Source organism: Mchenga conophoros, linkage group LG7 (genome assembly GCF_057382185.1).
Source record: "Mchenga conophoros isolate Kocher_MC1m ecotype Shallow Benthic linkage group LG7, M_conophoros_male_GT1.1, whole genome shotgun sequence".
NCBI lineage: Eukaryota > Metazoa > Chordata > Actinopteri > Cichliformes > Cichlidae > Mchenga > Mchenga conophoros.
In genome coordinates this window covers 61,668,562-61,726,485 of record NC_140532.1, presented here as the reverse complement: position 1 = coordinate 61,726,485, position 57,924 = coordinate 61,668,562, and the positions used below count along the sequence as shown (strand labels likewise).

General features: G+C 40.5%; 1 protein-coding gene and 1 pseudogene across 4 annotated transcripts; one reads left to right on the top strand and one right to left on the bottom strand.

The window, feature by feature from the left end:
- Positions 1–1,216: 1,216 nt before the first annotated feature.
- Positions 1,217–2,646, top strand: LOC146571430 (uncharacterized; annotated as a pseudogene).
- A 10,719-nt stretch (positions 2,647–13,365) lies between these two features.
- LOC146571429 (myocyte-specific enhancer factor 2C-like) lies at positions 13,366–47,724 on the bottom strand. 4 transcript variants are annotated; one of them, XM_085280611.1, is made up of 12 exons: positions 47,527–47,724; positions 44,660–44,770; positions 32,491–32,659; positions 30,218–30,421; positions 21,304–21,447; positions 21,026–21,206; positions 20,176–20,220; positions 18,989–19,152; positions 18,864–18,887; positions 18,300–18,429; positions 18,096–18,216; positions 13,366–17,684 (listed from the first exon to the last, which is right to left on the bottom strand). In XM_085280611.1, the coding sequence occupies exons 3-12, from the start codon at positions 32,542–32,544 to the stop codon at positions 17,345–17,347; spliced, it is 1,407 nt and encodes a 468-aa protein (XP_085136737.1). In that variant the 5' UTR covers positions 32,545–32,659; positions 44,660–44,770; positions 47,527–47,724; the 3' UTR covers positions 13,366–17,344. The 4 variants fall into 4 exon arrangements, with proteins under 4 accessions (XP_085136737.1, XP_085136740.1, XP_085136738.1 ...); XM_085280614.1 differs by lacking the exon at positions 18,864–18,887; XM_085280612.1 differs by lacking the exons at positions 44,660–44,770; positions 47,527–47,724 and adding an exon at positions 44,293–44,593.
- Positions 47,725–57,924: the final 10,200 nt, after the last annotated feature.

Sequence of the window (57,924 nt, the reverse complement as noted above, 5' to 3'; positions counted from 1 at the left end):
GCAAAATTTACTGGCGTTGATCTGGGTCTATAAACAGTGGCATAAAATATGCTCATATTACCATATTACCGCTGCTGAAATCAGTGACTGGCTTATTGGAAAAGGTTTGGCCTGTTTAGAGGAACTGAACTGGGCCAAGGTACAATAACACATTGGCTGTTGTTAATGCAAGCATGTACTTTTTAAACAGTGCCTTAAATGTCATTGTTAATGGTGTATGCCTTACAGACATTGTTAGTATCATTGCTCATGATTGTTTTCCTGGAGGGCAGGAATCACTTGCTTAGAGTCAAGAGAATAGTGAAGCAAGGTACACTTTAGGGAATGGTAAATGGACTGGTTCTTATGTAGCACTCCTCTACTCTATCTGAGCACTCAAAGAGCTTTATACAACTAATTCATTCACCCAATCACACAAGCACTTTTTCTAAGGTGTTAGTGCCTATCTAACATACACATTCACACTCCAATGGATGTATCGGAGAGCAACATGGGGTTAGTATCTTGCCCAAGGATTTTTGGCATGCAGATTAGGGGGAAGCCAGGAATCGAACCACCAACCTTCCGATTAGTAGATGACCTGCTCTACCGCACGAGCTACGAGCTAAATGTAGGGACTGCATTTTGATTGAAGGAAGACATTAACTTATGATTTGCATTGCCCCCTGGTTTCTCAGTCAGATCCACGCCAACAAGGCTGTGGTGAAACTCAAGGCTCCATAACAGGACTTTACAAACCAGTGGATGATGTGTCTGCCTCTGCTTTTTATATGCAGTGTATGGGTATGTTACAGTTTTTCTCAAATGTTAAAACACAAAAGCCAATCCTGTAACCCAAATGACCAGTAGTCTAAACACATTTACTAAATGTAGCCACCATATTCCAGTACCATAAACACATGTCACATGAAGACACAATTCACAAAACACAACCCTCTGTACTCATAAATCTAAACACATTTTTCCTTGCCAAAACACATGTTGCAAAACAACTCTGCTCATATTCTCAAATGAAAGCCCATGTGATGCAAAATGCTTGCCACAGTCACCAATCTGTGAACACAGGGAACACACCTGGCGTCATTCACTACACACAATGACTCAAAATTGAAGACACCTGTTGCTAATGATGTGACCCCACCTATGAAAGCATAGTTTGGTGAAGGTGCCAAACAATCACAATGGATGAAGGCATTCGAGCGTGCGGAAGGAGAAGAGCTGCAGGCCAAAGAGGAAGAGGGGTTGAGATCAGAGGAGGAAGAGGTGAAGGCCTAAGAAGAAGAGGAGTTCGGAGTAGAGGAGGAAGACAAGGAGGCCAACAAGAGAGAGGAGAAGGTCCAGGTGGGAGAAGAAGACAACCTCGCACCATCATAACAGATGATATGCGAGCAACAGTAATTGACCATGTCATTGTCCATGGCATGACAATGGCTGAAGCGGGACGAAGAGTACATCCAAACCTGAGTAGGTCCACCGTGGCCACCATTATCAAGGCATTTAGACAACACAACAGGTATAGTACGCTATTGCTTTCTTTGTCACACTACAGTTTTACAGGCCTGTGAAAGTGGTCTGTTACCTTACATGTAGTTTTACATATAAATCAGTCAATTGACAACACATGTTTCTTTCTTTAGAGCTGAAAGAATGCCACATAGAGGTGGGAGGGTTGCCATATTCACAGCGGCACAAGAAACCCTCATTGCAGATATGGTCCGTGAGAACAACTGCATTAGACTCCGAGAGATCAGAGACAAAGTCATTGCAGATAATGTAAACTTTGAGAACATTGATGCTGTCAGCGTGTCCACAATAGACCGAGTTCTCCGGCGCCAACAGATGAGGATGAAACAGGTCTACAGGGTTCCCTTTGAGCGCAACTCTGCGCGACACATAGGACAACGTTACGAGTATGTGCAAGTACGTATACATCCATGTCCACAGTACAGTTAGTGGACATACTGTGTTGCTTAGTGGCCTACATTACTTCTGGACAATACTGTGCTACCTGATTGACCGTTCTGAACACCTGTACGCTTTTCCATGTTCACAGAGGATAATGCAGTTGGACGCGATGGCCAGACCCCATGAGTACCTCTTCCTGGATGAGGCTGGCTTCAACCTCCAGAAACGAAGGCGAAGAGGCCGTAACATCATTGGCCAGAGAGCCATCACTGAGGTTCCTGGCCAACGGGGGGGGTAATATTACTCTTTGTGCAGCTATGGGTACGGAGGGGCTTGTCCACCGGCATGCTGTCCTTGGGTCTTACAACACCCAACGTCTCCTCACCTTCCTAGGGGAGCTAAAAGACATCCTCCTGGACCATCAACAACACCATCCTAGGCTAGCACATCACATGTATGTGATCATTTGGGACAACGTCCGCTTCCACAAGACACACCAAATCAGAGAGTGGTTCACCACCAACAGTGACCACTTTTTAAACGTCTGTCTGCCACCCTACTCCCCTTTCCTGAACCCTATAGAGGAGTTCTTCTCATCATGGAGATGGAAGGTGTATGACAGACAGCCATACACAAGAGAGAACCTCGTACGGGCAATGGAGCTGGCCTGTGCTGACATCCCAGTGGAGGCCTTCCAGGGATGGATTCGCCATTCCAGGGCGTTTTTCCCGCGGTGCCTAGCAAGGGACAATATAGCCTGTGATGTGGATGAGGTGATGTGGCCCAATGCAGCTCGGCGACATGATGCCGCACAGTGACTGTGTGTAATACTGTAAAATGACCGTGTAGACAATAAAAAAGACTTCACACCCTGATCATGTTTCCGAGAGTACTGTTGTGTGCGATAGATTCTGTTTTTGCATTGAGTTGTGTTACAGTAGTGTACGTACATGCAGGATGTTTTTATAGATTTATAGTCTTCATGTGAAACTCACAAATCTAAATGCCTAATCCTCTGCAGGGTTCTATGACGATCCGTTACTGTACAGTTTATAAAAAATATGCATTGGCAGTTATGAACCAAAGAACCTTCTCACAAATTGAGCATTGTGTTTTCAATTGTTTTGCTGTAGTGTGTAATGCTGTGTATAGTGTTTACAGTTTTGACAGCTTCGAGCTGCTCTCTTGGTGTGGGAGTTTGAGTTTTGCAGTGGGAAGGTGTGGTTGTGTTTATGTAGCTTTAGAGAAGGGTGTTGTGTTTGAACATTGGGGGACCTGGTGGTAACGTTTGTGACGTGTTTTAGCATTTGAGAAAAACTGTAAATGATTTACTCAGGTGTCGTCTGTTTAGGTTTTTTTTTTTTTGCCCTATGTTAGAGCTAATGGTACTTGTAATAATTGTAGCTTGTTCATTGCTTTGAAAACCAAGCTCTGTAAACTGGAGTCCTGGCTCCACACTGTTGAAAATAATCCTATAACTAACTAGATCTTGGTGGTCAGTGTTGGCCAAAGTAGCTTAGCACTGGTTAGCTGTCCCTCAGCAGGCCCTCCCAAGTGACCGTGAGGAGGATGTGCAGTCTGAGTCTGTCTTGTCCTGTCTTCCTCCCCTCACCACTAACCAATTGCAACAGATGCCTGTCCTTGCTCAAAGTGGGTTGTTTGATCTTTGGGCTTAGGGTATTATTATATTGTTTTAGTGTTTATTTCTTCCAATTTCCCTAAATTTACAATAATTGACTACGCAAAAGTGGACAGTAAATTTGAATGAATGATCATTTGTTGATTGTCATTATACTAGTACAATCGCTTTATCTTAGGATAAAAGTAATGATAACAATAAATTTAAAAGAAATTACAAAATAAAAAGACTGAATAAAATAGGCAATTAATTAAACACAAAATAAACATAAATTTAAATGTAAAGAAAAATAAAATAAAAAATAGATAAAGTGTCCTCAGTTCCATAATGTGCATTGTGTGTATTGAGGTTTCTTTGCCATGTGGAAATTTGGGTTGGTGGAAGCCACCACTTCTCTGAGTGGTCTCAGAATCTCATCTCTGCTTTTCAAAGATGGAAACAGTTGAGGTGTTCTGGGCATGTCCCACTGGGATGAGGCCCTGGGGCAGACCCAGGACATGCTGGAGAGATATATCATGACTGGCCTGAGAATGCCTTGGACAAGCTGAGGAGGTGGCCAGGGAGAGGGAGGTCTGGGCTTCTCCTCTTAGGCTGCTGCCCCCATGACCCGGCCCAGGTTGTTCCTGTTGTCCTGGACCATTTGGGAGACATTGTTGTTGATACTGTGTGTCTTCTTCTTCATTCTGATGGCATAGATGGAGTCCATCCCAACGCTAGATCAGCGGTCCCCAACCTTTTTTGCGCCACGGACCGGTTTATGCTTGACAATATTTTCATGGACCGGCCTTTAGGGTGTTGCGGATAAATACAACAAACTAGTACCGGTACCGAAAAAAAGAAGATTTATTCGTAACACACGTGAAAAGACCCAGGAAAATCGAGTTAACGATAAAAACGATAACAAAATAACGCTGAAAACCCTGAAAACCATACATTTCACACCTGAGCCTCAACTCTCGCCACCCAGTACCAAACGACTCACGGACCGATAGATAGTAGAATAATACTTTTCTTCTCTCCAGCCATTTCTTTGGATGTTTGGCCTGTTTCAACTTTCTGAGGAAGAAGAGTTTCTGTTGTGCCTTCTTGTCTAGCTGGGGAATGTTAGTGTCAGCTGCACAGAGAGAGTGACTCCCCAACAACTTCTAAGCTTCTCCCCATCAACCTCCTCCAGCTGATCCAGCAGAACACCAATCACTTTGCTTTTATGGGAAGTAGGGGTGCAATGATACTCGTATTGATATTGAACCGTTCATACAGTGCTTTCGGTTTGGTACGCATATGCATCAAACAATACAAATTTTTACATTTATTTTATCAACTTTTCTTCTGACGATGCTGTCTGTGTTGAGAGCTCAGTGGATCTGCGTTAGACTACTCCGCCTAGGCTGCACTGTCGAGCGCATATCCACTGAGCACAGCGCAAGCTAGCAAGACAGAAGCGAAGCTTGTTGCAACATGGCAAATTGAACCTCCCCACCCTCATTCAGATCTGGCGTTTGGAACTATTTTGGTCTTCATGTATGTCGGATGTGCCATGCAATGCTCAATTACATGGGTGGGAACTACTGCGTTAGCGCAGTTTGCTCGTTAACGTGTTGACACCGTCCAGTCCCACGCACGGGGCGATCCGCGGTAGCTCGTTAACGGAGATTTGCCGTGTGTGGCGTTAACGTCATTTCAAGTTAACGCTGACAGCACTAGTGGGAACACAATGAATATGACTGCACATTTACGCCGACATCATCCTAGTGCAAAGACAAGTGGAAGCAGACAAAAACAACAAGCACGCATGCTACAAACTTTAGCCGAGTCATTTAGACAGCCGTTAGCACATGATTCTCCTTATGGGGACCTGATATGTTTAATATGCTGCTGAGAATATAGCCCAGAAGAAGCGTATAGTATAGCTTTTATTTTGGAAAGAGCCATTTCGCTGTAATAAACTCTCTTTTCCAAAGATGAGTGATTGCTCAATCAGATAGATTTATTTTTTTATTACTTTGTTGTTTCAGCAACATTTAATTTAAAAACTGTACTTTTGAGTTAAAATATCTATTTATAATTTTAATAAATGACAAATTACAAAAGCATGAACATTTTTTTGTATCAAAAAAATATCGAACCGTGACACCAAAGTATCGAACCGAACCGTGAATTTTGTGTATCGTTGCACCCCTAATGGAAAGCTCTCTTCACAACAACAAACTGGGGCACAGCCCCAATTCACCAGTTTAAAAATGTCCCATTAACCATTACTTCAACTTATTGTATTTTAAATGTTCTTATCTTTCATTACAAATGACTATCTGATAGATGTGGCTCATAAACTCTCATTAAATTTGTGTAGACCCAATCGAGCGCAATACTGTCTCTTGTAGGGAAAATATAAACAATATTTCTTATAATCACTGGAATTGGTAAAGATGACCTTGAGACTTGAAAAACATGTGCTAGTGGTATAAAAGTGGTTATGCAATTTGTCAACTAAAGTATTGTCTAGTACAGCGGTCCCCAACCCCCGGGCCTCGGACCGGTACCGGTCCGTGAGTCGTTTGGTACCGGGCCGCGAGAGTTGAGGCTCAGGTGTGAAATGTATGCTTTTCAGGGTTTTTATCGGTTTACAGCGTTATTTTGTTATCGTTTTTATCGTTAACTCGGTTTTCCTGGGTCTTTTCACGTGTGTTATGAATAAATCTTCTTTTTTTCAGTAGCGGTACTAGTTTTATTTTGTTGTATTTATCCACGACACATTAAAGGTCGGTCCGTGAAAATATTGTCGGGCATAAACCGGTCCGTGGCGCAAAAAAGGTTGGAGACCGCTGATCTAGTAGTGATGATAAGAAAATATCAGTACCTGTAATAGAGTTGCAGATAACATAACTTTTCAGAGGTCATGCTGTACGAGTGCAATATGAGTGAAGGGTTAGTTTAGTGGTTCTTAACCTGGGTTCGATCGAACCCTAGGGGTTCGGTGAGTCAGACTCAGAGGTTCGGCAGAGCCTCCACCGTGACATGGACGGCTCATTTTGTGCACGAATAAAAAACGTATCTATGTATTGAATTTGAAAAAAATCATATTTTATTTTTCACTAAAGAGGGGTTCAGTGAATGTGCATATGAAACTGGTGGGGTTCGGTACCTCCAACAAGGTTAGGATGATGTCGGCGTAAATGTGCAGTCATATTCATTGTGTTCCCACTAGTGCTGTCAGCCTTAACTTGAAATGACGTTAACGCCACAACACAGCAAATCTCCAATAACGTGCTACCGCGGATCGCCCCGTGCATGGGACTGGACGGTGTCAACAACACGTTAACAAGCTAACTGCGCTAACGCAGTAGTTCCCACCATGTAATTGGGCATTGTGTGGCACATCCGACATACTGTTTTACTTTTGTCCATGACGCGCTTACCTTCAGGGTCATACTTCACATGAAGACCAAAATAGTTCCAAACGCCAAATCTAAATGAGGGAGGTTCAATTTGCCATGTTGCAACAAGCTTCGCTTCTGTCTTGCTAGCTTGCTGTGCTCAGTGGATATGCGCTCGACAGTGCAGCCTAGGCGGAGTAGTCGAACGCAGATCCACTGAGCTCTCAACACAGACAGCATCGTCAGAAGAAAAGTTGATAAAATAAATGTAAAAATTTGTATTGTTTGATACATATGCGTACCAAACCGAAAGCACTGTATGAACGGTTCAATATCGATACGAGTATCGTTGCACCCCTACTTTCCATAAAAGCAAAGTGATTGGTGTTCTGCTGGATCAGCTGGAGGAGGTTGATGGGGAGAAGCTTAGAAGTTGTTGGGGAGTCACTCTCTCTGTGCAGCTGACACTAACATTCCCCAGCTAGACAAGAAGGCACAACAGAAACTCTTCTTCCTCAGAAAGTTGAAACAGGCCAAACATCCAAAGAAATGGCTGGAGAGCAGAAAAGTATTATTCTACTATCTATTGGTCCGTGAGTCGTTTGGTACCGGGCGGCGAGAGTTGAGGCTCAGGTGTGAAATGTATGGTTTTCAGGGTTTTCAGCGTTGTTATCGTTTTTATCGTTAACCCAATTTTCCTGGGTCTTTTCACGTGTGTTATGAATAAATCTTCTTTTTTTCGGTACCGTTACTAGTTTTATTTTGTTGTATTTATCTGCAACACCCTAAAGGCCGGTCTGTGAAAATATTGTCAAGCATAAACCGGTTTAGTGTTTACAGACAGAATACTTGAACCCCAGTGGATTTGTTGAAGGCGATCTTGTTTAAAAAGTTCAGTGCAGTTGAGAAATTATGCGAAATTATCTCCACAAAGGGCAGACAAGAGGTGTAGTGATGAGAGAGCGCAGAGGGTACACAGCTGCAGTAGCCAATCCAGTGGCAACCAGGCTATCACAAGAAGTGGCAGGATGAAGAGAGATGTTGGAGTGGCTTGTCGGGCAGCCATCCCCTCTTCAGTACTCAAACTGTAACCCCTGAGGCAGATGCATCAACCGCTTTAGAGCAGACACCTGACCAGAACTTAACTGGTTATTTGGGTGGTTGTGCACTGGAAAGCAGGGTACATCAACATTTTACAGTGGGTCAAATTTGTTGATTTGTTTCCCTAGTATGCTCCTTACTGTCCTTTACCAGGACCAGGCTCTGGGTTGCAGGGTGCAGAGCACAATTGGGACTTTGGCATATGTCATCGGCCAGAGCCAGGAGATATCTGAGATGACTGGATGTCCTCCAGAGGTGGCCAAACCGGACCAGAGTGTGGTGTTACAGTGAGCTGCGACCGAGCACTAAGTGGAGGGGCGGCTGTCGATGTTTCCACAGCAGGAGATGTGTAGAGACGGTAGGTGCTTCTCTTGTGTTAGCCACATATGAAAATCCCATGATAAGTTCCCACTTTGGTCACTGCATATCAGCTTGTAAAAGTGAGTATGTCAGCAGGCAAAGTTCACAGACAGCTATAGCTTGAGGGTAACAAACAGTTTGCAGACAGACCTCATAGACAGACATTAATGACCTTGTAGTATTGTATCACCACAATAGACGACTGCTGGCTTACTTGTGGTGCCTAGGGTATTTCAAAGCAGAATTTTAGGCAGAGTCTTCTGTCATGGATCGGCAGAATCATAAACCCACTTGCTAAGTACTGGGAAAGATTAAACAGGTATATTTACAGGTAAGTGAATAAATGCAGAGTTAAAGCAATCTATGATTGCATTAGAGATCTGGGAGAAGTGGTGAAGGTACGCAGGCTTTTCTAATCTGCACACACACGCTGTCATATTACAGTTTTTTCTGATTGCTTAAGCACATTTTTTGTAACTATTGGCTAATTTTGCAAAACTCTTCACACAAATAAGAAAACCTGTCACCCAATAATCAAAACATTGTAGTTCTCTTGCAAAAGCAAACACAGCTAGATTAACTCTTCACACCTTTGTAAAAATGGTGTTTCCGTATCAAACAGTACACACAAGCCATCATCTACTAAGCACACAATGCGCCAACTGCACACTGATGGTATGAATACAAAACACATCTGGCTTTTGCTTTCTCTGTGCACAAGGTAGGCTATGTCAGTTTGAGCTCATACTTCTGTCATAGATCCATAAGCATAGAGGGATCCAAACTTCAAGTACTGGTGTACTTGAAACACATCAAAACAAACACAAGTGTTTATTTCCAAGTATAGGATTATTTGCAATCGCCATAATGACTCTATGGGTTACTTGGTCTGCAGTGAACATGCTTCCTCTGCCCCCAGCATCTGGTCATCTAGCAATTCTGTAAAGTAACAATTTCAGTATTTTTACATCAATGGTATTGGTGTGTTTCTCATTGGCATATGGCAGTGCTACAAATCTTTGTGCGAAGTGACTGTACTAACCGATTCTCATTTCAAGATGTCCTTATGGTACTTGCTACAGTGTAGCGGCTCGAGTTAGGCTGGACCCGTTGGCCAGCTACCCTCAGGGTCATTCCACGGTTGATTACATGGTTCACTATTGTAGCTCTGATGTCATCAGCAATTCTATTTCTTACTCTTCCTACCCTTCCTCTCCCCCCTCCTCATCTTCCTCTCCCCCCTCCTCGTCTTCCTCTTGCTCCTCCTTGTCCTTGTCGTCCTCTTCATCCTACTTCTTCACCTCCACGTCCTCTTCCTCGGCCTCCTCTACTTCTCACTCTTCCTGCTCCCTCCATTGTACTCCGCACACACAGCTTACCTGTATTATAGTGCTTAGGCTGATTGCAAAGTGAACTAATTATCTAAAAAAGTTTTCACATGTGAAAGTGTGCCAGACAGTTGGCAAATTAGTGTTAATGATAGCCATACATGTGTATACTTTTGCTAGGAGTGTGTTGGAAATTTGGTAATTGAGTGTTGTGCAGTGAATTGTGCCTACAGTCTTGCAAAGTGTGTGTTACAAAATTGCAAACTGGGTGCAAAGCAGTTTTTGTGCTTTTAGTTTTGCAAACTCAGTGAGTGGTTTTGCTATAAGTCTGAATAGTTTTAGAGATTGTGCTACAGGAATCACAGTTAGGGTTTAAGCATTCAGAAAAAACTGTAAGTTCAGTTGTATAAGGCCTCAGAGTACATGGAGAGATCAAATGTATACTTTTTAAGGATTCAAAGACTTTAAACACTTGATTAGTAACAAATGAAAAACACAATTAGTAAAACTGGCTTTTAAACCAAGAAATATCCACTGAAACTGGACTAATAAAGGGTGTAATTCCTAACAAATGAGAACCAATGTTTATAGTGCTGTCGGTCTTTTCTGCCCTCTGGTGGTTAGTCTGCTGAAACAAACATGAAGATTTCTTTGTGCTGTATGGATTACTTGCAATTATCATATATTTATCCAGATATCCTCTACACCCCCCCCCCAATTTTTGCACATGTCGAGGAGCGTGTCAGGCTACATTTCACTGTGTGTTATACTTGTATAACTATGCACGTGACAAATAAAGAATAAAGAAGAAGAAGAAAGATAAAGAAGATAAATACTAGTGAGTGAAAAAACAAAGGGAAGACTAACAACCTTATGATGAGTACATTTACTGCTTACCTCCTGAGCTACAGCTGTGAGACCAGCTCCTACACAGCAATTCTCCATTTCTCTGCGTGAGGGTTGAACAACATTCTTCATTCTCAGCACCGTCAATTCAATTCAAATTTTATTTATAAAGCACCAAATTATAAAAACACTCACCTCAAAGCACTTTATGCTGTAAGGTAAAGAGCCTGCAATAATAAAGGAAGGAATAGCAGTAAGAAACCTCTGGCAGGACCAGGCTCAGGGAGGGCCAGCCATCACCTGCAACCAGTTGTTGGTGAGAGGATGTCTAACACCTTGCTCCTATAGCTGTTAAACTCTGCTGTGATCTGATGAGCATGAATGGATTTGTTCATGGGAATCATCATCCAGAAAAAGATTACTGCCATTAGAACAAGAATCTGTTACAGTAGGATAAAGGTGGTCAGTAAGAACAACTTTGTACGGTGACTGACATGTGGTAATGTCCTAAGATACTGGAGCAGAGCAGGCTACAGCACAGATTGTGCTTCTAGTGTAAAATGAGTTCAATCCAGTCTTTGAGAATCACAAGAGAAGAGTCTTTATCTCCAAGTCTGGAGGTGTTCGCTGAATCCTTGAAACCCCCCCCCCCCCCCCCCCTAAAACTTATTTATCAGCTAAAGTCTTCTTGCTTATTTTGGGCAATGCAGCAAAAATCGAGAGCTCAAATCAAAATTTATTTTCTGTTGTTTGTGGGATCTGGATCTCATAACCAGATGCGTACTTAGCTTGGCCTCCAGTAACACAGTGAGGAATGGTGGAGTTACCCTGTTAAAAGGGAGCCATCTTTCCCACTGTCGCCCAGTGCTTACTCATAAAGCATCTTGAGGTGACTGCTCTTGTGATTTGGTGTTATATAAATAAAATTGAACTGAAATTTAATAAATAAAATAATGTCAGACTATGCCATCACTAAACCATTTTAATGCATTTTGATATTATTATATGTGAGCGTATGTGAAAGTTTAAAAATTATTGATGTGTACACCTATACAGTGGGGCAAAAAAGTATTTAGTCAGCCACCGATTGTGCAAGTTCCCCCACCTAAAATGATGACAGAGGTCAGTAATTTGCACCAGAGGTACACTTCAACTGTGAGAGACAGAATGTGAAAAAAAATCCATGAATCCACATGGTAGGATTTGTAAAGAATTTATTCGTAAATCAGGGTGGAAAATAAGTATTTGGTCAATAACAAAAATACAACTCAATACTTTGTAACATAACCTTTGTTGGCAATAACAGAGGTCAAACGTTTACTATAGGTCTTTACCAGGTTTGCACACACAGTAGCTGGTATTTTGGCCCATTCCTCCATGCAGATCTTCTCGAGAGCAGTGATGTTTTGGGGCTGTCGCCGAGCAACACGGACTTTCAACTCCCGCCACAGATTTTCTATGGGGTTGAGGTCTGGAGACTGGCTAGGCCACTCCAGGACTTTCAAATGCTTCTTACGGAGCCACTCCTTTGTTGCCCGGGCGGTGTGTTTTGGATCATTGTCATGTTGGAAGACCCAGCCTCGTTTCATCTTCAAAGTTCTCACTGATGGAAGGAGGTTTTGGCTCAAAATCTCACGATACATGGCCCCATTCATTCTGTCCTTAACACGGATCAGTCGTCCTGTCCCCTTGGCAGAAAAACAGCCCCATAGCATGATGTTTCCACCCCCATGCTTCACAGTAGGTATGGTGTTCTTGGGATGCAACTCAGTATTCTTCTTCCTCCAAACACGACGAGTTGAGTTTATAGCAAAAAGTTCTACTTTGGTTTCATCTGACCACATGACATTCTCCCAATCCTCTGCTGTATCATCCATGTGCTCTCTGGCAAACTTCAGACGGGCCTGGACATGCACTGGCTTCAGCAGCGGAACACGTCTGGCACTGCGGGATTTGATTCCCTGCCGTTGTAGTGTGTTACTGATGGTGACCTTTGTTACTTTGGTCCCAGCTCTCTGCAGGTCATTCACCAGGTCCCCCCGTGTGGTTCTGGGATCTTTGCTCACCGTTCTCATGATCATTTTGACCCCACGGGATGAGATCTTGCGTGGAGCCCCAGATCGAGGGAGATTATCAGTGGTCTTGTATGTCTTCCATTTTCTGATGATTGCTCCCACAGTTGATTTTTTCACACCAAGCTGCTTGCCTATTGTAGATTCACTCTTCCCAGTCTGGTGCAGGTCTACAATACTTTTCCTGGTGTCCTTCGAAAGCTCTTTGGTCTTGGCCATGGCGGAGTTTGGAGTCTGACTGTTTGAGGCTGTGGACAGGTGTCTTTCATACAGATGATGAGTTCAAACAGGTGCCATTCATACAGGTAACGAGTGGGGGACAGAAAAGCGTCTTACAGAAGACGTTACAGGTCTGTGAGAGCCAGAGATTTTCCTTGTTTGAGGTGACCAAATACTTATTTTCCACCCTAATTTACGAATAAATTCTTTACAAATCCTACCATGTGAATTCATGGATTTTTTTTTCACATTCTGTCTCTCACAGTTGAAGTGTACCTCTGGTGCAAATTACTGACCTCTGTCATCATTTTAAGTGGGGGAACTTGCACAATCGGTGGCTGACTAAATACTTTTTTGCCCCACTGTACATACTCAGTAGGGTTCATCATTTTGACTGAAACTGCAGTATATCTGTCTTCACACAATCCTGTTAAAACGAGGCAATGATAACAAATCAGACAGAGACCAATATATTTTAATATATATATATATATATATATATATTTATTTTTTTTTGCAAAATACAAATACTACCACATTTCTGAGTGAGGGAATTGCTGTACATCTGCAACAACAGTGTGTTTAATTTGTTTTTCATTGTCTCCAAATTGGCGACAAAGGCCAGCTTATGCCGCTAACAATCTCTTTGAATATCTAACTTAATAGTTATTAGAAACATTAGTGCATGAAACAATGGCATAACAGAGCCAAAAGTGTACATTTCCCCCAGTGTACAGAGGACATTCACTGATGTCACCAAAAAGAGGAAATGAAACTATTTCATTGGGGCGCTTCAGGTACAGGCAGTAATCAAACTGAAAACAGATACAGAGGGGCTTTCACAATGTCAACACTGCATCTCCCTGTTTTGTGAGCTTCACCTCCACCCGTACACAAGCCACTCCACTTGAAGCCCAAGGATGAGCTCCTGGCTCTCACTTCATTGTGGTACAGTAAGACCAGCTTGATGAAAAGGAAAAGGGTGCAGAAGTGAACACATCTGGGCTCTGCCCTGGTTAACAGACATCACTTCATCCCATCACAGCTACAGGGATTTTCAGTGAGAGAATTTATTCGCTGGATTTACAGTAGAGATGATGGCTGAGGGTTTGAGCTCCAAATATACAGTTTTAAAACCAAAATATTCAAATGTGAACAAGCCTCAGCCACCAGCATCTCTTCAGTATTAAAAACTAAAAATAAGTGGATTTCACTCTGCAGTCCTTCAGCCTGTCTGTGGCTGGCGTCAGACCCAGCTGACATGCAAGGCACAACTCAGTCACTTATGTACACTTGTAGAGTTACACAAACACAAACACGCGGTACTGGAAAGTAGCCAAGTACTTTAACTTTTCATAACTGTATGTTTTGTTCTTTATTTTGCAAGATTTTATATCCAAAGATAAACTTAGTGTATGGTGGACAAAATTCTTGTTCTTAGTACATTTTTTACTACATATGGTGGCAAATCCTAAAATGTATTCACATGTGCTTCTATTATTGCTGTTACATAAAAAGGTAAAATCATGAACAATCTTGTAAAATGACCATGGGAAGCACTAGACTCAAGGGCGTAGATTTGGTTTTGGCATTGGTGGGGACGGATGATTCAACCCTGTTTCTTATTTTTTTCCTTTTTGTCTTTGCTTCTTGATAAAAAAAAAAAAGGAGAAATATACTTGCCTACATATGCTATTCTACATGCTTTTAAACCGTTTAAAATTACAATTCATAGTTTTATATGTGAATTATATAATGTTAAATTATTATTAAACAAATGACTAAGTATTTTAGGCTTTAGTTTACTTCAGCCATATTCCATATAAATCAGGTATCATACAAAAATAAAAATAGCTTCAAATACAGTCATGACAATAAAAGAATATGACTTTAAAGACTTAACATTACTTCAGTTATAGTACACCAACATCTCTGATACATTAGCACTACGGGAACACTGAATGACCTGGTGGTTTTTGTCCATAAAACTACTCTAAGTAAAAGATCTCTCACCAAAATTATGCAACATTTTAGGCACTATTGCCTCTATCAAATCAGTGAGCTGGGATTTCTTATTCTAAACATGAACTACTGTTACAGCAACAGACATGGACTACTGATGTCCCACACAACAACTCAATGTCTTTCTTTACTGTCCCATCCGTCCATGCCAAATCTACGCCCTTGACTAGACTAAACCATGGTGGACAGTCTAACGGGTAACATTTTTGGCTGGTACTTCGCTTGAACTTAACCGTCCTGAGGACTTCTTCCACCACTGCTAGTATTTAAAAATGATGAAAGTGGTAAGTGGAAAACAGGAGCTTTGTCCTTTGTGCTCTGACGGATTGTCGCTGTGAGATCACGTTGGGTCTGACACCAGCTAAACAAACTTTTTTCTACCTTAGAGCAAACGTCTCCCTGAACATCTGATGGGAAACGGTGTGCATGTGTGCATTCTGCTGCTGCTTTTTATATCGTTGTTATTACACGGGACTGCAGACATCCAAAAATATCAATCTGATCTAACAAGCAAAGTTTAGTTTGAAAAACACTACACTACAAACTCTGTGCAGCAAAGCATCACTTGTCCCAGTCAATATGGCTTTTAGGATCCTCACCCTGACTGCTAAATCCTGCAAAGCTATCAGCACATGCTAACTTTCATGCATCAATTACAAAGACACGAATAACAGTTTCATTGCTGCAGTCGCCTCACGCGAGCGCCCTCTGCTGTCTGGTTCCACACACGACCTCGTTTGTTTTCCTAGGAATAACAACTTTTAGATTGTCTTTTTATAAACTGGATACCAAATTGTGAACTATACTTCACTTCAGATTACTTACATTTGAACATTTTAAAAAGAAAGTAAGTAAATCTATTGTTTAATTTTACAAACTACATTTAGAACCAGAATTTGGGTGTAATTTCCTCATTTCTTTTGGTTTTATTATTTATATAATAATAATTAATGATACAATTCTAATTAATAATAAAATTCCTACAGCTTTTAGCTTCCTTCTGCTAATATACATCATTTTGTGTATATGTAGCCTGTGTGACTGACATTTTAACTAAAATACTTTGAGGTGGGTCATTGTCAGAATTACTTACTTAGTTACTTCCAATCACAGCTTTTTTTGCTTCAGTGTTTTCTGATGTTTTTGGTATCATGTCTGAATTAACTGTAGTCCCCCCTTTTGCTCTGAAATTGTCTTCACAATAAATGAAACTTGTTTTCTATCCAACTTGTTCCAGATCACTTTCTTCTCCCTCACAATGAAACCTCTCACGATTTGACATCACTTTCTCTTCCTGCACTTACTCATACTCCCATTTTTTCAACCCATTTTCTTCGCCACACTTTACTTTCCATATGTTCTGGTTACATGAGTGATTGATTATGTGCATAAATATGTTGTACCTGCAGCAGTGAACTGATGCTCCATTTAGCCACCTGACATTAAATTCACCATTAGAGTCACTATTCAGAGTACCAGATTTTCTCACCTTGATCTTTTTGTTGCTTTGCATACATATGCTCATAAGTAGCACATATGTACATATGTTATTTGCTTATACCCACACACATGAACACACACACATAAAACAAGCAATACATGTACACCAACAGCCCCTCTGACAGCTTCAATATGTTTGGCTCCTGAATGATATCATGGACCAACAGTGTTTGTAGAAAAGGTGGGGGGAAAAGAAACTCTTAACAATTTCAAGCTTTTACTTCTGAATGAAAACAGTTGGATATTTCCTTCTTACTTTTTTCTTTGTACTAGTTGAAGTTTAAACTAGTTGTTTTTAATTTTTTCACATATTTGTGATTTACTGAAGTATTTCCTTTTCAGGAGAATTTTTATATTGTTCTTTTTACACTCCTACATTCCTCTAATACATCCATTTTTCTTGACTCTTTGGGATTATTCATATATTCACTGACCTCAACATTGGGAAATGAATGATATGAACACCCGCCTTTGGAACAGTAAGAAGAAGTGATTATGAATACTTTTAGGCCCAGACAAAAGTCTCATCTAACTCACTGAGCACTTCTTTAATTTGACTGAACTCTTTCATTTAAAGCTTTTGGATGTTTTAGAATCTGGCTCTGGTTGGGATTGGCCTGGTTCACTTTTACTATCAAATGAATAAATGAATAAAAACTTCCTTGGACAATATGAAGCTCTGAAAACTGTAAAAAGTTGGATTTAAGTCAAACAGTTTTCTTCCTTTTCTTTCTCGATGTCTGAAAACTGGTTCTGAACTTCAAGCAGTCATTAGTGTGAAGTCTACCAAGAGTATATGCTGGAAATACAGCTGAGCAATCACTGTATCCACACATAGCAGCCCCACCCCCATGTACATGTTACACATATAGCACACCCACTCAGTACAAGAAGAATATGATGTTAATAATAATAATAATAATAACACTATGCGGTAACTTTACTAATACTCCTCCCCCGGCTGTAGAGAGGCTCTGATCATGCCGTCCACCCTTCTGATAGCCTCATCCGTTTAACTGATGGGTTGTGGTGCTCCTCATGACTGGACAGGGGGTGGAGGAGGAAGCTGTCGTTCCCATGGTGATCCTCTCGCTCATCGCTGCCTTCATATGAGCTCCCACAGCTGGACACGCTGTCACCAGGGGAACGCCCTTGTTCATGGGACCCCCGGCCTGTGGTGGAGTATCCAACTGTGGTCATGCCTCCTTCAAGTCCTGTTCCAACCATCCGGTCTCTGGGAGGGGAGGCTGGCTCAGACTTGATGTGGACGTTTTGATGGCCAGAGGAGAGGTTTAGGTTTGAGTTCTGGCACAAATTCCTGTAAGATCAAAGCAAGAGAAACAGCATCTTAAACTCAGAGCAAAGCAAATTTTAAGAACGTCTTTAGAGGAAATGTCGATTAAACGCTTGTTTTAATTCTTTGGTGAGAATATGAAGATTCTTGTTTTTGGCTGCTGTTTCCAATTGAACATACAAGTGGATGGAAACATTGATTTACAGAAATGTGATCATGTTGCACTTGGGCTCCGTGGAAATGTCTGTTTTTTAAGGGGATTTCTGAATAATTAAGTAACAATTACTATTAATTAAACTATTTTTTTAATTTTCATTTTTTCCAGTGTATGCTGGATAAACCAGGACACTAACAGCTGAAATTATTGCATTGATTCTGGACAATTCTTTCTAAGGCTTGGCCTGTGGCCTGAAGGTAATATACACAGCTGCTTACCCCATGTGTCCCAGTGCTGAGTGTTGTAGATTCTGTATCTGCTGTTGCTGCCAGTTCACTGATCCCAGAACAGAACCTCCAAAACCGGACAGCGATGGCAGGTCACTGCTGAGGGAGAAATCTGAAGATGGACAAAAAGAGAAACTTGAGCAAAGACGAGGAAACCTGTGGAGTCCAGCAGCAGTGTGCTTTTGTTGTAATCACCTGTGCCATAAGATGAGGAAAGTGTAGATTGGTACCCACCCATCCCCTGACTGGGGATAGTGGTGGCAGAGAGAGTGACAGCAGGGGTTGACAAGGTCTGAGCTGTCTGGGAGTGATTTATTCTCTGGTTCTGCAAAGAAAAGGTAAGATGTCACCAAGCTAAACAGTGACAGCTGATTCAGGGCCAGCATTTTATGGTTATCTGCCATGCCTGGTAATCATGATTTGCTCATTTTAGAAAATCAGTAATCTCAAGTGGTACTTCTAGCGTTTGCTGGTATTCACGGTGACCTGGTCATGCCAATAACTCCTTTAGAGATCCTAAATTTTCAAGCTCATCTTCAGGAGCCTTTCTTCATGGTTCCTTAAAATCACTTCAGCGGCAGAATTTTTCAAATATCTCTAAAGTACAAATAGTTCCCTTACTTAAGGTAATAATGTAAATGACATTGGCACTAATTTCACATATTTGTAGCTTGTATATCATCTATAAACTAGCAGAAGGAGGCATACATGAAAAGTATGGTTCTCTCTGCTGATCAGATTTTTTTCAGAGCTACTTACCAACATCAGGTCAAAGTCCTCACACTGCAGGGCAGCAATAAAGCACAAACTCAAATGAGTCCGCACATAAAAATCAACTTATGAAATCAAACAAATCAAAAGACTAAGCAGAAGGAAGCACTTACAACAGCTGGTATGTTGTTGCACTTGTTGGAAGGGGGCATCAGTGTTCGCAGGTCAGGTTTACGGCTCATGTTCATTGAAGGACTTTTATCCTGCATGTTCTTGGGGGCGCCTCCTGGAGACAGCAGTCCAGGGGAGGTGCAGTGGTTGCTGTAGCTGTCGTTTCCTGGTCGGGCAAAGTTTTAAAAAGGTATCTCTCATTACAAATGACTACAAAATCACTACTGTACCCCAAACCCATTTTTATTTGTGCCTATATTTCATGGAAGTATATTTATCATTGCTGTTTTCAAACTTCTGATTCTGACCAACCACTTCAGCAGGATGTTCTAAGATTTCGTGCGACACCATTTTTACATAAAATAGGTGAATCTTCCCTTTTTCTAGTGTGAGGCTGGTAAAAGTGTCTTTAACTTCAGTATCTGCAGATGTATAGTTGATTGAATGCTACTGGAGCACTCTTTAACGGAACATCTGGGGAGAAAGTTCAAAGTGCATCACTCCAATGAAAAAGTCTGAAAACGTGCTCATCCACTCAAAGTTTTATAACTGCAAACTCTAGCTGAAGTCAATAACCAGAGAGGGAAGATTGTCTGTCACAGAAATGAATTTTATATTTTAGAGTTTAAGCAGCTGAACAATGAGCAATGACAGACTCCCAATGTACTGCTTTATTCCTCATCTGAACTGGATACAGGGGAGATACCTAGCTGTCCAATCACAGGGGAGGAGACTTACACGAGTGCTAAATAGCAAGAAGAGACATTATCGCTACAGTTTTCTTCATGCATGTCCTCAAATTACCAAATGAAATGAAAAATGACACTCTGAGAAGCACCTTTTTTAATTGTGGGTCTAGCAGCAGTAAGCTGTTGAGGTGCTTGCAAGATATTTCATCAATGGATGTTCTATATCTTAGCAACCAAAGGGTTCCAGGTTAAAAAAAAAAGTTGCACACCCAACCACGTGCTACCAGTTTTGATCTTGTCAAGATCCTAGTGTGTGAGAAGAGCCTGAAAGAGGATGGTGTGTTTTCAGCTGGACTTTTAAGAGAGAGGAGATTTACAGCACAGGATTTACCTATCATCACCCTGATTTACTCAGTTTACTCTGTTATGACGAAGCTCTATCTATACAAAGAGAGTGATAGAGATATATATAAAGAAATAAGACAGAGTTGCGTTCTTACCCACACTTGACAAAACAGTGCTCGACAGCTCTGAACCCATCAGTCCTACAGACAGAAACACACACATCAAATGAGTATACAATCTGGGTTTTGTTGTTCATTTTTATTATACAACGCCATAATACTTTGGGTGTTAGATTCTTGATCAGGAACTTTTGCAAACTATTTATCATGTAGAGCTCAGCTGTTATTCCAAACCTGATATGCAGAGATTGTCTTCATTCTTAAGAATAATAATTATTCAAATGAACATACTATATAGGGCTCCCAATAAATTACTACTAAAGAAAAAGACGATTCAAGAGAACCTAACACAGCTGGCAAAATTGTAGTTTTACTAACCGTGTTAGGAAATGCAAAGTTAACGCAAACCCACAATAGAAAGATTACTGGGAAAATGATCCTCTTATGGCCTTAGCATATCTATTGATTGTCATTATCATAGAAAAAAGTAGGAAAACACTCACGGCTGAGTCACTTTTTAAGTTGTATTCTTAAGTCTAAAATGCCATTAATGCCTGACTGCTACACCTTTTTGTCACTGCTGGACCAAATGTTGGCCAATACTGTTTTTTTTTCTCATATAGAAAATCTGGAAACACTGCAGCGCGTCAGGCTGTCTATGAAAGGAAAATCAGCAGGATTGTGAAAAGATTTTTAAATAGAAGACAAAAAACAGGAAAACACGTGCTAGGTAGGTTAACACCGAGTATTTGCTAGGTGTGGACCAGCCTGCTTATTTGCCCAAAGGCCCATTTTGAGCTCTAGCTGTGTTACAGTCCAAAACAGCTGAACATTTAATAAGGTCTTTGATGAGGACTGAAGAAAAAGCTACTGACCACAAACATACCTGCATTTCCTGTGCTGGAAGGACTTTGAGGCGACATGCTGTTTCTTTGCAGAGATGAGTGAGAGATGGGCAGCAGGCTATGGTTACCTAGACTGCCCCCTATGCCCTGATGGGAGTAGAGCAGCCCACCCTGATTACTGCCTGGGATGGATATACCCATGTCATAGTTGGAGGGCAGACCCTGCACATAGAACAAACAAAGCCAGTCGTCACTGGTAAGGAAACACGAAGCTGCTTAAAACAACGCTATGCATCAAAAAGAGCAGGTGTGAACATACACAGATTCTCTGTCGGTTGATCATCAGGTCAATGTCTTCATTGATTTTCCGGTATTTATCGTCCAACTCTGGGCTCTGGCCAGCAGAGTCATCAGCCTCGATGTCAGGGCTTTCACAGCCGTTTAAACCCTTCTTTCGCAGGGTCTGGATAAAAGAAGACAAACAAAAGAGTCAAACACAGCAGGGTGACTTTACTGTATGTACTACATCCACGGATCTTCTCTGAGACCTTCCTCTTTTCCTCCTGCCCGGCAGCTCCATCTTCAACATTTTTTGTAAAGTGTGTCCACTATCTCTCCTCTGCACATGGCCTAAACCTCATCTCAGGTTCACCTCTCTAACTTTGTCTCCACATCCCTCAACCTGAGCTGTCCCTCTGATGTCCTCATTTCTAAGCTTGTCCACCCTCTTGTGTTAAACAGTCTGGTCTAAAAGTCCATTACCCTCTCTCCCACACATCTGCATAACTGCACAGGTATGTCACCTGGACCAAATCTTCATCCAACTCTTCTTCATTTGCTAACTTTCCTCCATACTCACTATAAGCCTTTTTGTTGCTTCCCTTCTCTCTGCTGTACATCTAGCCTCCCAGCACTCCTGTCTACTTTATTTCTCTTTATGGCTATCGCACTTTTCCTTTGCTAAAACTTCCTCATTCCAACAACATTCCTTATTGTCTTTGCTCTGTCCTGATACACCAAACACCTTCTGGCAGTTTCCCTCAACTGTACTTTTCCAGTCATTTGGTAAGTCTGCCCTACCACCCAGAGCCTTTCTCAATTCCTCCCTGAACTAAGTGCATAATTCTTCCTTTTTTGACTTAAATCGTTTAAATCCTTACGTCTGCCTTCACTTCCTTAGTCGTCTTGATGTCCAAAGTCAAAATCGACCATCCTTCTCTCCATCATATCAGCTTTCCCTTTAGCAGCCATAGTCCCTACTCTCAACTCCACACCCCTGCCTTTCTTTCCCTCTCGCTGCCTCCTAACACACCTCCCTCTATTTCTGTTGCTATGTATTCAGCCAGCAGTAGTACAGTTTCCACCAGCACCATGTTGGCCAACAGCATCAGAGGCAGTAATTGTTATCCGGTCCAGAAGAATCTGGAATGGAAATCTCATTCTTGATGACCCACATATTCAAACTAACAATGACTACCATTCCTGATGGTAGCCTCTCCGTTTATACAGGCATCGGACTGGCACTGCACTGCTACTTGTGACTACTACAATTAGTAGCTCTATAAAACTATAAAACATGCAATCTAAATATGATTTTTATGAATTAAAGGCCCTGGTTGTGTGGTTAGTTTGTCTGCTCTGAGAAAGTTTTGATCTTTCACCAGGACTCTTCTTCTAATGAAGAGGTCGAACTTAGAACAAACATTTCCAACCACAAGAGGGCGATAAATGAGCAGCTATCCCACCAGTGAGGTTCCAAACTGACTTCTATAAGCCAGACAGCAGTGTAAAATGCAAGTGGTACAATCAAACCCAACATACTCGTTTCACCAGCATGTGACAGCATTCACAAAAAGGTCTCTGAATTTTTATACTCATGTTATGTGTGAAGAATAAACAGAATTTAATTTGTGTGTGTGTGTGTGTGTCTCAAAGGTCAGATGCTTCATGTGAATATTGGGAAATCTCTTCTCTTACACAGATATTGGATGATAATGATGATGGTGATGTGAGTGTGTGTGCGTCTGTTTGTACATGTGTGTGGTTTGGGTCTTGGTGGCCTGCTTCAGCGCTTCACAGCCCGTTAGTCCAGTCTGTCACCGTATGAGCATGGCAGTGCCTCTTTCAAACACAGACATACAAATATGACTGTTGGAGCAGCTATCCCACTCATCCCAGTCATGTACACCTGTTGTGCTTTAAAAGGGAGGGGGGGTTAGGGTCTGCAGTGAGGGGAGGGGTGAGGCAGCTTCCACCAATACCAGTGTGGCTACTGGAAGGATGGCCGTAGAAGGTTATTTTTTGCCACTGTGCTCCGCAGTGTTCCTTGTCACTCCCTTGCAATTTGTCAATCTGGCTGCTCTATTAAAACATAAAACTGACTCCACTAGCCTACTTTTCCCTCATCAAATACACACAGAGCACACAGTGCTACTACATTACGCCTCACTTTGCTTTTTTAGTGGAAATAAAGACTGAATGCAAGGAAGTCAGGTGGAAACATTTTACTTATTAACTTATTAAAGGAGCAAACTGTAAAAATACTTCACGTGTTTATGCAATAAAATGTGAATTTAAGGTAAAGTAGAGGTCTCCTAATGACTGGTATTACATCTGTAAACAGTGTTTAAGCATTAAAGTTAGTCTTAGTCTGCTGGTTTCAAATTTAGGTTTGACCCAACTCCAAAGCGATTGTGAAATGATTCATTTGAGAGGATAGAAGAAAAACAAAATTGTAATTAGGGCTGAGAGATAAATTAATCTCAGTAATTATCACAGGAAAAATTACCTCTATAATAATGACGATAACCTGATGAGTAATTGGCAGTCTGCACAATCATCTGTACAATTAGCCTCTGAGGTTACAGCATCAGGGTTATGTGGATAAAATGTTCACAAAGATCAAGAAAAAGACAACACACACAGTTTCTTTCGCTCTCTCTCTCTCTCTCTCTCTCTCGGAAAATTAGAATAAGTGATCATGGGGAGAGTGTGCAAGATGAGGCGATTGTTGTTAAGAGACAATCACTGACAAGAAAACAAAAAACTTTTCCAGGATTTTAAAAGGTTCCACAACCAAGCAGCCAAATCTGCTAACAAGCCTCACGAGTAGTTCAGTCTGCAGCTTCTTTTCTTTAACAGAAACCTATCTGTAGCTGTTTGTCAGCTACATCAGCAGCCATGCAGTCAAGCTTTAACTGCAGCCAGGCAACTTCACCCGCTCACTTTCACCCATCCGGCAGACAAATCTATGCACATCATTTAAGCTGCTTTGGTTTGCCTACAGTTGCTGCACATAACAGCTGCTTTGAAACCCACCTCCAATCCACAGCATGTCTTTTGTCCCGTCTTCCTCCCCTCACCCACCCCTGTCACGGCAGATGGCCGCCACTCCCTGACCCTGGTTCTGCTGGAGGTTTCTTCCTGTTAAAAGAGAGTTTTTCCTTCCCGCTGTTGCCAACGCGCTAACTCATAGAGGGGGTCTTATGATTGTTGGGGTTTTCTCTGTTGTATTATTGTAAGATCTACCTTACAAAATTCCATCCAACTCATCTTTCCATAGCGTATCTGACTGAATCCTATTTGTTTCCCATATATCCTGTCCATCTCTACTGCATCCATCTAATAAGATACTTAAGAAAAAGCAATTCAAGTTGTAACATACAAGTACACAGTATACACTAAATTCTACCAAGGGACTAGTGTTGTAGTTTGCCGAGACGAAGCTAATGTGTTACAGATTCATATACTTCTAGGTACTGCAATACACATCATTGCTTCTTACTGTATAAACTGAATGGAGGAAACTTAACTGGTGGTTTTCAATCAGTCAATTACTTGTAAAAGGTAGTAATTTAGCTGCCAGTGGTGAGACTGATAGAATCGCACGCAAATATTCAGCTAACATTCATTAGAGTTCAATTCTATTTCATTTATACAGCATTAGGTGCCTTTCTTTTAAGGCACCTAGTGAAATATCTATGGAGAGTACTGCTCTATAGCAGAACTCTTGCCCTCATTGACCTCCAGCTCTCTCTCTGGGCAGCAGCTGTGCCCACACCAAAGCTAGGCCCTGTTTGAGAGTCACTCTGTTGTGTCTAACTTTGTCGCTCAGTGATCATTTGTAAATATAGCCAAGATCACAGCACATTCATTAAGTGGTGTGAGCTGGTGTTGTCAGACAGTGCTGTTAAATCAGGTGCAAGGTTCTTAGGTTCTTTGTACAAAATATGTCTGAATACAAAGAGCATTAAATTACATCTTTAGTCTTGTTGTGTTTTAATGAAATTCAAAAGCATTATTTGGGGGTGGCTGTAGCTCACGAGGTAGAGCAGAAGGTTGGTGGTTTGATCCCTGACTGCTCCAAAGTAACCAGATATTTGGACAGTAAGCGATATCACAGTCTTCACATAATAATGCAAATACATAAGTACATGTTCTGAGGTCTTAGTTATTTCCAACCACTGATGAGGAGTGTGTGTTTGTCAGGGCTGAATATGTGTAACGGCAGGTGGCTGGAACAGATTCCTGCTTTGGCATTTGCAACTTAGGGGGAGACAGCTGACGAGGAAAGAGGGAAAGGGAGATCCCATAATATCAAATCAGCTGCCCGTCTCCCACCCAACTCCACCATTCATTGCTTTTCCATCCATTTTGTTTTCTCTTTTTGGCTTCACTTGCTCCATTGGCATCTCTTTTCGTGAGCGGTCTCCTTCTCTTTAACATCAGACGATACTTTAAATCTATGTGAGCATCAGTGTGTGTGCGCAGTTGCTCTGAAAGTGAGCATGTGCCAAGGAACATGACATGCAACATTTACACCATCGCAGGCAGCAGATTGCAGTTTTGTCCAAAATTAGACCAACATTATTTACAAAGACACAAGAAACAACTGTAAACATTCAAGTTATGGATCCCAAACTTTCTACGCATTTCTCTGAAAATTTCCTCATGATTTCCTTAAGAAATAGCTTCTATGTAGCTATCAGCTGTAAACCTATTACTTCTTTTTTTTCAGCTCAGTGATGCAGCAATACCTTTTTAGACCACACACTGAGAGGTCCATCCTACTGCCACCTATGCAGAGAACACCCTTAACAGGTCTCCAACCCACTTTGTTTAACAAAGAGGGACATATAAGCATTCACTGACCATGTTAATTGACCACGTTACTGGGGAGGAAGCCAGAATACCTGGAGAGAACCCATGCAGGCACAGGGAGAACATGAAATCCACACAAAAAGGCCCCAAGCCAGCTGGTGGACTCGAACCCAGAACCATCTTGCTACAGACCACACCCCAATGCTGCCCAGGGGATCATTTCCTTTAAAGGATGTAACATAACTAAGGACCTGGAAAAAATTTCTGACCCTTAATTTGCCACGAAAAACTAAAAACAGTCCACACCTGTCCATGAAACCGTAATCACACATCTAAATGTTTATATGTGTGATTATTTTTTAACTACATTAACAGCACACAGATTTCCATCCACAACACTAAAGAAGTGAGACAGTAGTGTAACATTAGTTTCGCTCTACTGTTAATGTGGTATTTTCAGTATTTCTGTATTAGTTTTAACTCACAAGAGTGCTTCTGCAATGCTGCTGTTATATTTAGTTATGGATCTAATCTTTTCCTCCACTGCTAAATGAGAAATAAAAAAGGACATCTCATTGTGTATATATAAATATCGGACACACTTTTACATCAAGTCCTTGACTTCCTCTCGTTAGGTATGTGCTGGACTGGACAGAGAGGGGAAAAGGAAGGAGGGAAGAGAAGGAGGTTGTGGGGAACTTCAATGTGGTTACTCAGTCTGAAGTTGCTTCTTTTCCTATTCTTTATTTTCCTCCTGTGGTTCACACACTTATACACACACACACACACACACACACACACACACACACACACACACACACACACACACACACACACACAGCAAACCACAATCACACACTCACTGCCCGTCATGGCTATTCTTAGCTGTGTTCTGGGCTATTTTTAGACCACTACCGGTTTCCAGCCATTTAGCAGGGAGGGATCTCAGCCAACACAAAGGAACTGGACTCACTCCGCAAGCATATGTGAGTGTAGGTTTCATCTGTTTCTAATCAGAACACGGCACGGATCCACAGTTTAACACACACACGCACGCACAAACACACACAGCGGGCTAAAGCAAAAGAAGGTTAACAGAGTAAAAGTGAGGAATGCAGACTTATAAATAGCAGCAATGTTCCCAGTCTAAATGAACACAAAACAATAAGCTGATAGTTATCTGGCCAGTAGCCTGTACACACACAAACAAGCACATGAGAACAAAAAAAGATAACCAAAACAAAGGAGCCTCTCTTCTACTAAATTCCTGCCTGCCAGATATTTCATTGGCGGAGTCTTTTCACATCTCTGTGGACATACTATCATCTAGAACTCACACTTCATTCCCCATCCAACTCAGTTTTTCCAGTACATAAATAAGCGTTTCGCTCATAGGGAGTGATGTGATTGTTGGGTTTTTCTCTGTTTTCTTCGTATCGTTGTAGGGTCTTGACCTTACAATATAAAGAGCCTTGAGGTAACTGTTGTTGTCATTTGGTGCTATATAAATAAAATTGAACTAAAAAAATCCTCTTGGTCTTTAAAGATACTCTGCACTTAATAACAGCTGTGGGTGAATGTTTTTTACATAACTGACACATTTGAATACTAGTCCTTTGTTTGTGCTGTTGGTCCCTTTTTGGGCATTTGTAAAGGGATTAGGACACAAAAGATATGGTTACTGTGTGGTATAGACTGACCAAGAAGTCTGGGTTAAGTTCATTTCTACACTTCCTGGCATGTTAGCTTATGAACCTGGCAAAAATAATCAGTCCTATGCTAAAAAAGGTAAATAAATAATAAAAATCAACCCTGAGACAGACCTAAACATACCAAGCCTTCATATTGAACAGTCAAAAATGCAATAGATGATGTTATGGTGGTCAAGTCTAGTCTTTAATATCTATAATTTATAGCATGACATGGAGTTACATGAAAAATAGTCTCCACAGGACATTCAACTGCTTCCTTACTCAATCTTACTGCTTCCACAGGAATTAAGAGAGAAGCTAGCAGCCAGGTGCTGCTAATCAAATTCACTTGATTAACTGATCATCAGTGAATGTGTGCACCTCCAGAAAAGCTGAACTTTTGCCAGTTTGCTGCACTGAAGCATTCAGATGTGTGCTAACACAATATCACGATCTTCACAGAAGTGAAGGACATTCACCCCAGGCTCACACAATACAATGATCAGAGAAAGCTTGCAGTCAGTGAGTGGAGCATGAACTCTTCGATAAACCAAATAATCAAATGTGAGGCTATTTGTATGACAGCTAAAGTGAGAGCTTTCTTCTCAGACTGCATGCCTGAGCATGCAGCCACAGCTCAGGGTGTATGGCAATTCACTATAGCACTGTATCATAATACATTTAAAAAAGTAAAAAAAAAAAAAAAAAAAAAAGTCCGTCTTTCATAGATTATGGGGCACAAATTTACAGTTGTGCTCAAAGGTTTCCATCCACTCATCATGGGCTTTTTCAAGACTAGAATGAATTTGCAGCATCCATCGAAGTGTGTGTGCAGATAAGATGCTTAGGTATTGAGAAAAGCACTTGTGTCACTGGGCGAGGCTTCAAGTAAAAAGTGCTTGAGTGCTAAGTTAGAGTCTCAGTCCATTTCATTTGGCAAAACAAATTAACAATGGCACCCTTACATACAGAGCTGGAATTAAAATGAGTCCAGAGAAGAAAAACTCCACTGGCTTTATCAAAATGATCCACTCATTCATCACTCCTTTCCACTACAATTTTACGAAGGTTAGGAAACTAACAAAAACGCCATGGCTAGGCAAAAGAAAAAGTGTGCACACACACAGGAAAAGAAAGCTGGACAGTAGCGAGGGAGGATAAGTTGTACAGAGGTTACAGTGGCAGCGACAGCAGTGAGCAGTAAATAACGCTGCTGTTCAAACTGTGTCTTTACAGCACAGAGATGAAGGGACTGCAGGTATAGATTATAGTAATGAGCTAAACAGGATTGTAGTAGATTACAGAGGATTACATAGTGCGTAAAGCTGGCTCTGATGGGGTTGCCCGAAAGGTCATGTGGTCGGCAATGTGGGGGAAAAGCTCAGGTGATGCACGCATACGGTGTGTCCACGTGCAGGCAGAGAGCAGAGAACGGCATCAACACAGTCCTCTGCCTTCTCGTCTCAACAGGATAGTCCTGCTTATGAGAACAAACCTTGGCTGTTTACATTTAATTGTCTGAGTCATCTTCCTCATCATTTCCTAAACATAATCTGTTGTTTAGCAATATGTCACATGTTTCATTCAGAACTGCCTGGATTCTGACATCTTACAGCTTAGATTTGACCTTGGTGTCATGGTGTTCTTAGCAAGTGTCCAAAACGTGGGCGCGTGTTTCCACAGAGTGTGTGTTTGCATGTGTCTGCAGAGGCAGTTGCTATTGTGCTCTTTTCCTAATACTGTGACTATTAAGATTAGGCAGAACAAGGTTCAGTCCAGCACAAACTTTAGTACTGTGTGTTGCTGAAATGTTATACAGTAGGTCACACACACATTTGCACAGTGAGGTCAGATCCTCAAAGCATCATAGTTCCGATTAATAAACTATACAGAAAGAGTTTTAGCTACACAACACTGACTGTGAGGACATAAGCTCCACCCACCAGTTGTTCAAAACTGCTCTTTAACTTGCTGGGCCCACGTCCTCATTTTAGGTTTGACAGTGTTTTAGTAGATAAAGGCGAATGGCTTAAACATGAATTGAGCTGCGGTTTGGGGAAGGCCTCGAAGGGGACTGGCGGTGGCTCCTGGGCCTGGAAGATCCCCACGTACTAAATAAAAGTAAAGAAGTTAAAGAACTGAAAAGGGGAGGGACGTAAACGAGAATGAACAGCTTGTAGAACTGGGGGAACATAAATAGATGAGAGCCAGAGGGAGCATGTTTGGAGGCGTGGTCCCGCTCCTGAAATTCTGATATGAGGGGCAGCTAGTTGGGAGAAAGTAGTCTTGATGTGACAGGGTGTCCACATCAAATAGAATAAGTAAGAATAGTATAAAAAAGATTAATGGATGGTTTCTCAGAATTCTTTTTGCTCAATCAGGAAACTGAAAAGACCAAAGTCAACAGCTTATACATGTTGAACGTGTGTGTGTTTTACTTACATCCACAATGTCGGAGTTGGTCCTGCTCTCGTGTGGTTCATTGTATTCGGTGTATTTCAGCAGAACTTTGTCCATGTCTGTGCTGGCATACTGAAACAGCTTGTTGGTGCTGTTGAAGATGATCAGTGCAATCTCACAGTCGCACAACACACTGAGCTCATAAGCTTTCTTCATTAGGCCAAATTTACGCTTAGTGAAAGTCACCTGGAAGAAAGGAAGGTAAAAGGAGAACCGTGAAATGTCTAGTTATTAATGAGTCCATCTACCATTTTGCAAATCGTCACCCTATGACATATTATATATAACTTACATGGTCATATATATGGATTTAGGTATGCAACAGAATCATCTTCATCAATTATGGAAAGCCATAAAGGTTGTGAACAGGTGTAAACTGCTGCTGAGATATTGCATGTGGCCCTGACAAAATAACAGAACATCTGAAGTACAGTGTGCCACCAGAAGAATCTCAGTATGAAAGCATAGGCTATAGAATAAAAGCATATAAGATAAAGGCATAATGTTTTTATCCTTCCTAACTCCATGCTAACTATTGGTGTCAGCAGTCAAAGACGAAACTGATAAAATGTCCAGCTTAAACAATTACAGGTTTCTGTGGCTAGGTTACTGTCAAAGGTATTACAACAAATTATTTTATATTGTCTTCAAAAACACATAACAACTACCAAGAATCTTGCTCGGTCAACGGGATAGGCAAGTGAAGGCCAAATGTTTATAATAAGTAACATTATTGCCTTTCACACTGTGCTGATAAATGTATGTTCCAATGATTTGATGCTGAAAATATGGTTAAAATCAGAGTCAGAGAGGGGCAGAGAAGACAGGAATAAAGCATAGAAAAGTAAAAAATAAATAAATAAATATCAGGATAACAAGATTATCTCAACAACTTGGTAGCTTGGGTGGAGGTGGGTTGCAAATCAGCTTACATTTGCACTACAAAGAGTACAAGTGTGTCAGGTCAGCAATCGCTGGTGCTTGCTGCTATTTTCCACACATGTTAGCCATCATAAACTGAGCCACTGACATAAAAAAGGAAATGTTATTTTTTTTCAGTATGAATAATTGTCATCAATATGACCAAGTACACATACTTTTACTGTGTTCACACCACAAGCCTGCACACAAAGAGGCACTGGTATACCTTGGTACAGACCAGGGAAGGACTGGGAGGTCAGTTCTGCCCTGTCAGGGGGGTCAGGAAGCACATGTGCCTGCATTTCCTGTCATAACAGGAAGAAAGGAACCACTCCCCCAGAAAAGATATGTGTGTGTGTTTGCGCCCGTGTGTGTCAGTGCACCTATTTACAATCAGTAGTTATAACACAGTTGTTATTTTGCCATGAGCTAGATGGTGCTGGCACATTTTGAAATGATTCTCACACACAATCACACAGTCGTGTTTGTGGGCGTCACATGACATGGTTTTGCTAGCTTGTCTGTTTTAAGTGTTCTTGGTTTGTGTTGTACTTGAGTGAAAGCAAGCGAAAGAAAGAGCGTGAACATGTATATACAGCAGCGTTTCATGTGTTCACCTAAACACAGACATCCCTCTGCACAGGGTTCTTGCTCAGAGTAATCATGAATAAATGTTTCATTGCATGTCACAGAAGCTCCTTTCTTAATGAGCTCATCAATTTGTATAATTCCTCTTTCTGCTGTATGATCTTTTTGTTTGATTTGATCCTATCCTTTAATTTTTTATTTTTACTTAAATGCAGCAGCTTTTCCTTCGTGAATTATTAAGGTTATTTTTTATTTTAAACAATGCGCACTTTGGAAACTGACATGAAAACACTTCAGTTCGAGTTGTGAAGTTTTCAAGTGGAGCTAAAAATGTACCCTTAATGAACTTGTTCTATAAATACACTGTGGTGAGAATAAACAGGGGAAAGACTGAGGGGGAACCACAGGAAGAAGATGAGTCCTAAGTTCAGAGGCTGAGCCAGAAAAACTGTTTGGTAAATATAAAAAAAACTCTTTAAGTACTTTAAAGGAGATGTTTTATACTCATTTTCAGCTCAATTCAATTCAAATAATCCTTCTTCAGCTTATACTTGGCCCAGTGCAGCTCCTTACTTTATCCTTTGCCTGCAACAAGGCAGCATGGAGGCTGAGTGGTTAATTGAATTGAATTTAAACTTGCGAAAGTGTACCTCATAAGATTCTGTTCTTTCATATCTCAGTGATTAAAATAATAAACTGGAAGCACACTGTGAAATAAGTGCTAGTCAGAGTCTTACATCACTTACATGTCTGTTCCGTTCATCCATAATCCGTGCTATCTGGATCTTCTTTCGCCCCATCTTTTTATCGTTGACTGTTTTTCTTTTTCAGAACTGTCGTATTTTCAGGTTCCTTCGATTTACTTCCAAGTCCTCACGCTTTTTCACTTCTCACTTTCGAACTGTTGTGTGGTTCCTGCAGAAAAACAGCAATAAACAAATCGAGATTAACAAAACTTATGTATACTACAAAATTCACTGTCTGTAAGTCGTGTTGATGATCAAAACTCAGAACGTTTTTTGTTTTACAAATGGGATTTTACACACACACACACACACACACACACACACACACACACACACACACACACACACACACACACACACACACACACGCACAAAGAAATGTGTGTGTCTGTGTGGTTTTCTACATTTCAACCCACTCCCAATTAACCAAAACAGACTCCAACAGCAACATGTATGAACACATACATGCATAATTGAAATAATTACCAAAAAATTAATTGTGAGTGGGTATCTTCTCATGCTACAATGCACAGTTTAACTGACATGCATGCGTGGTCAGGCAGCACATTGTCTGTTTGCATGTCACCGCTGTTGTATCCCCCCAGACACACCCATAAACCCAGCTTCCTCAAGGGGTTTACTGTACACTCAGGAGGAAGTGAAACAACTGGGCATGTCAAAATGCAAATGATAAAGACGGAGGAGTCTGGCAATGTCATACGGTATATAAAAAAACATCTACGTTTGAAAAACCAAAGTCGCAGACTGGAATTAGGTACATCTCAACCGCTCACCAGAAAACTTCCTCTTTGGGCGGAGCTGAATCGGACAAGAGAGCGGGAAACACCACGACCCAACTCCAACTACAGTCTTTACCCTCAAACTGGTGTCTTTGAAAATCAGTCCTAAGCAGAGCTTAAAAAAGGACAATTCACTGATGAAAATTACAATTTGATAACACAAGTAGAACTTACATAACTAACAGTTATTCAGTAAATTGTGTTTTTTTGTACCGTCTTTAATCTAGCCTTCAAAATCTTGATGAGCAAAGGACAGAACTGAATGACAAACAACCCACACTCAAATAGCAGCAACTAGTTAAAAAGAACTTCAAGTAGGACCATGATTTATAAAACCAACACCATGTTGTATTTGGTAAGACTTGAAACTATCAACAAGACCATAAACTGATCAGGCAAAGGCTGACTGCAGTCACAGATCCGGTAAGTGATTTCAGTACAACTGAATTTCACTTGCTTTGGCAACATGAGGAGCTAACCTCTCAGGGTACCCACTGTTACCACAAGGAGTTAGTTGCAAGAAGAAATCTAGCCATTATTCCGGTAAGAAAAAACAAAGGAAATAAGGAAGTGAAACTAGTGATGTTAAGAGTGTGCAGCATCGATATATAAAACATTGATGTAGCAGGTTTTCAGTGGTGGGACATCAGAGAAAACCCACACAGCGGACATTGCAAACTCTACACACACAAAACCATACTCTCCTGCTTATTCTAAGCTCAACGGTATAATATCTAAGGCAGTTTTCATTTCCCTGCACATGCATTTTTACTGGTTTATCTTGTGACTAACAGTTAACACAAAAATCAGGTACAGGACATCATCATATGTCATTTCTTCCATTTCTTCCAAAAGCATCTTCCGACTTTTTGTGATTATTTCTGTAATTTCACAAAATGTAATGCAAGTTACATACCAGTGCCTCTAATGCAGCTGAAAGGGGGCTAATTTTTTGTTTTAAATGACCCATGCAAAGATTTAATTCTCTGGAAAAAGGCACAGACTTTAAAATGATCTGTTCTTTCACAACTATGTGTAAAGACAGGCTGCATGGATAGGTGCTTGATTTTAGACACCTGTCGCAAATCGACTGAAAACACATGAACTCAAAGAGGGATCCAATACTTTTGACTATGCAGTGAGTGTGTGAGAAGAATCACAGTGAGCAGTATGTGGCGTTGTGTTACTAAATCTCACATTTAAGAGAAAAGAGACTCCTGTCCTCTTGGTGCAGAATGTGACAATTCTTAGTAGCAGCATGAATCTAAGCAAAGGGTTTGTTAATAACTTGTGTTGCACAGAGCATGAAGCAGGATGTGAGCTAAACAGGGGACATAGAAAATTTATGCTTAATATAAAAGCAAGAGTACCAGTTAATGCAGTGTGTGTGTGTGTGTGTGTGTGTGTGTGTGTGTGTGTGTGTGTGTGTGTGTGTGTGTGTGTGTGTGTGTGTGTGTGTGTGTGTGTGCGCGTGTGTGAGTAAGAGAGACTGCGTATGCCATGTGACCTGTGTCACACTCCTGAAGTGGCGCTTAAGAGCACGCTGAATTAACTGGATGTTCACACATGCAGGAACAGACACCCACAAACAAACACACATGGCAGGTTTTCTTGGCAGCTTCTCTGCCGTCATCATCATCGCCGCACTGCAAGGACAGAAGAGGTGTGACTGTTAAGGTGGTGTCAGCCTTTGGGCACACAGGATGAAACGAACAATAAAATAAGGATTTATGCCGATGTAAGCGATGACGAAGGTGTGTGCTCTCTGAACAAAAGCTAGAATGACTTTGCTGCAGAGTGTACTTCTTTTTTTGCCTCATCTCTTTATAACCATCATCATCACTATTTAAAAGGTATGAAGGCTACAGACAGCACACAGACATAAATCATGGCAGCACAGGAACAAGCTCTGAGTGCAAGATCCATAGAGGCTGGGGTCTATCACACCAGGCAAGACCCCAGGTGCAGGCTGGAGACAATCCAGCACATAACAGCAAGGTGCAAGATGCTAGCACGCAGGACATACATGAAACGCCATAACCAAGTCGTCAGCATTGTATACAAAAACATCTGGAAGTTACGAGGTCAAAATGGAACACCCCGCCTAGGGTGGTTGAAAATTACTGAGCTAAGATACTGTGGGACTTCCAGATACAAACAGACCAACAAAATGGTGGTGGCTAACCAACTGAATATAGTAGTGGTAGACAAGCAGAGGAAGATGGCCGTAGTGATAGACGTAGCGATACCGAATGATGGCATCTTCTGAACAAGGAACAGTTGAAGCTGAAGAAGTACCAAGGGCTCAGAGAAGAGCTCAAGAAGATGTGGAGGGAGAAGGTAACAGTGGTCCCAGTGGTCATCGGAGCACTAGGTGCAGTGACTCCCAAGCTAGGTGAGTGGCTCCAGCAGATCCTAGGAACAACATCCAAGAGCTCTGTCCAGAAGAGCACAGTCCTAGGAACAGCTAAAATGCTGGGCAGGATCCTCCCATGTATCTGGTAGAGGATCTGAGCTTGAGAGATAGACCGCCTGCAGGGGCAAGAGGTGAGTATACGTCAATGGACACTGTACTGGTGACTATTTTTCAGCTTAACCAATCTAAAAATAAAAACAGAAGGTTCTGAACCTTAATTACCTATGAAAACTACTTCTCATTTCAGCCCTGGTGTTCACATCTCTACTTGTTTTCATGTTACACAATCTAAAGAACAAAGATTGACTGCACTCTGAGAAGATCCATCCAAATAATAATTACTACCAAAACACTCTTGTATAGTGTGTTAGTTCACACTAAATGTGTGAGCTGAATCAGTCTGCCATGTCACAAATAACACATAAATAATCCATAAAACAACAACCAAACGCTCAATGTGACCACTGAGAATTCAGTAAAAGATTTTGTATAAAATAAGGCTGTTGGCAACAGGAGAGAAAGGCAGCATCACTTTAAATGATTAAAGCTGAAACTGCAGTGCTGGCTTTAGTGGTTTGTTCATGTTGATCACGACCCTTCTGCACTCGTCATGTGCTTCAAAACCCCTCAGTGGTTCATACTGTGTGCCCGAGTTATAAAAGCAAGAACAACGAGTAAGAAGACATTTTTCAATGTTTTGTGTTTGCAGCAGATGGCCGCCACTGCCTCAGCCATACTCTGCCAGAGGTCTTCCTGTTAAAAGGGACTTTGCCCTCACCCAGTGTTTGATCATAAGGTATCACCTGATCTCATGGGGTTCACTCTTAAATAGATGCCAAAGTGTAACTTTTTTCATGGTGAATTGACTGATTCTTATATACTGTACACATTTTCTGCTCTCAAGAAGCACTCAAAGCATACCTCATTCACCCACTCATACAAGCACTTTTTTCTATCTAACTTTCACACACATTCACACTCCAATGCATGCATCTAAGAGCAACTTGGGGTTAGTATCTTGCCCAAGTCTGGCATGCAGACTGAAGCAGCCAGGGATCAAGCCACCAATTTTCCAATTAGTAGATGACCAGTTCTACCTCATGAGCTACAGCCACACAGAAAAGGCTTCTTCCTTTGTAGACAGAGAAACAAACTTCTCCGCCTCAGTTCTCACTTATACAATGGAGAAAAAACTTACACTGTGTAATTTTCTTTACCTCGTCCCCATTACTGTCTACTTTTTTGTTGTTGTGTCAAAAACAAACAGAGACAGCTCATAGAATATAATAGAATAGAATTCAACTTTATTGTCATTGCACATGTCACAAGTAGAAGGCAACGAAATGCAGTTTGCATCCATCCAGAAGTGCTTTAGCCATGATATAGATATATTACAAAATATATATTAGCAATAATATAGGTATATAGCTATATTACAGAAATGGGTCTATTATGGGTATGTTACAATGTACAAGGTAAGAAGATATGTTATGAATATGCTATAACTAAAAGTATGTACAGGCTGTAGTGGGTATACAAGCTATGTACAGGCTATAAACAGGATATAAATATGAAACTATACAGAAATATGCAAGTTATAAACAGTTGTAAACAGTTGTAGAATTATAATTATCGTATTGTACAGAATGATTGTTCATGACATGATACCCCATAGTTGTTGTTGGTATTGCCACAACAAATGACCAAAATTAAGCAGTTATTTTACAGTATCAAAATCGTCTGCAGCAAGTAGCAGCATGCCGACTAAAGAGCATTACATGAATATCTCGTGTGTGAGTCATCCTGCCTGTGAGCCTTCCTCATTTTAGGACATTACAAGGAACAACATGGTTTAAATTTAGGGCCTCACAGGCGAGCACAGTCAGCATATTGTAGGGAATTTTAGGCCAAATGGAGATGTAAGCTGGTGAAGGAAGATTGCGTAAAACAATAAAAATCAGTATGTGGGCACTTGTCTGCCAGTGATTTAACGCAGAGTTTGATCTTTTCTTGGATGACGGCAAATCTACACCCAGCTCACACTCCACACGCCCACATGCACGAACCTCCCAGGTATTTTTAGACTCGTTTTAAAACAGGATTCCAAAAATACAAGAATGAACTTTTTACCCTGAACAACAATACGGCTGGTTTTTGGTTTGCAGACAGAGGAACAACTGTTAAACAAAGGAAAAGATGAAAATCAGCTGTCTCACGCAGCCCTCAGCTGCTCCCTCGGCAATTATTTTCCTACACACCAAACCTCACAGACAGAGTGTGGCTGTGTGTATGTGATTGCCTATGCGCTGTACATTTTTTCTGTGTGCGTGTGTCTTGTTACATAGGAACGGCTAATGGCTGACATGCGGCAATGCCCTTGTATTTCTTGGCAGGACACCGCATGCCTCTATATAGAGACATAGAGCCAGAGAGGGTGGGGGTGGGTGGAGACTGCGGGTGTGAGGGGTCTGACAGATACAGGATGTGGATGGTGAATTCTGAATGGTCCCATGTGATCACTGCCTTCAGTGAGTCTAATGTTGAGTGTTTTTAGATCAACCTGGAAGTGAATCATTTGAAAAGCAGCAGCTACAGAGTGAGCAGAACTAAGGGTGCTGGAATCAACATGCAATGAATCAAATGTGTCATGTGAGAAGACTGCATGAGTGTTATTTCTGCTAATACCACCTGCTGTGATCAGTCTTCTCTCAGTAACAGGCCGTGATGGGAATAGCGGCGTTACAAGTAATGGCGTTATTAACAGCGTTACTTTTTTCAGTAACGAGTAATCTAACTAATTACTATTTGTATCTTTACAACGCTGTTACCGTCACTAACAAGAAAATGCGGTACGGTCGCGTTACTATTTTGCAACAGACGGTTGAAGCTGTGTTCAGCTTATCACATCTTATATCAGCTGCACGGAAGTAGCTGTAAGTAATCTGGGCGCTACAGCTTTAAGCAGCTGTGTGCGCTCCCGCGGGTGGCAGTCACTTTTGGCACAACACCTGGAGCTAAGGGGGCAAAACATTGCACGAGTGCTGCTGTTTGACTGAGTAAGAATAAAGTAATCATGGTAAGCCAATCGCATGACCACTTCAAGATGACAAAGCAACAAGGTGACATATACCAGTTTTTAAATTGTGTTGATAGGCCACGTAAAACCAGAGTCATGATAAACAATATATACGCAGCGTTTTTTCCTCAATAGTTTTGTCACATTTACTGCCTAAGGACAGCGCTAGCAAGCACTCTCTGCTTATGACCAAAAAACAAGAAACCAAACAAAAAAAAACAGTCCATTCATGTTGGTGGAAAAATGCACCATGTCGACCAATCAAAAAATGATATCGCACCATGACATTTGTCTGTGAAGGTTCTCAGTCATCCAGGTCATCGTAGTCAAAGGAGCTTGCAAAGAAAAGCGTCTGGACTTCTTTAAGTTGCTTGAAGATGTTTCACCTCTCATCCGAGAAGCTTCTTCAGTTCTAAGGTCAAATGGTGGGGAGTCCCAGATTTAAACCTAGTGGGAGTAACCCCCCACAGAGGGACAAAATGACCCCCTGATGATCCTCTAATCGCCTGAGCCAAGGTGTGAAACTGGGTGTGGGTCCCAATCAGTCTTGTCCTGTGGTGAAGAAGAGGTGGCTCTTCTGTGTTGTGCCATGCGCTTGTGAAGTGGCTGTTTGGTCTCTCCAATGTAGAGGTCTGGGCATTCCTCGCTGCACTGTACAGCATACACCACATTGTTAAGTTTGTGTTTAGGAGTTTTGTCTTTCGGGTGAACCAGTTTTTGTCTGAGCATGTTGCTGGGTCTGAAATGCACCGGAATGTCATGCTTGGAGAAAACTCTCCTGAGTTTTTCTGATACACCGGCTACATAGGGGATGACAATGTTGTTGCGTCTGTCCTTCTTATCCTCCCTCGCTGGTGTCTGGTCTTCTTTTCTGTGCCTCTTTGCTGACTTTAAGAACGCCCATTTAGGATAGCCGCACGTTTTGAGTGCTTCCTTTACATGTGTGTGTTCCTTCTTTTTCCCTTCAGGCTTAGAGGGAACATGTTCTGCACGGTGGTGTAGGGTCCTAATTACTCCAAGTTTGTGTTCCAGAGGGTGATGGGAGTCAAAGAGGAAGTACTGGTCCATGTGTGTGTGGGCTTCCGGTAAACTTCGATGCTGAGGTTGCCATTCTCTTCAATGTGCACAGCGCAGTCCAGGAAAGGCAAACAGTTATCCTTTGTGTCTTCCCTGCTGAACTTGATGTTTTTATTCACAGCGTTAATGTGCGCAGTGAAGGATTCCACTTCTTGTGTCTTGATTTTGACCCAGGTGTCGTCTAAATATCTGTACCAGTGGCTGGGTACTCTTCCTTTGAAAGAGCCAATTGAGCCAATGACATTTGGTTGTTTAGGAAGAGGGGGAAGTTTTAGGAGTGACGGCGAGAGACAGAGAGACCGAGTTTTGAAATGTGAGAGATTTGTGACGTTTAGCATGTTTGGAGTGTGTAGTTAATGTGTTGTCTTGTGTAGTTAGTGTGTAGTGTTGTGGATAGTTTTGTGTTGTGTGTCAGAACAATGAGGCGACTGCTGAATGAAAAACGGAGTAGTGATACACCTGCTGCTGTCAGACCTGCAGGTATCTGTGATGTTCTCCTTTATGGTGGACAGAAATTATTTTTTTGGAGTGGCACAAAAAATTTGTGTGACATCTTATTGATTGCAGAACAGTTGATGGTTATGTAAATAGTTTGAAGGTTATTTTAAAAAAAAAAAGGGTAAAAGGTAAATTGGTGCAAATAACTTTGTTGTTTGCAAAACTTGCGCGTATGATTTTAAAATTTATATTTATATTTGAATTGAAAGTTATGAAATATGATTCAATAAACATGTTTGTGGTTGTTACAGTAAAAAATATAACTTTTTCTACTCAGATTTTATGTTTTTTGTCTGATTTTAGATCAATTGTGTTAATACAGTATGTCAAAATGAAAACACAACTGTAAATTCAGACATGTGAGGTTGTGCTGAAAAGAATGATACCAAACAAGGCAAAGCAAATAGTTTTTAAAGGTGAAATGCAGAGGTCAAATCAAAAGTAGTTAAAAATGGCCAATTATACCCTGGACCCCATTATTAAACATTTTTTTTAAAGTAACACAATAGTTACTTTTCAAGTAATTAATTACTTTTAGAATCTTGTAACTCAGTTACTAACTCAGTTACGTTTTTGAAGAAGTAACTAGTAACTACTACTTTTTCAAAGTAACTTGCCCAACACTGGTAACAGGTACTGCAGTTCTCTGGATTTGTCCATGTTTTACTAAATGGGTATCAACAAAAGTCAAAATGTGATTTTCCGCTACAAGCCACAAAGCTTGAAATTAGCTGTATGCATAGAAAATATTTAATCTCAGGTCCAGATGGGAATTCTCTGATATTTCTTGACTGCAAACAGTTTTCTCAGCATTTTCGCAGCAAACAAACTCCATTTAAGCTACAGCACAGACACAACAAACAGCAGGCAGAGTTAACAACTAGCTGGTGGACACAGTGAGGCATAGGACAGCAGTAAATCATGCCGGAAATCTGACTCCATCCCAGGCATCCCAGTTCACAAGAACCACCAGACATCAGGAACAGGAGCAAGTCACACCTGATGCGTTCCAGTTCCAGAACTGGTTCTGAATGTGTGGACTCACTCCTGCTAGCAACACTCCTCAAGGTAGAGAGAAACAATTGTTTAGACCTCTGCTAAACTGTTCCTAACAGGTTGATTACCTGTGAAGGTGATGACCAAAAAAAGAGCTAAAAGACAGTGAACACAACTCCAAATAGAGCATCAGTTTACTCAGCTTATCGAGACGCTGCTAGTTAAGAAACTTTTATGATTTTTATTATGAGGTGACATTATCTGAAAGTTATTGTAGAAGATAACACTGGCAACTTAACTGATTTAGTACAAATATACTGTTGCTAAGTTGACAGACCCAGTGATAACACATTGTAATGGTGGTGCAAAGATCAACAAGTATTTATGGTTGTGTAGCCATGTGATAATCATTAAATATCTCAGTAACACACAGCACACAGTAGGTTTTTTTTTTTTAATGGTGTGCACTCAAAAGACATTTTTGGAGCAAAAGAACCCATTTAATGAACTCTCACTTGATTTCTCCCTGCTGGATTTTAATCTTAATTGAAGTTCTGGATTTTAATGACCATAAAAACGTGATAACTTGGATACTATTATGATGATTTTTTTTTGTATTTTGTTCTATAAAGCACCCATTTTGTCTTTGACAGCGCTTTCTTTATAGGGTGCACTTTTACACTGAGGTTTGGTAACCTGATCTTCTTTGGAGATGACCTCTCTGGGGGATTTATCCTGGAAGAACCAGGATATAAATGCAAATTCAGAGAGAATGTTTAACCCCCAAAAGATAAAAATGTTACCTTTGTGTTTTCTACAGCATTTCTGAGCTCACACTTTAAAAAACCTACAATCAAGTTTAGCTGTTTTGTGTTTGCACTTTGACAAAAACACATGGAGCTACAGAAGAAATGGCTGTCTCATCACTCTTAGAGGACCTACTGCTAATAAACAGAACTCACTGAGAAAAGTCCAGGGCATTTTATTTTGAAAGCCTACTTTCCGTAAACCAGCTGGCTCCACCCAGCTCTGTCTCACAGAAACACTGATAAGGGAACTACTATAGTACACTTAAACATCCAGGCTGTTCTGTCCAGCGGTGGCATAAAGAAATCATTTCAGACCTCGGGCATTTTGATACCTCTGCACAAAACTTTGTTCAATTTTCTACCTACTGTGGAAGTGGACATTAAAAAAATGTTGGAAGACTTTTACTATTGGCAAATTTAAACTTTGGGAGGAAAGCAACCTCATGAGTACTGCACACAGCAGGCTAACAGCTGGTGTGTGGTGTGGGAGAGCTGTGCAATGCTTCAAAAGTGCAAAAAGCATATTGGTTATGTTTGGGTGCCTGATACGAGGCAGAGCAATATGATAGCAAAGTTCAAAGTCTCTCATAAACTTTTACCAACAAATAAGTATGCAAGGCTAAACTACTGATTAAAGTTCCTTTTAAGGCTTCAGATATAGACATGTGTAACCTGATCTAATACATGTGGTTTGGTTAGGGACATCCCTCTATAAGCAGCAGATGAGTCACTGTGTGGCACAGACACTAAAACACATGCTCAGCATAAGCGAATGACATCATACAGACATTTGCAGCATCTTTAAAGGGTTTTACATTTATCTGTGCAAAGCTATGATGGACTGGAGTGCAAGTAAATGTCTGTTTCAGAAACACACAACACAAAAATCTAACATTTTATTTAAGAAAGTACTATTTAGTCTTTTGGGCCACTGAGTGGCTCTATAGTGTAGTGGTTTAAACATTCACCTAACAAGCAAAAGATCCCCAGTTCTTTTGGTTGTTGGAAGACACAAATTTTGGCAGGTATAAAAGCTGAATACACCCGTGGCTTAAATCAAATATTTATGGGACCATATCTGTTGCAGAAGGTCCCATAAATGTGTGGCACTTGTAGGTTGCTTTGCTTTCACTCTTATGTCCAGTTCATCCCAAACCAGCTTGATGGGGTTTTGCTGGCCCGAGACCATCACAATTACTCCTCCATGTTTGACAGTTGATGCCACACTGTAGAACCAATGCCTACTGGACATTATACAAAGATGCTGTGTGATGAACTAAAGATTTGAAATTTTGATTCATCAGTCCATAATACCTTCTTCCAGTCTTCAGTAGACCATTTCAAGCTATTCATTGGACTTGAACGACTTGAACTGCAATATATAACTGAAAAAAATGGGGTGTTCTGATTCTGAATCTCAGAATACTACATAGATATAACGGGGAACACATCAGGCTTGTGTATGGATGCGTGCCCTATTATAAATGTATATTATTAGCTGGGACCACATCTTCATTTAGGCTTGACAGTGTTTCTAGTAGAATTTAAGTAACAAGGGGGTGTGGGACACCCTGTGACCACCTCTGTACATGCCCCCTGGATGCATGCTGTATGTAAACTTAAGTTTCGTCTCCTGTAATCTCACCAATGTAATTCTAAAAGTTGCTATGAGCAAAAAAAAAAAAAAAAAAAAAATTTATATATATATACATATACATATATATATATATATATATATATATATATATATATATATATATATTGCCTGCTTTCCAAATTTAAATATTATTATTTATTATTATTATTATTTTTTCAGTGATTATACAGTCATTTTTTACACAACAACTTTAGATCCTGAACTGGTGAACGAGATCACCTGAGGAGATACAGTACCGGAGACATATAACTTCAACTATTATTTATTTATCAAGATTCTTGTCATATTGGCTACAGCTGGTCAGTTTCTGGGTTACACAGCTTCAGCCTTTAATAGTGGTCACTTACAACAAACCTGCCTCATCAGGAATTCATCCCGTCCAGATAAGCACCTCGATAAACAGGCGGATGAATAAGTACAGTGGTTTCCATCAGCTGCAAACTTTCTCCAAGCACTCACTCCAGCTGTCTTACCTGCGCTGCTGCAGCACAGCGGAAACATTCCTGAGGCGGAGCGGCGACGGTACAGGAAAGGTCCCGAGTGACTCCACCAGTCTGAACCGGAGGGCAAGTCGAGTACCGATCCGAAATGTAAACTACGCGATAGTACGACCAAGCCGAACAAAAATAAAGACAATTAAATTAAGTTAGCAGGGAGCCGACCCCGGAATACAAGTTGTCCCGAAACCGGCGAGCCTCCTCTGACTGTTGAATCCGATGTGCAGACAGAGAAGGATAACCCGCTGCTGTTTGCTTCCTCTTGTTTATTTGTCAAATGCCGTGTCAAGCCAGCATCGCGCGCGCGCGCACACACAAAGCGCATTGAGGTGAAGCAGCTTACCTCCACGCTCACTCCCGCATGACTAATTATTTGTGACTTCCCTCCGTCCAGCGGATCACTCCATCGGTGAGTCTCCTCCTAGAGCACGCGCTTCTGACTATCAACGAGCACCTGGACGTCAGGAGGCGGCATCGTCACGCGGGCACACACAAACACACACAAACACACACACACAGAGGCAGAAACACAAAAATGAAATAAACGAAACTTGCGAGGGAAAACAACGAGATATATTGGTTAAATAAAAATAATTGTGTAACTAGATTCTAGTTACACAATCTAGACTGAAAAGACATAGTCTAGATTGTTTCTTGATTATTTCCATTTGAATTCATACTTTCAACAGGTCTACAAACACGGGAACACACTGTTTACTCTTGTTCAGGCTCACTACTGTCTCTCTGTGGAAACTACTGAAAAGTGCACCAATTCTCTGCAAATGGTACTCATGATGAGTGGTTGTTGATTAAAAATATAACGGACACTTCTTCTGTACTTTCATGGAAATAAAATAGACTTCCTGATGGCACACTAACACACGAGTCCACAGACGACGTTGCAGCAAGTTGGTAAGAATGTAGCCTTTGTTGCTCATAGTGTGAACTTAACATTTAAGTGTCTTTATTTCAAAGGGACTTTATCTTCTGTCATCTATGTCCTGTTTCACTGGTGAATGCTTATATTTAACACTTGAACTCAAGGTATGTACAAGTATCACTGAGTAAAAAGCCAACACTTCAGGGTGCATTAAACACACATTTTTTTCTACTCTTGGATCTATATGATGCCATGCAGAGTGTAGATCTCTAATATGGTCTCCTCAAGAGCACTGACTCCTGGTCCACATGCTGTTCAGGTCTTTTGTTCATGAGGTGCAGCCAATCAGAAAAAAGTTGTTTAAAACAGAAGCTCAAGCTAAAACTGTTGGCTTCAGTCGTGAACCTAAGCTCCACCAACACCCTGTATTAGGTTAATAAGGATTCTGTTGAACTATGATACAAAGCTACTCTAGTAGAGACTACTGGAGTAACTTTGCATCTAATAGGTCCCCTCACAAATGCTGACAGGATGACAAGTCAAAACATTTTACTGGGAAATCCCTTTGTGGAAATTTGTGTATTCCCCTTTTCATATGGAGAAAGTAAGTGGAAGACTTCTCAGAAATTAAGTCTATTTTATTTCCATGAAAGTACAGAAGAAGTGTCCGTTATATTTTTAAATATTTTATCTGTTATATTTTTAGATCTTTATTCCTGATGGCAACAATTTAATGTCATCATATGCTGACATATGTGGCATATGTTGGTTATGTTTGCTTTGTACCATATCACTAGGTAGCTGTTGCTGTGCAGTGTATAAATTTTAAAAAGTCAAAAGTGTTAAAAATGTTGTAAGTCTTGGATAAATGCAGCATGTACAATATCACATATAATTATAAGATTTTATTTTATTTTTTTATGAAAACAGCTGGTCACAAACACTACTACATGACTTCTTTGAATGAACCCAAAGACACATGGCTTCTTCTACTTGGTTTAGTTGGATTTCACCATAAACAGATACATAATAGAGTGATGGTTTTATCTGCTTTAATTGTCATCAGCTTTCCTATTTTATCTGACAGGCAGCATAAACAGCTTCGGTGACACTTTCATCTGCCTGTCATTGGTCTATATATTAGCTGTTAACCACAGCACATCATTCCACAATTTTCATTTATAAAACTTTATTTCTCTTGTGCATTTCTCCCAATTTCTTATACTGTTTACATTTTCTTATTATTAGTTCTTCAGTCAGCTGTAGAGCCTTCAAACTTGTGTGCAAGGCACTATATGAATAAAGTTTGATTGACAGATGATTTATTATGCATGTATGCATTAATGTAGCCAGCTCATACTGTGAATAAATTTGAGATTTGAAGGGAGAGGAGGACGTTATAGAAGAAGAAATCACATGTTGCCCAATTAGGCAACATGTTTTTAGGTGTTCTAAAACTTTTGACTGGTAGTGTGTGTGTGCATGTGTGCGTGCGTGTGTTAGATTCAAATTATTGTAGGGTCTTTACCTTGCGATATAAAGTGCCTTGAGGTGAGTGTTGTTGTGATTTGGTGTTATTTATACACATAAATAAATAAGTACATTAAATAAAAGAAATAATATTACTCATCCTTAAGTTCTCCTTTACACTTTTTATACTATTATTCCTTTATGTTCAGTATTATCTGCAAAACTTTGCTTTAAAGTATCTTTATTTTGCCTTCATTTATATGAAGTGAATTTTTAAATGTATGCCAGTACTTAAATTTCAGCAATTTTCACTTATTTGGAATCTTTTGTCGTACACGTTAATTCAAATAACAATATATACAGTTTGCACATTTCTGATCTATATAACAAGCACATACAAAAGCAGATACAGTTCAAAAACACACTGTGCAATTCACTCCTAACCCTAAACACCAGCATCGAACCCCAGCCCATCAAACATCCTGAACAAAGAGCAATATTTAAAGCTGCACTAACCAATATTTTTGTATTAACACTGAATCAAATGAGCCTCACTTGAATGGCAAACACAATGCGAATGATCATTGGTTTGGTTTAATAGAGCTCATCTATATTTAGTGTCAGTGTTGCTTCATATCTCATGGATATTTGTATTTAGCACGTTAACAGCTTGTTTCTGCTGCCACCCAGTGGTCGAAAGTCTACCAGTTCCACCACAACTTTACTTATTGTCTTCAAAGTTAATATTTGTTTCCCGTGTAATAACAACGCTTTATCACCTTCTAAACAAGAGTGTTCTAGTTTAATTCAGTCCTTCCATTTGTCCATTACTAACAGACATATTTCTCTCGCCAACTCACCGGTGCTTTTGGTTCAGTCTTCACCTGGAAGGTTCCCCAGCAGCTCCAGCTGTGGGTTTGCTCAGTCAATCCCTTGTATCAAACAAGAAAGGATTCTTTTTATAAAAGAAAAAACAGAACTCAGACACGAGAAGAGATTTTAAGCCAGACCAGCTGGCTTAGAAGAAGGGGTACCCAGAACTGGGCAGTGTTTGGATCTGAGCTCTCTCTCTGCACTGAGCAGCAGATACCCCACACACTCAAACACCGCCCACTCCATTCCACCACCACACACAGTTGTACACACACACACACACACACCCAGTGACCCCCTATGTCTGAGCCAGCTGAGTGTATGTATCTGAAGGAGCAGGCTCACCTGTTGTTATCACTCATGGTATATTTAGATTTGCCACAGATGCTACCAGTGTGTGTGTGTGTGTGTGTGTGTGTGTGTGTGTGTGTGTGTGTGTGTGTGTGTGCTACAGAGACAGAAATGTGTTGCTGACACTCAGAAGCCTACATGGGCCGTGGTGTAAGAACCCTGGATTACTTCCCATAGACCATCGGCTCTACACATTACAGAGATAGAGAGAGTGATCAAACCTGTGAGCATGTCGTAGATATCAGCACTCCAAGCATCTGCAGCAGAGGATTAGGTCAGCTGTCCACTCCTGTCACTTCTGAGCAGAGGGAGGAAAGGGGACAAGTGTGTTCGGTTGAATTTCTTAGTCTATGAAACCATCAGACAAGGGTGCAGGCTGAGTGTCTGAAAACCCCAAAGACAACAGCCCTACTTGTTTCTAGACTCGAGACAACTATTCCAAAGCAGATTAACTGAAATTTTAGATGGAAATTAGAGCTATCACAAAATCATACATTTACTAGTTGGTTCCATTACATTTAAAAACAACCACTGGTGATAAGAATTTGAATACTATAAAATCAATTAAAATATTATATGTACTCTTGTATTTTTCAACAGCATGTCACACACACAATGTTAAACAGGCTGAATGATAACAATAGTGGTGACTAACATCATGGCAGGAACTCAGGGTTTGAGCTACACATTAGCATATACAACACTGGCCTAAATAATATTGTTTGGTACTACCATTAACATTAATAACTTTGTGATTGCTTTTGTAGTGAGTTAATGACTGCAATTTCATCAAACAATGCGGTTTCTCTTTCTTATGTTCTCATGAGCCTGGAGTTCTGTCCGGTCAACTTTGCTGCATTTGTTGAGTGTGAGCATAAAGTTTTAACTTATATACTTGAAAATTCAACAGGCTGCTTATGTTGTCTCTGATATCCTTAACCCTTTAAGACCTACCATAGATAAGATAAGATAAGATACCTTTATTAGTCCCACACGGGGAAATTTCATCCAAGTCCACCAGAGCTTATATTATATTTTTACATGCTCTAGTGCCATTTTTGGGAAGTTTTCAAGTTGATAAACATCAATACAACCATTATTGCCCATATTTTAATAATATGTATGCATTAAGTGCATATTAATTACATAAATTGCACAAAAGTGCAATAAACTACAAAAACATTGAAAATCGGTTTTTGTTTGTTTTTTTGTTTTTTTAAACATATATTTCTAGTTAGAGAAATTTAAGAGGCTTATCCCTCAAAACTGTAAATACAAAGTTGCATAAAATAGTTTCCCACCACAGGAAATTTATTTTTAGTGTCTTAATAGTTTTATTTTTGAAATACACCAATTTTTATGTACTGCAGGAAAAACGAAAATAAATATTATAGTGCAAATTTGCAAAAAAAACAGCATATGCATCAAAATAAACAATTTCCAGCATCCCAGACATGACACAGAAAGTCATATAGTCAAACATAACTTTTAAAAACACAAGTATAGGCTCATAAGGCCTGATGGTAAAAAACTACATTTCCGCAAAATGACGTCACTTCCGGATTCGGGCAGATCCTGGCGGACATGCGATAGTTCGCGCTGATGGACGTAGGAAGTGTTACAAACAGCTGATCGGATCGGCAAATTTTTATGCAAATTTTGACCCAGGACAAGCTGATGGCATAAGATGTAAGTACAACTCCTCCGGTTTCATATGCAAAAAAACTTATTGCGCTAGCTTACGTGGTTGCAGTGCTACCGGGATTTAAAAATAGTTATGCAAAACGGAGCTTTAAATGAGAATCAATACTTTATTAATCTCTAAGGAAATTATGTGACTACAGTTCCTCTAAGACAATAAGAACGGTAACAGACTGAAGTAAATTAAATAATAGAATATATATCCAATATATGTACAACATATAAAAAAGTAGAAAAAGGTACAATATAAAGCGCCTTGAGGCGACTGTTGTTGTTGACACTGTATAAAATTTAACTGAATTGAGTATAAGTTCCATATATAAGTTACAAAATATAAGAAATAGCTCTAATATATACAAATAGCTCAATTACAATAATACAGAATATATATGACTGACATTTTACTGCAAACTGTACAACTTTGCTACTTGTTATTTTCACTTTAGAGGACGTGCAAAAGGGTGTAACTATTGCAGTGTGTACTGTACGATAGAGCTGTTGAACAGGGAAACTAGTGGAGATCGTTCAGTGGTGCCACTCAGTGTATCACTGAACATGCTCCTGTGACTGGCCAGCAGGTCATGGAGTGGGTGAGAGGTATTCTCCACCATTGTCTTTATCTTGGACAACATCCCCCTCTGAGACCATATTAACGGTGTCCAACTCTATCCCCACAACGTTACTGGCCCTGCGGATCAGTTTATTGAGTCTGTTGGCATCTGCGACCCTCGACCTGCTGCCCAAGCATGCAGCGGCATACAGAATGGAACTGGCCACAAGAGACTCAGAGAAAATCCTGACCATTGTCCAAAAGATGTTAAAAGACCTCAACCATCTCAAAAAAATTATTCTATTCTAAAAAAAAAAAGAAGCAAAAAATAAAAAAAACCCACAATTTTGTTGTACATGTACAGTGACACTAAAGGCTATTCTATTCTATTCTATTCTAAAATAGAGGTAGCCTAGTTTATTCTCAGCGTGTACTCAAGCTATTTATAGTCCTCCACATCAACCTCTTGGATTGAAAAAGGGGTCCACAATCAATTCTTTGATCTTTGTCATGTCGAGCTGCAGATGATTCCGCTCACACCACTTGATGAAGCAGTTAACCACAACCCACAACCACAACCACATCCAGTACCAAAGGTCTGTAATCCTGGGGGCCACTGGGACGTGGTGTCAGGAATGACTCAGATTCATCATGAACAGTTTATGAAAGACTCCACAAGCTGGGGGCAAAGGCCTTAAGGACACGGGGACTCACCTCTTTTGTTCCAGCAGACTTGCCTGAGTGGAATCTTCTCATTTGTCTCTGAACTTGTTAATGAATGAAAGTAAAAGGTGGCGAAGGAGTGTCAGGACTTTCACAGGAGGCTATGGTGCAATGTGGAGAGAGAGTGGTGTGGCTGTGGATTGCAGGCTGACTACAGGTAAGGCTACCTCCTCTTTGTTTCTCACTCTGAAGGCCCCATTCCTGCCATTCAGGAGTGATTTGATGTCCTCTGTCACCCACGGCTTGTTATTTGGGTAACAATGGACAGTCCAAGCTAGGAAAATGAAGTCGATGTAGAAGGTTATGTACTCAGTGATACACTCAGTAAGCCCATTAATGTCCTTAAGGTGAGGTTCACAGAGTGTCTCCCAGTCTGCAACCTCAAAACAGCTCTGCTGTTCTGCTAAGACCTCCTCTGACCACCTCCTAATACTCCTAGTGGTCACAGGCTCCCTCTCCACAATAGGCACATAGCAGGGGCACACCCTAATCCTAAAAATGTTATTACTAGAGGCAAGTTTTATTTTTGTCCAACTACAACTTTTCTGTGTGCTTTATTGCAAAGTATGTGCCACTATAATAGAAAAGTCACTCCATCACTTTGCCAAATTCCAATAAAATGATCAAATGTATGGAAACTACAATGTTGTTAGGAGGAATTTTTTTTTCTTTCAGTGCCATTGAGGGTCCACAGCAGTGTGGCTGGGTGAAGCTGGGATGTCGAGAGATGAAGTTACTGTGAAATCCATGAGCGTGTGAAAACGAATCCATCTTCACCCAGCTGCCAAGCATAGTCCACAATCCACTGCGTGTGTCAAGACATTCCCTCTTCATGTCTGTGTCTGTGTTTTCCTCCAGCTCCTCCATCAGCATTAAGCATTTCTTTTATCTTATACAATACAATTTATGAAATACTTTATTGCAAAGAATTGCTGAACAACATAATACTTGTGACACTACTGTATGTAAAGTCATTAGTCTCAGAATCATACTCACTGTTTTAAAATCCAGTACTTGATTTATAAATAAGAGGTGGTTGTGGTGGAGGTGAATATATAAAGCATGCACAGCACAGATATTGTCTAACTCTCCACAGTTCCATCACAGTTCCAAAAGAGTTGAGATGAGTAGCAATGATTTTAGAATCTTATAAATCAATCTTTTATTCACAAAATAACAGAAAAAAAAAAAATCAAATTCTGGCTTCTCATTGTCCCATTTTTGGTTTCATGATGCTCCAAATGTTGTCAGTTGATGAAAGGTCTGGACTGCAGGCAGCCTAGCTCAGCACCCGGACTCTTCTACTACAAAGCCACGCTGGTGAACTTCTGCCCATCGTTACTTCTCTGAAACTCCAAGATGCTCTTTTTATACCCAATTATGCTACTGGCCTATTGCCAATTATATAATTAAATAGTTGCAAAATTGTCCTCCTTTTTAGTACCATTTACCTAGCATGCATATCTCTGGGAAGAAACCTGACTGCCTGTAGGAAGTTCACACAAAGAGAATACAAACTCCATGCAGAAATGTCCCAGCCAGGACTAGAACCGTATTAGCATTATATCGCATCGCAGGAGAATCATAAATGCCATTTATTCCAATAGTCTAGAACAACCAACTGTTCATGAAAAAGATTTGAGTTTTCCCGACTTGTGAGTTGAGGTAGAAAAGTCATAGAAACAAAACAAATAAATAAAAAGCAACTGAAAAGGCCCAACTTTTTATTTGAAGGTGAACAGTCTGTTTCTGGTTTCTCAGTAAGCTGTTTGCAAGTGTGTGTAAAAAGGAGGAGTTGGTGCTCGGCAGTGATTTGTATTTATTTTTTAGCTCAGTATGTGCAGCTTTTCAGCCCTCTGCTCCAGCTCGGCTCACACCACAGGGCTCGAACCTCCAGGCCCCAGCAGGTACTGAAATGGGGAAGGTGTGGTTAGCGTGACAGGTATCAGCTGTGCCAGCCAGCCTTCCTCGGCGCTGTCCCCTGATCCTGATCCTCCAGCTGAGCCATAAACCACACCCAAAATGAAACACAGATATGGTATTTAAGACCATTAAACAAACAATTTTGTGAATTCATGGCCTTCACACGTCCAGAAAACATAACAAAAATATTGTCTCAGGGGCCATTACTTGGTTTTGGCTCTCTCAGTGGTATATTATCACTTTATGTTCCTGTTACAATGCAGGAACATGGCCTCCCTCTTCCTTCTGCTGGGGTGAGCGCATGGTTGTCAACGAGATGTGTGGCCTTGGGTCTTCAGCCCTCTTGTTGCCAATGGCTGCTGTCTCCTAGGTCTTTTGTGCGTGTAACACACAGCAAAATTATGTGTTTATTTGTGTACCTCCCTTTGTGTCCTTCGGGTGCTGTGTTGGAGTTGGAGACCCAGCATGTCTGTTGGCTTCGAGGATGGACAGTGGTGTTCTGTGCCGCCAATTTATTTAAAAACATTTAGATGAGATTATGCTATGAAATAAGAAATTAAAATGCTTTATCCCTCTGTTGAATTACCTTCAGTTCAAATTCTATTTATATAATGCCAAATCACAAAGACACACTTTGGAAAAGCCCCAAGGATTCATAAGAACTAATGATTACATGCAGAGTAATAATAATAATAATAATGGATTGGATTTATATAGCGCTTTTCAAGGCACCCAAAGCGTTTTACAATATCACTATTCATTCACTCTCACATTCATACACTGGTGGAGGCAAGCTACAGTTGTACAGTTGGGGCAGACTGACAGAAGCAAGGCTGCCATAATCGCGCCATCGGCCCCTCTGGCCAACACCAGTAGGCAAGTAGGGTAAAGTGTCTTGCCCAAGGACACAACGACCAGGACAGAGAGCCCAGGAATCGAACCGGTGACCTTCCGGTTACAGATGCGATTCCCAACCCCCTGAGCCACGATCACCCCCAATACTTGAGACAGCATTCTCAAGTATTGTTCTAAAATTAATATTTCACTAACCTCATGCACCGTTTTTCCCTTTGGCTTCACCCACTTCTCATATAACTCTTTCAATCTTGCATATAGTTCTTTTGGATTCTCATCAGGTTTTACCTCCAGTGAACGGAATCTCAGTCTATGTGTCTCAGGATTAATGTCATATTTTTGAAGGATAGCTGCTTTAATTTTGTCATAGTCTAGAGAGTCATCCATATCCATATGAACATACGCACCTCTTGCTTTGCCAGTGAGTAAAGGAATCAGATGAAAAACCCAGTCCATTTTTTGCCACCGGCAAACTACAGCCATGCGTTCAAATGTTGTTAAAAAATGTTCAATATCATCCTCCTCTGTCAATTTTTCCAGCCTGGGTTCATAAAAGCGAGACTGACCTGATTGAGGATGTATTTGCTCATTACTGGAGCCAGCACAGGGAGGATCCTCCTCTTCAAAGGACTCTACCTCTGGTTGTTCAGGTTCCTCCATTTGAGGCTCAGGGACCGGGGAGGTACGAGCTTGCAACCTGCAACAGCTGAAACTGATGTTGCAGTGCTCTAAAGCGCTGTTCCTGGCGGGTAAACTCCTCCCTTCTTCTTGCTTCCTGGGCCTCCTGCTGACCCATATGAGAACGAAGCATGGAAATCAGTTCTGACATTGTCGGCTCCTTACCTTGGCTCTCAGTACTATCCACCCCTCCAGAGGCTCCATTTTCCTCTCCTCCTTCTACTTGCTCTACAACTCCAACTGGCTGGTTTTGACAATCTCCTTTTGCTCCTCTGCCACTCCTTCCCATTCTGTGCATGGCTTGATAAGTGAAGAGGGGAAAAAGAGAGAAAAAAAATCCTGTGCCTTCAACTGCTGATCCCACTCCTGACACCACTTGTGATGGACCGAGCAGTGAAGGAAACTTAGGCACAGGTTAAAGTCCAAAAAAATTTTTTTTTTATTTAACCCAAAAAACATAATTGGTTAACTCATGCAAAAAGAATCAAAATCTTGGGCCCATAAAAGAGGTCAAACTAACAAAACTCTACTCAAAGTTGATAACTCAAACAACCTGACCTCACTTAATGAGACAAAGGGGAAACTTAAATAGTGGCTGATCAGCCCACAAAAACAGGAGAAGGGGTAAAACACACAAAACCTAACTAAACCAAACATAATCAACTCCAATTCCCCCCCATGGTCCTGAATTATGGTATGAACCAATTTGTAGTCTTCCTTCAAAGCTCGCTCCGCCCCTTTTCCACCTCTTGGCTCCTTAATCAAGGGACTGGAACAGCTGCAACTAAGGTAACTCAGAAAACAAAAGATTAATCATACATAACAGTGTAAACTAAAATGTGCGCACTTATTTTAGAATGCAGTGTTATGTGGATATGTGAATTAACTAAACCAAAACCAGTTATTTATTGTCCTGTAAATAAATTCCTATATTTAAAGAAAGAAATGTGAATGCAAGGTTACTTATAAGCCTCTACACTAACATGGTGATATTACCACTGTGTGGCTGTAAGTGCAGCCATCACACAGATATAACCAAGCACAACAGTAAACAGTCCAGTGGTCTTTCCTCCCATGTTCCCCTGTCAGGGTTAGAGGGTAACTGTTGTCACATATTTGGGATAGCTCGCCTAATGACTGACAGGTGGGCACCAGATCTGAACTCTGGCACTGTTTCCCATCAGTTTTGAAGCAGTTTTGAAGCATTTGACATACAAATTTAAATATTGGTCTGGTTTTGTCCAAACAGATATACACAAACCCAACTAAACAAAGAATTATTCCAAACAAATATTTTATTTAGTAAACAAATATTAACAAATATTTTATTTAGTAAAATATTTGTTAATATTTGTCTGCCATTTATCACCAAAATTAAAGTATTGTAGAATCATTATTTTGAAAATGTTTGAAAAATATAAAATGTTGAGATATCCTTGCTGATACATTTTTGTGAATTTATTAGATGGTTTCTCATGAATAGGAATAACTTTGGATATTGAAGTTTTTAAAAATTACCACGATATTTTTATGTACTTTGCATAACAACAAAATCTGAGTGAACAGTAAACATAGCTCACAAGAAGTGATGAAAAACTGTAGTTATCTTTGGACTGGGACTTGATTACAAGCACCTCTTTAAGATTACCCTCTGTTTTGGACACAAACAGCTAGAGACACCACAGTTAAGGAGGCATTCCTGTTACATTTCATGAAGTGCATTTTAAGTCAACCCCCATGAGGTGCATGTCTAGGTCATACAACTAAGGGACTGTCTGAAAATAGTCACTCAACCAGCTTCTTTAAAAAAAAAAAAAAGATAAATTTTTGTGAGACGTGAATTATAATTAAGATACATAATAACACTGACATTTTTGGTTAAGAACAAGAAATCTTGTTGTTCCCTCTGGTGGTCAACCTGTGTAATTAACAATATTTGACATTTTCAGTATTTTCCTGCAAATACAGAAAGTAAGGCTTATTCCACAGCTGCCTTAAATTAAAAGTATTGATAATTACCAAACTCCTTTTTAAAAAATAAAATTAAAAAAAATCTATCTGTAATGGTTAATTGACTGGTTTAATCAAAAGGATATTTTTAATATTAAAATATAATTATAGTCGTTATCCATGCTGTTTTAAAAAAAAAGTTGAAAAAAGTAAAGTAAAAATATTTGGCTTTTTAAAAACATTTTATTAAGATGCCAGAAAACAGATACTTACTTGCATTCTTGAAAAATTAGTTTTAGTGATTGAATGTCAATAATTTCTGACTTTTCACTGAATCCATTGTCTTTAAAGTGTTTTGAAACCAAATGTAGCTGAGCGATTCTCAAAATAATGGACAAAACATGTCCCCCAGATAAAACCTTATTATTGGGCTAAAAACATGCATAAAAGTCTTAACCCAGTTAACTAAAAGGCAAACCAAGGCAATGTTTATACAACAAAAGTATAATTTAGCTTTACAGTCTCATTGTAATAGCATCTGTTGCTTAATACATAATCTGTATATATGCATATAAATAACACTTAAGGATAAATACGTGTCAGAAAAATTTCTAGTAAGTATAAAATGGTCAATTTCAGGCTAGAATGGCAAAACTTAACTTTTTAGTAGAAGAAGGGAAGTATGATCAGGGAGTATCAAAAAATGAGAAAGAAAATTAACAGCCAGTCAAAGCTCAGAAAGGAAAGAGAAAGATGGAGAAATGGAATTTAAGAGGAAAAATTAAAGAACATTGGTGATCTGAAGGGAAAAAATCAACAAGTCCAGCAGTATGTAAACATAAACCCACAGACTCCTTTAAACATCAGTTTTGAGGAACCGAGCAGTAGTAGGCAGCTACTTGCTGGTGAATCATTAAGATACATAGCTTGAAAAAATGCATTACAAAGAGATTAAAGCATTCAAAGGCAAATAGAAGATGGAGCTCACTTTCACACCAAACTTCAGAAACATAGTGGTACTCTGTCAGAGTTTATGGTTCTCAACCAAGACAAATTAAGAAGTGAAACAACCGCCCATGTCCACCTACTTCAAAATCAAACATGAGGAGTACAGAAACATAAGAAGTTGCAATGAAACAACAGTTATTGTGCATGTTGACTTCTGAGGCCTGGAAATGCAAATTCAGCTCAGAAATACAACTATGCCATTATGGACAAAACCTACAGATAACACTTCACACGGGCATGTTTTACACCAAACATGAAAAGGTAGGATTCTTCACAACTTCAGTCCAAGCACCAGGATGCAGCAGCCATATGGACTGACATGGATCATGTCCTGAAAGATATAATGGTCAAAGCAAACAGTTTTGCTGTCCTTCCTCCAACTGAGATTCAAGAATGCAACATGGAATTCCCTACATCCCATGGCAAGGGTGCCCCAGATGGCATTGGGGCGACAGTGAAGAGATGTGCAGACCCCGTTGTGCTGAGAGGTGAGGACATTGTGGATGGCAGACACTTACACTAGATTATCATTATATTTTATGACACTATACTCGTGCAACCATTGAAATCCATCACAGGAACAAGAAAGATTCATAAAGTATTAGCTCAGAAGAATATCATCCATTGCAGACATGTTTCATGTTTT

What these genes read in the sequence shown, in the direction of transcription:
- LOC146571429 (XM_085280611.1), bottom strand. Translation starts at nt 32,544, where the DNA reads ATGGGGCGAAAGAAGATCCAGATAGCACGGATTATGGATGAACGGAAC. An exon ending in CCAACTCCGACATTGTGGAT is followed by an intron (nt 21,448 to 30,217) that starts GTAAGTAAAACA and finishes TCTTTTATCCAG; the next exon opens with ACCCTGCGAAAGAAGGGTTT. An exon ending in TTCCTCATCTTATGGCACAG is followed by an intron (nt 18,217 to 18,299) that starts GTGATTACAACA and finishes GTCCATCTTCAG; the next exon opens with ATTTCTCCCTCAGCAGTGAC.